Source organism: Juglans regia, chromosome 4 (assembly GCF_001411555.2).
Source record: "Juglans regia cultivar Chandler chromosome 4, Walnut 2.0, whole genome shotgun sequence".
NCBI lineage: Eukaryota > Viridiplantae > Streptophyta > Magnoliopsida > Fagales > Juglandaceae > Juglans > Juglans regia.
The window spans coordinates 12,557,473-12,629,561 of NC_049904.1; the positions used below are offsets into that span (position 1 = coordinate 12,557,473).

General features: G+C 36.9%; 2 protein-coding genes and 1 long non-coding RNA gene across 3 annotated transcripts; 1 reads left to right on the top strand and 2 right to left on the bottom strand.

Annotated features, from left to right (window-relative positions):
- Positions 1–1,320: 1,320 nt before the first annotated feature.
- On the bottom strand, positions 1,321–4,075 carry LOC108992604. Its single transcript, XR_001996362.2, has 4 exons — positions 3,843–4,075; positions 3,663–3,750; positions 2,463–2,507; positions 1,321–1,660 (listed from the first exon to the last, which is right to left on the bottom strand). It is a non-coding gene; the product is annotated as an uncharacterized LOC108992604 (long non-coding RNA).
- Positions 4,076–18,352: 14,277 nt separating this feature from the next.
- Positions 18,353–28,318, top strand: LOC108992585 (secretory carrier-associated membrane protein 3-like). The gene is made up of 13 exons (XM_018967176.2): positions 18,353–18,600; positions 19,440–19,502; positions 22,266–22,385; positions 22,474–22,536; positions 23,282–23,315; positions 23,588–23,710; positions 25,783–25,845; positions 25,947–26,040; positions 27,058–27,103; positions 27,194–27,261; positions 27,564–27,612; positions 27,783–27,848; positions 27,959–28,318. Exons 1-13 carry the CDS (start codon positions 18,541–18,543, stop codon positions 28,043–28,045), a joined length of 936 nt encoding a protein of 311 aa, XP_018822721.1. The 5' UTR covers positions 18,353–18,540; the 3' UTR covers positions 28,046–28,318.
- Positions 28,319–30,475: 2,157 nt separating this feature from the next.
- LOC108992566 (5'-3' exoribonuclease 2-like) lies at positions 30,476–31,246 on the bottom strand. The gene has a single exon (XM_018967156.2). The coding sequence runs from the start codon at positions 31,172–31,174 to the stop codon at positions 30,710–30,712; it is 465 nt and encodes a 154-aa protein (XP_018822701.2). The 5' UTR covers positions 31,175–31,246; the 3' UTR covers positions 30,476–30,709.
- Between the last annotated feature and the right edge of the window lie 40,843 nt (positions 31,247–72,089).

A 72,089-nucleotide genomic window follows, 5' to 3' on the forward strand; every position in this document is an offset into this window, starting at 1 on the left:
AACCATAACTATTTTTAAATAGACTAAATCATATCTAAAATGTAAAAATAACCTTACACCAATATTGTTTACTTTTAAAATAAAATTTTACTTAATAACATGTTAAAATAATTTTCTGTAATCATAAATAAATAACAGTGTACTAATACATAATAAAAGTATAAAAGCCCATTAATATAACATGTAGTAAAGGGGTATTACGGTAATTTCAATTAATCTCTTATTTCTATATTCAAAATAGTATGTAAAACCAAGTTTACGTAAATTCTTTGAGAAACAATACTGAATGAGTTTACGGTGCAACAGTCGGCGACTCACCGAGAAGAGAACGAGCGACGCAAAGGCAGTGCAGGGTGGAGGTCGAAGGTGGTCCACGCGGCGGCAGAGCACTGAGATTGAGAGAGAGAGTAACACGGTGAGGTAGACGGAGAGTGAGGGAGAGACGGAGAAAGAGAGAACGAAGGCTCACCGTGATGCAGCGAGACGTGCGACGGTCTGGAACTGGGCGTTGACCAGGGCAGCTTCCAGTCACGGGTGGCTGGGGCGTCGGCGTCGCTTGTAGCTGCGGCAACAGGTGGGGTGGTGGCTTACGGGCAGTGAGTTGGTTGAGCCATGACTGCTCTGTTTCGATTGTTTAAAACAGGGGAATTCCGTGGTTTGCAACTGAGACTACGGGAGGCGTTGGGCGGAGGCTTCGTGTGGCTGGGCACGGTGGCTTATGGTTCCACAAAGGGCTGGGTAGAGGCCCGAGGCTTCTGTCATGCAGTGGAAACTCGCACGGGGTGGTTTCCGTTCGGTTGAGCGCATACGGGAGTGGGCTTTTGTGATGGTGAGGTCGTATAACAAGCTGCGAACGTGGTCTAACGCCGTGGGTGTGGAGGTGAAGAGACAGCGACGGTACTGCCTAGAGGTTGTGGAGGGTGGCAGCTTGTGGTGGATGATGGTTTGAGAATGGAGCTGCTTCTGTGCGTGCGTGGGTGGAGATTGCCGTGGTAGTTTAGCGGCTATTCTTGGTAAACTAACAATCAAGTACGTATCTATATATATGTTGGCGATAAAAAAAAACCCTAGAGAAAAATGAGGGAGACGTGTGTGGGAGTGAAAGCAGAGTCGTGTGTGTGTGTGCATGCATGGAGTGGACGGAAAGGATAAAACGTGCGAAAAGAGAGAAAAAAATAACGTGCGAAGAAACTAAAATAAAATAAAATGAACTAAAAATAAACAAATAAAAAATAAAATAAAATTTGAGCAAGATTGGGTCAAGGTGTTACACTGCACATCTAGTTTAAAAGAAACGCCTCATAGATGACTTGTTCAAGATTCTAATTAAAGGACTCTCAGAGTCGATCATTCATTCATCAAACATAACTAGTTCTAAATAAGAGGGAACTCAGTCCCCACAACGCATACAAAAAGGTATTTAACCTTCTTATGTGGGGTTACCATCACCCCACCATAGAAGTTACACCATTACCATCACCCCATCATAGTATTTACATCATGCCTAAAGGCATATTGTCTTAACGTCAAGCCAACAAAATGTCCCAACATGGGACCCATCATAAAAACGTAAAAACATAACCATTATCCTCAAAAGTCGAACCAACAGGGAACTCTAAGCATCGGCCATTCCCTCCTCAGCAGTGCCCAGCTCCACAACCTCAACATTCATACATGTACGTTTAAAACATAAACACAAAGTGAGTCTAATACTCAGTAAGCAGTACACCATGCCGTTAACTTATTAATCACATAATCTTTTCTTTTGAAAACATACATACATAAACATTTGTAAATTCTTGACAATATTTTCATGCGTAACAATTTAAAGAATAACTATACTTTCATGCATAACTGTACCTTTCATGCTTGACTGTACTTTTCATGCATAAACAATCCTAAGAAATAACTTTACTTTATGTTTCACTTTCTTGGGCCAGTACACACTATTACGCCCGTGTGTTGGGGTTAGCGGTCCTTTGGACCCGGATTCCGCCCGCGGCTACAGGTTGGGAATCCCTTTTATGGGGGGCAGCACTGGGTGTACTACCAGTACTACTTACCCGGCATTGCAATCTGCCCATTCTTTGGTACCCTTTCATTCATATGGCCGTTACGTACGTTCATGCTTTCATTTCTTTTCTTTCATTTCTTTTCAGTCAAACATTTTCATTATCTTTCCTTAGTCCAAATGCATATGCTTTTCTTTAGAAAGAGTGTTTCATGTCATGTTATATATAGGTAAGGCATAGCTATTTAAGAGAGAGCATGCATAAAAGTTTCATGATGCATTACCTTACATACACACAATTGTAATCAATAGGGTGCTTAACATGGGCTACGAAGAAGGCTTGTACATAATGTATATACATACATTTATTCTTTCATAAGAGAATATGTAAAAAGAGAGATTCTTTCATAAGAGAGCTTTGTGTGTAAGGAGCATGGTCATAACTACTTACCTCGTGGCTTTACAAGTAGGTTCCTTGAATCTTGAAATTAAACTCCTATTCAATGAAATGAGATAAACATATTAATATTCACTCCACCTTAATCTTACTATCCGTCACCCCTACGCTCTCACTTAAATTCCACACTTAAATTCCAAATTGGAATTTAAGTACCTTCCTTAACCTACTTAGCTAGATACATGGCACTAAATTAACCCTTAGTACATCCTTCCAATATTTAAGAAAAGCCATGAAAGTATGAAGCTTGCTTGATGTCCCTCTTTAAAGGCTATTATTTCCTATACAAGGAGTAGGTAGGAATCATAAGTTCAATGCATAGGATGGTAGGGATTTATGTAAGTATGGTGGGGACAAGGAGGTACCACCCAAATCTGGAAATCATTATAAAAATGACATTTTGACAACTTGTAACATCATGAGGAAAGTGAATCTAACAAAGGGCCAATGCCCACAATAGGGTTGGTTGTTGTCACTTGTTCTTCAAGGAAATTCTCATACTAAGCTTTATCTTTGATTAAACAAAATGGTGTGAAGTTGAACAAGGGTAAAGTGGACTGGTTTAGGCTCCCAAAACAGAACATATTTTTAGAATTTCTGTAGTACATGGACAGCTAGCAATCTCAATACATTCATGGTCTTAAATATTTCTTACTTAACCAAATCTCAACCATACAATTAAATGATACAAGAGTAGTAGAAAACTTAAGAAAACCTCATATATTTTCTGAAAACAGTACCAATAAAAAAGATACAACTCTTGGCAACTTAAGAATTCCTAAGGTAAGCTTACTAGTTTAATTAAAAGTCTTAGTGGCTTACTTAGGCCATAAACCTAAGGAAAGAAATGTTTAAAATTATAAACTTTAACTCCATTAATTTAACATATAAAAGCATAATTAAAGACATGGCTTAACTCAAGAAATCACAAGAAAGGGACTACAAAAATTTGCCTTGGAACACACGGCTGGAACACACACCAAAACAGAACATAGACACACGGCTGGAACACCAAAACAGAGCAAAGCATATCTCACAAAACACCTTCATTCCTCTATTCGGCTACCACCCAACTAGAGCAGCTAATAGAGGGAACAAATGAGAATTAAACCCAGAAATTACTACACAACAATCGGTTCACACAGAATTCCGAAAACCCCAAATCACAAGAAGATCTCATGGAAGGTATATTACCTGTTTGGATCTCTTTTGAAGCCATAGAAGTACACAGCAACAAGAAGAGGAAGAGAAAATCCGAAGAGAGAATCCGAAGGATTTAGGGCTGGAACACAGCAGAAAATTTCTTAAAAACAAACCGTTAAACCCATAAATCCGAAACTTCAACTAGAGATTAGAGCCATAGAATTCACTTACGGGATCAATTTCTTTGAAGATTTTCGGTGGAAGATCTTAGGTTTAGGAAGTGGAAAGGATCGGCTTTGAGAGAAGAGAGGTATCGCACGGGTTAGAGAAAACCAAGAGGTGAAGGAAGAACACTTGAGAAATTTTTTCTCTTTTGTTTTCTTTAGGGCCGACGGTATAGGGAAATGAGGAAAAGAACCTCTTGCCTTGCCTTAGACGATTTCGTGTAGGAGAAATAAAGGATATTTAATTAGCTTCTGGAGGAAGCTACGGTAAAAGAGATTTACTTGACTTCTTGAGGAAGCTTTGGTTTCAAGGGGAAGAAAAGTTAATGAGTTTAAATCAAACTTGTCCCATAAGCTAGAGAATGAATGATGGAGATCACATGTGAGGAGATCAAAAGAGTTTGGGTAATTTCTTGAGTAAATAAAAATTACAAGGTTCAAGGAAAATATTATAAGATCATAAAAATCATATCCTTAATTTATTTAATAACCCACATAAAATAAAAATACACCCATCTTAAAATAAATTAATAAAATAATAAGTCTTGATCTCAAAATATTTAACTTAAAAATATTAATAAAGGATGCAATGACCTACGTAGTAGGATTCAGGTATTATACATGCACTGATATGCCTCTGAGTAAAATTCAGAATATCAACCAAACCTTCCTCTTTCCAAAACAATACTAGGCCACCTCCTCTTCCATTTAAATCCACCCCAAAACACCCTTCCATTCTCAGCCTTCTTCTAATACCTTCCAACCTTCGAAGCTGCAACTTTGTCTCCATCACAAAAACCACATCTGGCATCTTCTCCTCTAATAATATACCAATAGATAGACTGTTTGACTCAAATGGAGGAAGGTGGTTCTTATATGTGGTTCTAGGGCTGGGCATGGGTTGCTCGCAAGCCGCCCATCCGAGCAAGCCGCCCGTTCGTGCATCCTACGTGGTGGGCGGGACGGATTAATTTTCTTTTTCATTAAAGCAGGGCAGGGGGATGGGTTGGATATCCACTTGTCCGGCTACCTGCCTATCTATATAAAGTCATAAAACCCTAATTTTTTTTCCATTTCCTCTTCTGAATCTTCTCCTCACCACAACTCTTTCCTCTCATTCCTTTCCTTTTTTTTCTCCTTCTCCTCTTCCTCTTCATCTCTTCTCCTTTTTGTAGTCTTCTTCTTCTGCCATGGCCTTTGGTCTGAAGATTTGGTCATAAAGGGTCTAAGGTCATGAACCAGAGACCAACAAGGGTCTTTGGTTGCCATCAGAAATCATTGTTTATGGCCAAGACGGTCTCTGGTCTTGAGCTAGAGAACCAGGGAGTTGTGCAAACATCTTTCTTCCTTGTTTGTGGCCAATTTGACGCTTTGTTGGATCTGTGATTTTTTGTGTAGATATGTCATTTTTTAATTTAGATTGGTGCGCGTTTTGTTGGATTTGGGTTTGGGTGATGGCATTTGGGGTTTGGACCATAATTTTGAATTCCATTTCGTTTCGGCCGGAACGATCTAATTTTCCATTTTGATGTAGTACCCGATGCACTATACATCCTTATTCCATTAAGCTCCAAATTCTCATCCATTCTGGTCCGTTCCAGTCATTTATGGCCCATTCTAGCCAGAATTTGCATTTTGGACTTCATTCGTTTCGGATTGTTTTAATGGCAAATGTAATTTTCTTAAGTTTGGATGGCATTTTTATAAATTTTAAATTTATACGACATTCATATAACTTATTTAAAAGTCATTTATATAATTTTTTTTTTTGTAATTTTAAATATGTTTTCTCAATCTATTTTTTAAACCTCATTATTTTTAATAATTTCTTGGTTCTTTTATTTTTTTTTTCTTTGTATTATTATTTTTTGTCTCAACTCAAGTTTGTAATTTTTTTAATATTTTCTCTTAATACTATTATCTCTACTATTTTTATGTTTTCAACATATATTGAGTTTATAACATCTTTAATTCTTTCATATATAAATATATATATATATGTATGTATGTATGGAGCCAGTCTAGAATCGATATATCAAGATGTACCGGTATCGAAATATTCTGTTATCATGTTTAAACTAGAATAATCATTAGAATAGAATTTAAAACATTAGTTTAGACGTCTGAGTTTGTGATTTGGATCACAGAGACCAGAAGGTGAGTCGAAAAATCCACCTATCTATTTGGCCACAGCGTTAGGACGAAGCGGAGGGCAAGGTGAAAAATGGCCACCCTGCCTAGGTGAGTAAGGTGTCATTATATTTATAAAAGTTTAAAATATCAATACTCTTTTATGAAAGTTGATGTGACAAACTTTTACATCACTAGCATGTTTGGTGTGTCATTAAATAGATTTATTGTATAAATATATGTGTTTAAATAGATAAATAAAAATAATAAATCACATATTAATAATAATAGGAAGGTCAGATAGAAGCACCACCGCCATAGCCGAGGAGGTAGACAGCCTCTTGGCCGCAAGATTCATTTGGGAAGTTCACTATCCTGAAATGGTTGTCCATTGTTGTGTTGGTTAAAAAGGCTAGCGGCAAATGTAGGATGTGCATAGACTTCCCCAATTTGAACAAGGCCTGCCCCAAGGACAGCTTCCCCTTATTGCGAATAGATCTGATAGTTGATTCAATGACAGGTCACCAGATGTTGAGCTTCATGGACGCTTATTCCGGATATAACCAGATTCGTTTGAACCCCGACGATGAAGAAAAACGTCGTTCATCACCAATAAAAGCCTTTATTGCTACAAGGTCATGCCTTTCGGCCTGAAGAACGCAGAGACGACTTACCAGCGACTTGTGAATTGGATGTTTAAGGAGCATATTGGCCGAAACATGGAGGTATATGTGGTCAACTTGCTTGTAGAAAGCAAGACCTCGGTGCAGCATTTGGCCAGTCTCCGTGAGGCTTTCGCAGTGTTACGGCAGTACCAAATGAAGCTCAACCCTGCCAAGTGTGCCTTCGGTGTTAGTTCAGGGAAGTTCTTTAGCTTCCTGGTGTCGAAAAGGGGGATATAAGTAAACCCAAAAAAAGGTGGACGCCATTCTCTCTATGGCGCCTCCTTGGAGTATTAATGATGTGCATAAGTTAGCCAAGAGAATAGCTGATCTCAACAGATTTGTATCCAAATCGACGGACAAGTGCCTTCCCTTTTTTAAGGTATTATGGAAAGTTTAGAACTGGAATGATGAATGCGATAGAGCAATAAAGCCCTTAAGACCTACCTGGCCAACCCTCCCCTTCTTAGCCAGGCGAAGCTGGGGGAAGTGTTGTGCTTGTACATGTCGATCTCTCCACATGCAGTATCCTCAACGTTAGTGCGTGGGAGTCCATTTTACTACACTAGTCGGGCCTTTTGAGGTGCTGAGGCAAGATACCTGTGTATAGATTAGCTTATCTTCGCATTGGTGACGACAACTAGGTGATTGCAGTCATACTTCCAAGCTCATCCCATAAGTTTCCTCACAGAAACCCTTGTGAATAAATCCTCCAGCGACCGGATGTATTAGGACGGTTGATCAATTGGGTTGTGGAGATAAGTGAGTTTGACATTGAATATGTCCCTCAGAGCACCTTGAAGGGACAAGTGTTGGCGGACTTCGTGTCCTGATTTATTGGTTTCCCCGAATAGTCCCAATATGAACCCTCCTTGAAGTCTTGACATGTCTTCGTATATGGCCCGTCATGCCGAGCTGGAGGGGAAGTGGGGTGCATATTGATTATGACGAAGGAAGGAAGCACAACTACGCCATCTGGCTGGCATTCAAGACTACCAACAATGAAACGGAGTATGAAGCGCTATTGACAGGGCTGACAGTTGTTGCATCTCTGGGGGCCAAAGAGATAGAAGCAAGGGCGAATTCCTAAGTGATTGTCAACCAAGTCAGAGGAGAATTCGCCATAAAAAGAGAGAGCTAAGAAAATATTTACAAAAGGTCGAAAAAAGACATGTCCACTTTCGATACTTCCAAATCTAGCAAGTGCCCAGGATTGAAAATAAAAAAAGTTGATAGGTTAGCCAGAGCTGCATCTTGACAAGAGGGTTACTCCATGCCCAAGGAGACGACTAGTGAAGTTGTAGAGGTCCCCACGATAGGGACTGAGACTTTTGAAATAAAAGTGGGAGTACCTGAATGGGCCGAAGGGATAGTGAGATACCTAGAAGCCGATGAGTTGCTAGAAGATAGAGGAGAAGGGAGGAAAGTCAAAAACAGAGGCGCAGTTCACCTTGGTGAACGGCACGTTGTATAGGCCGGGTTACTCCACACCTTTCCTAAGATGTATTTCACAAAAGGAGGCACATTATGTATTGGTAGAAATACATGAGGGGATCTAAGGGAACCATTCTGATGGAAGTACATTGGTGGCAAAGGTGGTGAGGGTAGGATACTTGTTAGGGACCCCGGTCTTGTCCCTAACACTAAGGACCACAAGCTCGCCTTGGTGTGAATGATGACCGAGTGACCTTACCAACTTGCTTGGCCTTCAACAAAGGGGTGGGGTTTTGGTGATGGAATGATGATGAACTTGGGTAGGCTAAGTGTTTAGGGAAGGCAAATCAATGTGGGCAGCTAGAGACTTGTTCTTGAATGAGGCGCGAAGATGATGAAGGCTAGGGTTGAGTGGATGAGATGAGGCAAGGATTACGGGTTGGAGGCAACTAGGGTTGTCGTGGACTATGGGAATGAACTAGGGTTGCCGTGGACTATGGGAATGAACTAGGGTTGACGTGGTCTTTGAAGATTGGCTTAGAATTATGAGTGTTTGAAGCAATTTGGATGGCTTGAGGGTTGCCCTTGATGTTGGGGTCTCTTGGATGATGATTAGTGTTGGTATGGTGAAGTGTAGCTAGGATTTTGTGTGGTGGCTAGGGTGGATTTCGAGATCAAAAGAGTTGGACTAGGGTTGGAGTCTTGGATGAGATGCTAGGGTTTGGAAATGATGTGAAATAGTGAGGCTAGGGTTGGCCAACTTTGAGGTTGGCTAATCATTAATGTTAGGGTGGTTCGATTTTGCTAAGAGGATGGAGTCTTTGGTTGACTAGGTCTATGGAAGGAGTTGAGAGATTTAAGGATTGGATTTAGGAGATGAGATGGAGTTTGAATGAGTCTATGATTGTTCCTTGAGTTTAGGGATTTGCTAGGATAAGATAAGGAATCTAGGATTTGGATTTGAATATGGCAAAATGATAGTGTCTTTGGTTGACTAGGTCTATGGAAAAAGTTGAGAGATTTAAGGAATTGGATGAGTGATTGGAATGAGTCAACTTTCCTTAAATTAAGGAAGTTGTCAAATAGGACTCTTGATGGGTGGCTAGGGTTTAATGGAGGGAAGACTTATGGTGGCCGAATATGGTAAGTGAAATATGGCTAGGGCTTTATGGAGAGGTGGCTAGGTAATTTATGGGAAGGTGGACTAGGGCCAACACTATAGTGTGCGAGACTTAGTGTTTGGGTGGATCAAATGAGTGAACAATATGGGTGAACACATATGAATATTCAAGACCACAATGATGAACAACTTCACCACCAAATCAAGAATGCACAAAGAAGAATGGACTCAACAAAGGAATATAAAGACTCTTTTTGGTTTATATGGATATTTAAATATGCAAGAAAATATAGATGAACAAAATGGAAAACATATATGAACAAGGATAGATAAGGGATGAACAATGGATGAACAAGATAACACTTCAACTATTGATTCACGGATTGCACAATAGTTGAAATAAATCTCATAGATTGATAAACTTGAAAATAACAAAGATGACACAACTTAGAACGAATTGCACCAAGTTGCAATAACAAGATAAGTGAATCACACCTATTCACGAATTGCAAGGTGATGATTCTCTACTAGGGATTCACAAATTACACCCAAGTAGCCCAAGCGTCTAGCACTGAAAGGGTGATCTCAAGAACAAGTCTACTCACTTAGGAAATTTTTCAAAGGTTCAAAAGATGTAAACTAAATGCCTAAGGGTTCTATTTATAGAGAATACAAAGTGGAAACCCTAATAGGTTCTTTGATAAATAAAAATAAATAAAATAAATCAATCAATCAATAAACAAATGATAGTGGTGTGGAACCCATGGGAGCCCACGACATTGCCCTTGGTGGCCTTGGCTAGCCCATGCATGCCTAGGACCATGTCCTAGGGCGGTTTTTTATGGGGTTTTGACAATACTATTGGCCTTGCATTCTCAGAGACGTAGAAGAATTCATCCGAAAGTGCCAAAGGTGCCAAGAGTTCTCCTTGATACCTCGTTGTCCGCCTGAAGAGCTGACGTCTTTCACATCGCCTTGGCCTTTTATGCAGTGGGGAATTGACTTGATTGAGTCTTTTCGCCCAAGAAAAGGCAGGGTGAAGTTCGTAGTAGTGGTAGTGGATTACTTCACTAAGTGGGTGGAGGTTGAACCCTTGGCAACCATAACAACGAACAACATGACGCATTTCTTGTGAAGGTTGTGTGCAGATTCAGAATTCCCAAGATAATTCAGACAATGGGCGATAGTTTGACTGTGGTCAGTATCGTGATTGGTGTCGAGAGCTGGGGATTGAAGTCAGATATTTGTCACCAGGACACCCGCTGTCTAATAATGGGCAAGCAGAGGCCACTAACAAAGCTTTGCTAGGCATCCTTAAAATAAAGCTAGGCGACAGGAAGGAAGCGTGGGCCGAGGAGCTTCCAGGAGTGCTATGGGCCTACCGAACCACTGTAAAGACCCCAACTGAGGAGACCCCCTTCACCCTTACCAACGGGCATGAGGCTATCTTGCCCGTAGAAATAGGGATACCCACATGTCATGTTCAGCATGTTGATCAAGAAGCCAACAATGCAAAGCTAGAAGGAGAGCTCGACCTTTTGGAAGAAAGAAGAATGGAAGCAGAGATAAAGACGACGACTTAGAAGATAAAGGTAGAGCAAAGCTTTTAATTGGTGAGTCTGACCCCGATCCTTTAAGGTAGGGGATTTGGTAGTTAGGTAGACGGGAGTAGCGACTCAGGATGAAGGAAAGCTAGGCCCGAGGTGGGAAGGGCCCTACATAGTCACGGCCAGTAGTCGACCAGGGTTCTATCGACTTAAGGATGTGCAAGGAAAAGAGTTGCTGCACCCATGGAACGTAGAGCATATACAAAATTTTTTTAGTTGAAAATGAAACAAGATTATAGATTGATGTACTAAATTGAGAGAAATATTAATGAAGCCTTTTGTTTCCTCATTTATCTCCATTCTTTCCAGTTTTTGGCATATGTCTCTCAAAGAAGATTCGGTCGACGCAGGGGAGCCAAGTACTGTATCTTCATAGACTTGCCTCATCCTTTCCCTCAGTCTACAAGGTCGACGAGAAGATCATGATAGCTAAGTACCGTGTCTCCACGAATTTACCTCACCCTTTTCCTCAGTCTACAAGGTCGATGAGAAGACCAAGGGTGTCAAGTATCGTGCCTCCACGGGCTTGCCTCATCCTTTCCCCTCAGTCTACGAGGTCGACGAGAAGATCGGGGGAGCCAAGCACCGTGCCTCCACGAGCTTGCCTCATCCATTCCCTCAGTTTATGAGGTCAACGAGAAGACCAGGGGAGCCAAGTACCATGTCTCCACAGACTTGCCACATCCCTTCCCTCAGTCTATGAGGTCAACGAAAAGATTAGGGAAGCCAAGTATTGTGTCTCCATGGACTTGCCTCATCACTTCCCTTGGTCTATGAGGTTGACGAGAAGATCAGGTAAGCCCAATACTTGTCTCCATGGACTTGCCTTATCCTTCCTTCAGTCTACAAGGTCGACGAGAAGATCAGGGTAGCCGAATACTGTGTCTCCATGAATTTCCTCACTCGTTCCCTTAATCTACGAGGTCAACAAGAATATCAGGAGAGCCAAGTACTGTGTCTCCACAGACTTGCCCCATTGCTTCCTTCAGTCTACAAGGTCGACGAGAAGATCAGGGTAGCCAAGTACTGTGTCTCCACGAATTTGCCTCATTCGTTCCCTTAATCTACGAGGTCAACGAGAAAATCAGGAGAGCCAAGTACCGTGTCGACTTAGCTCATTCCTTCCTAGAGCATACATTAAAGAAAACAAACAACCCAAAACTCCATCTAAAGCAAAGAGGTTAGTTTCATTAATTTACAACATGTTTACAAGTATGAACGAGCAGTCGCAAATGCACCTATGCGCCACTCGGGCAAAACACTTATACAAAAAGGGGGGAGGGGTGGGGGGAAGAGAAGAGAGAGTGAAGCTAAGGAGCAGGAGTAGGAGCATCAAGGCCAGAACTAGGGTCATCTGAATCGGAAGGAAAGGCATCACGCATCATCTCTTTGCCCAAAGTATAGCTGTGCTCGAGTGCCTCTGAATCTGGAGAAAGCTCGATGAGGTTGAGGGCTCTTAAATCTGCCTATAAGTTCTCCAATACGTAGTCCTACATCCTATTAAGGCCTTCGATGTACCCATACGGCTAAGCTTGGTCACGAACGAATACTACCGACCTCAATTGACCCTGTAGACGAGGAAATACGTCTTGAACTTGAGATATGTCACTCCGCAGATCTTGAATAACAACACTCTGGGCAGCCAGATGCTTCTTAGCCCCTGCTAGCTCTGCAGTGGCTTGGTCTACCCTCTCGCTCTCTCGGTAGGCCACATCTTGAGTAGCTGCCAAAGAGTCTTCTCGTCCCTTCAAAGCCTCAGAAAGGGACTGGCGTTCTCTATCTAGCTACTGCAACCTTTGAACCTTGGAGTCTTGCCAACCTTTCAATGCGGTATTCTCCTTCCTCAACTAGTTCAATGACTCCTCAAGAGACCCACTTTCGTAGTCAGGAGGTCCATTGACTCTTGGGTCGAGCTCCTGGCCGCCACCTTAGTTAATATGTCGTGGCGAGCTAATTCTGCTTGCTCCTTTGCCTTAGTGAGATTGGCCTTCAGTAAGGCTTTCCAATGTCGGAGTAGCTTGAACTTTTTCTAGCCCTTTCGAAGGGAGAGCTAGGCCTTTACCAACTCCACCTACAGGCGTTCCTTCTCCTCCCTCTCACTCCTAGTGCAATGTAGGGCTTGCCGCGCCAAGGAACAGAGAGCTTGGTTCTCCCCCTCAACGGCTTCCTAGCCATCCACGATGAAAGCAGCCAGTCGAGAGGCACCTTGTCACCAAGATAAATAGTTAGAATGAAAGAAATAACAAAAGAACAGAAGGTCAAACATGCGTAAGGAATTAAAGATACCTCAGAGAAGAACTCCATGAGTGATTTCATCACTCGCTCGAGAGACTTCGCCCGAGCCTCTCCTACTTCAGAACGAGTCGAGGGAGGAATGGCCTCCGCAGGGTTTTCCTCAAAAGATGGCTGAGTCGTGAGCCACCCAACATCACCTTCACCCATGGCTCCTTTTTCAAGAATAATGGGCTATTGGATAAAGGTGGGGGGATCGTCATCGGTGGCCAGACAGGGCTCCTCGCAAGAACTTTGTGGCTTTTCCCCCTCATTAAGGTCGTGCAGACTCTCTCCCTTGAGCCTTGTGCCCTTGACTGCTTCTCCCCCTAAGGCAAGCAACACTATCATAGAAATGGGGACAAGGGATGAGAATGCCTCCCTAGCGGCAGTAGCTAAGCCCTTGGTCAACTTGGGTTCAGCCTTCGTTCCTCCCAAGTTTCTTCCAACTGGTTCTGCAGTGAGGGCCTCGACGACCTTGGCGACAACGACAGTGACATAAACTCCACCTCAGACAATTGAAGGATGGGGGGCTCAAGGATGGACGCCCTTTCTTCGAAACTCCTTGCGCATCCCTCCACAACACCATTGGGAATCTGGGCTCCCTTAGCAGAGTGCGCTATAGATGGAGAAGATGGGATCATTTCCACATCTATCTTGGGTAGCTATTTCACCAGAGTCGACGACCTAGGGGTTGGCTCAAGAAAAGCCCTGTAGAAATGCATTGCAAATATCTTGGCCCCTTGGGAAATTCTCTGAGGGCCTGCCACAACAATTGGCTAGGTAGGAGCCGCATATGTGGGGGGCACAACAGCCAGTGGAGTAGGAGCAGCGGTCCCGAAAGGCACAACGACTAGCAGTATAGGAATGGTAGTTGCAAAAGAGGGAACGACCAGTTCCCTGGAAGTTCTAGAACCCTAGTCCCCCTACTTTTGTGAAGGCTTCGATGGGGGATGGAACGGGATTGGTCTGGGATCAGCCTTGGCCGACAGTGGCCGACGAACCTCAATCAGCACCGAGGACTGTCCCAGAGGAATCCGAGAAGTGGATATAGGGCTACTGTCAGCCCTGGTGGCCTGTATGTGGGGCTTCTTCCCCTTTCCCCTTGGAGGCAGACTGGGGGAATGTTTATGGCGCAGAGTAGCCTCCAGCCGCATGGGTATGGTTTGGTCGTCAAAGACAGTGTGGCTCAGGAGAGGTAAAAATTGTTCTATGTTACATTCTTCGATGAGAGCCTCTGAGAAGAGGTTGGACATATGGTTCTTCACCCACACCTTGATGATGGTGATACAACGCAACTCCTCTGAGGACGCCGTCGGACAAACTGCCTTGTTGTCTGGGACAACCCCCCATATGGCCTGGACGAGAAATTGATGATGAGATAACTGTCCAACCAGGAACTTCCATCCTCGGCCAAACACGAAGAAAAATTTGAGGTCCAATCTTTGATCTTGCGGTAGCGCTACTCCAAGGAGACAAGGGCATGCATTGCTCTGAAGCTGCATGTATTCCCCTCACATCTTATGAGCTTATGTGTCAAGAGAAATTCGCGGTCGGTGAGGTCAGCATGCTCAGGATCAGATTCCAACAAGGCTCTACGCCACAAGATGCAACAACACATAAGAATCATCTAAGCAGTTGGGTGGACTTGCATGTGGGCCAAGCCTAAACGGTCCAACAAGTCACAAACAAGTTTAGGAAATGGCAACCTCAGCCTGCAAGAAAACATATTCGGGAAGAGGGCGGCCTTCAAAGCATACCCCTAATAGCCTACAGCCCTCTCACGTGGACCAAGAACCTCGAAGACCACCGAATCTGGGATTTGGAAGGTGGAGGACAGCGAGGACAATGACTTGTGACGTTCGAGTGCCAGTTGTGCCCGATGAAGAACTAGCCGTTGTACGTACCTCCGAAGGGTCCAAGCACTCGAGAATCTTAGGCTGCACGACCTTCTTTGAAGCCATTGTGACCAAAAGAAACGATGGAGAAAAAAGGAAGTAGACATAAAGGAGGATGAGAGTCCTGAGCAAGAAGAAAAAGGAACGGGAAGAGCAAAAGGCATGGCAAAGGGAGAAAAGTGAGCACGACACCCTTTAAATAAGAAGGATGTGATGATTGACGTCCCTCACTCCTATGTCAGAAAGAGGGATACAGATTAGCTCGGATCCTGTAAAACACGTGGTACAAAGTGACGTGGGTGAGAGCCAAACGACATTCCCAACGAAGTCTAAGGAACTGAATCGTCGGATTAGAGGATGTGGTTTCAAAAAAAAAAAAAAAAACAGAGTAGAAAAAAAGAAATGAGGGAGAAAGAAAAAAGAAGAGGGAGCAATTGAATTCTCATTGAACAGGTTTAATGAGAATTGACGGGGTAAATGGAAGGGATAAAAACCCCCAGCCTTGTGGGCCGAGCCCAACAAGCGATAAGAAGCCCATCTCATAGCCTTGGGATCTATTCAACCAGACCAAGAGCCCCATGGGAAATGAGAAGCCCATCTCATGGCCCAAGGGTCCATTCGGCTCGACTAGGAGACCCTCGAATTGGTAAAAATAGGGATCGAGGAAAGACAGGGGCAGGGAAAATGATGAGTTTTTGACAGAGTGAATAAATGGGACTTGCGAGAGAAGCAGCCATTACTAATGCCCTAGGCATTCATAAGTTGTAACTACAAGGGGACGAGCAGGAGAGGGGAAAAGGCAGGCACTGCCGACACCGACCGAGAGGTCACCGACGTATTAGTCAAAAACTTGCGCCTCATTAATTACCCTGCGTGGATATGCTACGTCGCATTAAATGCTTCGAGCAGCCAGAGCATTAAAGTGACGGGACTTCTCCCTAACAACAGGAACAGGTGGCCCTCCCTAAAGCTCTTATAAAAACTGACCACCAGGTACATTCATACTAAAGCTAAAATTAGGAAGGCAATTTGAAATAAAAGAAACTAACTTAAGTATCGGAGATCCACATCTGAAACACATATGAAACACTACCCATACACAACTTTAAAATATTTTTTTTTAAAATTTAAATAGATCAAATTAAAAGCAAAAGTCAAAATGAAATGACATTGGTATGACTCCAAATGGACCTATGAAGCTAGCAAGAACAGAGAATTAACTTCAACTCCCTCCTTCAAAGTTCTTGAGCAAAGCATTCCATTGGAGAGTTGATCCTAAGATTCTAACGTTAACAAAGTGTTTTTTTTTCCATGCCAGCAGTCTTCAAGTTTTGAACACAAAAATTAAAATTTAAACATTCTTTATTTTTAAATTTTAATATGTTATTTTCGGTTGCATTGATTAATAAAATATATTTAAAATAGCTTGTATAAACATTAATAAAAAAAATATTATTTAAAATATGTCACATCAATTTTATTTAAGAGAAATACTTTAATCATAAAAAAATTTATAAAAATAAATTCGCAAACTTATATATTTTGATATGATACATCTATTATGAATTTATTTTTATTGTAAATTAAATTTAATAAACCATATAAAGACAAATTTATTTTTATGAAATATTTTAAATGCTGCAGCTGCACTACTTCTATCAAAGACTAAATCCAAAATAATAATACAATCTCTCTAAAATCAATGTTGGAAAAAGAAAATTAAAGTCCGAAGAAGGCGACAATTATCCAATTAGGTGAGAATTCTGATCCGACGTCTCTATTAATGTCACATCTCAAGGTATAAGAGAGTGATCTCTATTGATGTCACATCTCAAGGTATAAAAGAGTGATCAGATTTTATTGGAATGAAATTCCCATGCACGTCACAGTGGAAATCTCCGTACGCTAAAAGTACTAGAGGTTTTAATACTGGTCCAACATCACATATTAAGATAAATTCTAATTAAAAATGATAAATGTTAAATAATATAAAAGAGAAATATAAAATGTTGATTTTTTCGCGATTGATATGATACATCAAATCATAAATTTCTTTTATAAAAAAAAAAACAAAATAAATACAATAGTATTCTATTAAACTATATCGACATCGTACATTATTTATATATCATAATGATACGTGGTATAAAGATTTTTAAATGTAATTATTAATAAAACTTTGCAACCAATGATTATGGTGTTATAAACATTAAATGATCTAAAGACCTAAGAAAATCACATTTTTTATGTAAATTAAAGCCATATAGTGGCTAAATAAACTATGAATGGGATAAATACATTCAATAGAGGTAGGAGTAGAGAGTAAATTTTAATCCTATGAAAGAAATTAATGGAGCATGAAGAGTATACCCTAAGCTATAAGAGCATGGACAATATGGATACAATGTGGAGTTTACCACATTACCATCGTCACCTTATAGCATATAGGATGTATTTTCGTCCTAGATGATTCGCCATTATTCTCTATTTATTTTTATCATGGTCGTTTGGGCCTTCGAAAATGCTACTTAGACCGATGAAATTGGCTGATTGTAATTTTTATTATTATTTATTTTTACTTAATAGTTCAGAAATTAATTATTAGTGAACTGATATATTTTTATTTTTAAAATATTTTAAAAAATAGTTAAAAGATAAAAAAGAAAGTATATTTACACTTATTGATACAATTATACATTCAAGATCAAATATAGCATTATCCTTTTGATATTTTTGTAACAATAATATAATTTGATAATCCTATTAATACAATTTTAAAGAAAGTGAATGGATAAAACTTCGCAAGTGTTTTAAAAGTATATAATATATATATATATATATGTATATATAGATTTAGAGTCAAAATGGTTTCATTTATTTTTTAAATTATTTTTTAAATATTTATTTTTATAATTAGAAAGAGAAAGAGTCCAAAATATGTGAAATGATATTCTTTTATAATTTAAAAGAAGTGTCCCGTGTTTATACCATCCATACTTGTATATAACACTACTCTCAAAACATCATTTTGTTAATATAGATTTTGATATTATATACATTAATCACTAAAATAAATTATAAAATTAAGGATTACAAATTATAAAATATAAAAGGATTAAAAGTTATAAAATTAATTTAAATGAAAAAAAACAACATTCTAGTAAAAATAATGCTAAATACACTTATAGATGGTTCAAATATTGCACATTCTTTTTAAAAAAGAATAATATATATTATTATAAATTTAATTTTTTTATATAAATTTCATATTTATTCACTTAAAAAGAAAAAAAAAAAAAAAGTACACCCTTACATATTATGACCACGTATCATTTCTCTTCTAGTAAATATTAGCGTCCAACGGACACACTTCTCTGTTTCTCTTTCTAAACCATATAAATTATAAGCTTGACCAAAGACAAGCTCTGATCCACTCTCTACCTTTCCTCTCTCTCTCCAGAATTTCTTATTCGTCTCGTTTGCTGTCGCTTTGCTTCCTCAGTAAGTATTATTTTCTCTGTCTGTACAGTTTCTAAAAACCCAGATTTCCCTGTGAAGACTGGTCCCTCCTCCTGCTAATTCCATGGCCGGCCGTTACGATAAAAACCCTTTCGACGAAGAAGACCAAGTTAATCCCTTCGCTGTGAGTCCACTCTGCTTTAGATGCGGTCTCTGTACTGTCAATTTTATCTTTTGTTAAGTTGTTTGATTTTATGGTTGATGCAGGAAGCGAAGTGGGTGTTTGGTTAATTTTTGTTGTTTTTGGTTCACTTAATTGTTAGATCGAGTTTCTGTCCTGAAACTGAATTGCTTTGTATTATATTCCTCATTGTTTGCTTGTATTGGATGTTTGATTTTAAGTCCTTATGTTTTACTAGCGTTCTGTTTTAGCGGAAATTAAATATTTTTGCTTAATTTTTTCCTCTAGAAATCTCTACACAACCTACTCCTTACCAATTGTGGCAAGTGATTTTACCTTGGTTTTCATACTGATTGGTTTCTTGGTTTTCATTCGAAGATGATTGATTTGTTTTTGTTCGGTAATTCTAAGACAAGTGAATTTTGTTTTATCTCGAACATGATTTTAATTCATTGGTGGTAATATCCAATTTTAATTGTTTTTTCTTTCATGATCTTTATTCATTAATAGCAATATTCGATTTTTAATTTTCCCAATTCATGGTGGTGTTTAAGTTGAATGCTTCTTCTGCTGTGCATTCTCTCCAGTATCCCAAGTGTTTGATCAGATTTAACTGAACATTTAGGTGGGCTCACGTTGTTATGTAGTTTCTAAAGTTAAGATTTTAATTCTCATCAATCTTAACTTATCAAAAATAAAATAAAATTAATTCTCATCAATATATGCATACTGCCACTATGGTCTTTTAATGGTATAATTCTTTCTTTCTTCCAAGTACGGTGGATATATGTTTTGGACATACTCTTTATGCAACTTCTTACTACTAAAACTTTTACTTCCAGGACCCAGCAGTTAGGGGGAAGGCAGGGCAGTCAAACTACGGTGGAGGTGCATTTTACACAACAGTAAGTAATCTCTCTTTTTCATTTTATTTCCCTCACGGAAATTTTTCTCCCTTCTTTCCGGTTGACAATATATACTTTAATATATACATACATGTATCATCTAGCTAATTGACTCAATATTTGGAATTTGTACTTTTTTCCTGTTTTGTTGTGGTGTGCACAGTTTGAGTTTGATTTGCAAGACTTAGACTGCGTTTGGATGTTGAGATGAATTGAGTTGAATTGTGAATAATAATATTTTGTGGGTTTCATTGAGATGGGTTAAACTTTTTTACGTTGAGATGAGTTTAACTTTTTAGGTTGAAATGTATGAAATAGATTGATATGAGTTTAACTTTTTTATGGAAAATTGAAAAAGTAGTGGGTCCCATCAATGATTGGTTTGAGATGAGTTGAGTTGGGTCCAACAACCAAACACAGCCTTCAGATCTTTAGTACAAGAGTTGGAGTCTGGATGATCACAAACCATTTCACTACTATTCATAGATCATCTCATCTCACTATCCAAACGGAGCCTATATGTTTGGGGTATGGAATGAGATACAAAATTCTCATTTCATCGTTACAACTTTCTCAAACTCCTACACAAAATATAATAAACAATTTAATTTTTTCAAAACCCAATTTAACTTTTTCAAATCTCAATTTAACTTTTTCAAATCCCAAAACAATAATAATATTTTAAAATAATATTTTAAACTTTCATCTAAAATAAAAAATGGTTTGAGTTAAGTTGTTTTATGAGATTTTGGGAAAGAGAAGAGAAAATATTGAATAAAAATATTATAAAGTTAAAACATTACTAGAATATAATTTTTTAATGTTATTTTTTATTTTGGGATTTGAAAAAGTTGAATTGCTTTTTGTATTTTGTTTGGAAGCTTGAGAAAGTTGTAATGATTAGATGAAAAAGCTGAACGTAGATAACCAAAAAGTTGAAGTGTTTGTTTGTGGTGTTTGGATGTTGAGATGAGGGGATCTTGCAATCCAAATGGGACCTTAGTTTTCTCTTTTCATGTTTCTCTTTTGTTAGCACATTTTTTTGTAAAAAAAAAAAAAAACCACGACACAGACCGTCCCAATATAGATTGCATGCAGCTACTCACCTAGGTATCTGTATTGAAGGAGATGACTGACTTGGAGAGGCTGGCTGCATGTGGTGGCAGAATTAGAGAGTGAGGAAAACCAAAACTGGGAGCTAGGACAAAGAATAAATAGGGTGTCTGAAATTGACCCCTGCAGCTTGGGATTCCTCAAAGGTGTGGCAATAGCGGGTTTGGCTATCTATGATTGCATAATTTTTCCGTCGATTGGAGTAAAATCGGGGAGAGCTGAAAGGAAAGAAGTTAGGTTTTTGTGATACTCCATGCTGATTGGCAATATAGGTAGTGTATGGGATCCCACGTTGCTTGGAATGGAGAAGTTCTTGTTCTTTCTAATGATTCCAATGGGGTTTCAATTGTACCACTGATAGTCCTGCCGGAGTATAGGCCCATATGTGGTTTGGGCCTTTTCTTGGACAATTACAAATAGTATAAGAGCCTATTCCAAATCAAGAGTGTGGGACTTGAGCCATATCATCTATATGATGGAATGCCAGACTAGGATGTATGGACTTTGAGGAGGGGAGATTGTAACATTGGCTAGTCTTTTTTGGAATTGTGATATCCCATATAATAAGAATAAGGGTGTGGTGTATGGGTCTCACATTGTTTGGGAAGGAAAAGTTCTTGCTCTTTATAGGGTTTCAATGGGACTCTAATGGTATCATTGACTAGTCATTTTGGAGTATAGACCATGTGGCTTGGGCCTTCCATTTAGACGTTATAGGAATATAGTCCCGATGTGGCATGGGCCTTCCCTTAAGGCGTTACAGTTTTGGGGGAAGCTACATGAATAGAAAATAAAATGAAGGGAGAGGGAAGAGAATAAGTTGGGGGTGGCTCTTGGATGTGTTATTTTAAAATCAACCCATAAATCAGAATTAATAATGCGTTATTCTTTTGAACTTTTGAAACCATGTTTCTGTATCCTTTTATCTTACGCAATATTAAAAGTTAATGTTGGAAATTAATATTTAGCTAACTTATCAAATCGAATTATACAATTTTAAAACATTTTGGAATAAAATAATTAGAATAAGTCCTGAGGGGTGATTTAATACGTAACTGACAGGCCCACTAAAAAATGAGTTGGACTATCTTACCCCCAACTACTAGGGACCAATAATATTCTTTTCTTGGTCCAACCTTGGAGCGTGTTACAAAGAGTTTTTCCAGTATTTGTATAGTGCCAGAAATGTGCATAGTTGTGTCATTTTCTATGTTATTATATGTCATTAAATTTGGAAAACATTAACCAGGTGCTGTTTGATTTTTTTTTTTCCTTAATTTACTATTTTGCTTATTATTTCAAAGGTATAATTGTACTCAAACCATGGTGCTTGTAATATAGATGGTTACCATGTATATTTGTACACACTACGCCTGAGTTTGAACTTTGAACCTGCTTTGATTAGAGGGTGAGCTAAGGGTTGTGTAGATTTATCAGGAGAAAATATCTTAGGCATGGTTATGTATAGTTTTGAATTTTATTTTTTCATTTCCTTGTCCGATGATTTTGGTTATCCAGCTTTCTTCCAAATTTTGGGGTTATGTTCCCTTCCCTCCACCCACTAAAAAGGAAAAAAAGGAAAAGAAAACACATTCTTAGTTTACTCCTCCTTGAACTCTTAACACATCTCCATGCTTGGTGCATTTTCAGAATCCTGCCACAAACTCTAGGCTTTCGCCTCTTCCGCCTGAACCCGCAGGTTTCAATTATGGCCATGATGCAACAATTGATATACCCATTGACACAGCTACAGGGGGCCGAAATTCTAAGGTCGTTGAATACCTGAGTCTGTGTTTTTCCTTCTTTTTTGGTGTTAAGGATTTGATATTAACATTTTCTTATCATGTTTCAAATTAAGGATTTGCAAAGGAAAGAGAAGGAACTTCAAGCTAAGGAGGCTGAGTTGAGAAGGCGTGAGCAGGTATACATTTGTTGTAATTCAAATCCCAAATTCTTATATTTCTGAAAGAATCATATATCTTGCTACCAGGATTCAGTTTTTTTTTTTTCCTTTCCCAATCTGGCAGCCAACAAGGCTTGTCTATCAATTTTAAATTTGATGCACTTAAGCTGTGCTCATTTTATCATATTTGGCATTACAGTTTATGATGCCATATTGAGATTAAGTCTACTGAGGAGTAATACACTATAGTATTCACGAGTCATTGATGGCAATCCAGTTATGTGTGAGTTAAAAAAATGGTTGGCTCTTACATTTTGATCAAAAAATTGTTGTCTCAATATGTTGGCTTGTCAAATAATAAATATTACATAGTTACTTAACTAACATATTATGTAACATGGTATGTTGGATTAGTCGGGACGCTGTTCCTAGACACCCGGTGCCAATAAAAAAAAACTTAACTAACATATTATATAATTATATCTCTGTGACTAAAATCTGGAAATTCTTTGGTGTCTCGGAGTCACTGACATGATCGATTTGAAACGGATTTTTATTTTGGCATGGGTATTAGATCTTGGAAACCCTTTAAATTAACCAAAAAAGGATTGCCATTTTTAGTAGAGTTATCTTCTTTAAAGGTCTGAAGGTTTAGTTTCCTGTTGATTTCATTGTACTAATATGGGCACTTTGCTTCTTGTTCAATGTCTTAGTTGATTTCTATCATGTCCGTTAATTTCACCAGTAAGCGTTTTCAATGCAGGAGGTAAAACGGAGAGAAGATGCTGCTGCACGAGGTAATGTTCCCTCCCTGTTTATATTTTGAATTTTTAATTTTTGGGCCTGGGCAAGTAGATCCTTTGCTTTGTCATTTGCCTATTTCTTTTTTTTTTTTCCTTAGTTGATTTCTATCATCCATTGTCTTTTTGGTTGTATTCAGTTCCATTTTGCATTTAAATGTGATCATTTATGTTCCGATACACTTTATACCTGTTCTATTTCCTTGTGAAGTTATTATTCATAATGCTGCCTCAAAATTCATACTTTCAGTTCTCCCTTTTGATTGCAGCTGGAATTGTTCTTGAAGAGAAAAATTGGCCTCCTTTTTTTCCTATCATCCATCATGATATAGCGAATGAAACACCAATTCATCTTCAAAAATTGCAGTATACTGCATTTTCAACATTCTTAGGTATGTCAACCTTTGCCTGATTTTATGGTTATTACTTTTATGAAATTGTTAGGTATCTAACTCAGGCTGGTAGTGCCTATCATTAATGTGGTGTATGTATAATTATTGGTCACATCAATCCTTCTATGTTGGATAGGGAAAAATTTTGGCTATATTTGTCAATCAAAATATTTTCATTTTGCTTCAACTTTCAACACAATCCTGTTTTATTTTTTATAAGTAAAAGAACTCAAACCCGTTTAATCCTAAATACCTTTTCATCTCCCTTTCTTGTCCCTCTTCATAAGAGCGGTTTCCGTCAAAAGAAAGAAGTTGTGCTCAAAACCTTTTGTCAAGCATTGTGTCTTTTCAGTCTTCCTTTTCCCTGAAAGAAGCCTTCGGTGGAACAATGTTCCATTGTGAGTGTTGTGTGGACAGTTGCATTGGGGACAATTATCATAATATGAGTATATATTAGTAATGGATTGGTGTTGAAAAGCTCCTTCCCCCTACCTCATTGACTACCACTCTTTAGATCTGTTTGGAATGTCGGAAACTGCCATTAGTGGTGAAATAACCTTCTTTGCTAGTCCATAGTTTCTAAGGAACATGTTGATGGTGCTATGCAATCCTCTGATAGGTTGAAAAACTCTGCAGTGTCGCGTCCTCTAGAGTCTAGAAGCTAGAGATGCTTTTACTTCTGGAGAGTGGGAGCGAGATAAAGAGAGGAGTGAATCTATAATTTCTGACAGTAAACATCATGCTGTCATTTCTTTGATCTATTAGTTGACGTGTTAGAGAGCATAGGTTTTTACATGGGAATATCAAGTTGAATGGCAGTAACTAGGAGGCCAGCATCCATGGATAATAATTGCCACTCTTGTATAAGAGGAGAGCTGCACTCAGTCAGCTCAAAATACGCTTGGTGTTTCTGTACTGGATAACTGGGGATATGCAATTGACTCTGGGGATGGCTTGACAATCTATGATTTTGTACCTGGTTCATGTGCTAATTTTTCCAGGAAGCAGCAATAATACTTTTTAACATTATTTTTCGTTTGAGTAAAGGATTGAACTGAATTAGCTTGATAAATGAAGTTTTCAGTGTTGGGGCACATGGTTATGATCTTCTTGGTTGGGTAAATGTTTCTCTCCATATTTAATAAATGTTACTCTGAGATAAGAGCGGCATTCAATAAGCTCATAATATGCTTGGTGCTTCTTGACTAGATAACTAGGGATCTGCCAATGGCTTTGAAGATGGCTTGATAGTCAAGGACACTCGTAACCGGACTTATTCTGAATGGCTTTTTTTTTTTTTGGTTTTTTTTTTGTTTTTGTTTTTATTTCCCTTTTCAAGGCTTGAATCCTATTGGGGCATAGATGTAGTGCTCCTCTCCTCTTCACTCCTCCGCCTGGTAAAACACTGTATACAACAAGGGTTGTGTTGAGGTTGATTTATGCCTTCTACCTAGATCAAGTTTACTTAGACTTTATTTTGTATGGTTTATTCTATAAATCTTTCTGCTGGATAACCCTTTTCAAAGGTCATTTCATTACACTTGAACTTTTCTTTCAACACCTAAAGGCAAACTCAACATATAAGACATCTTAAGAGGTTTTGTCCTTACATGTTGGGGTGCATGTGACACGTAGGGAAAAATCTGGTTGGAAATGGCATGTCATAGAATTCATGGTTCTTGATGTCATATGCATCCATCATTTTGAAGGAGTGGAAATGAAGATTTGTGTGCTTTTTCATGATTATTGCGTGTATACTCAACAGGATTTTATATTCCATCTTAGATCCATTCATGGGTGTCAATGGTGGGCCATTTACCTCTAATATCAAAACTTCATGTATGAATGCCCAAATTTTAGAGGCACAATGAGGAACAAAGGGTGATTAATTGCTTGCATTTGTCTCTGTGAATTATAGGATAAGCCTGGCTGGTTCATGGTTGTAAGATAGAATGCATTTCTGGTTTCTATGTGACATGACGTATTTTTTGAGATGTTATGTATAAAGCATGTGCTTTGTTCTAAGCCACTGAAGGTGATGGACATTAGTGATTGATGGTTATGTTATGCAGGATTGGTTCTGTGCCTTACTTGGAATATCGTTGCTGTTACTACAGCGTGGATTCAAGGAGAAGGTGGGAGATCAGATACATGCTACACGTGTCCTGGATTTGTGGGGTCTGCATTATTTGTCTAATATCGTAAATGGGGTGAATATCTTTGGTTTTGGTTGTAGGTGTCAAAATTTGGTTCCTAGCCATTATCTATTTCATAGCAGGGGTTCCAGGAGCCTATGTGTTATGGTATCGGCCTCTTTATCGTGCGTTTAGGTACTTATTCCAATGAGTTCCTAAACTCTTCTGTTCATGTATGTAGATTTGTTACTTGTCTAGTTGTTTATAATGGTAAGAAATCTGTCCCTGGGGCCAACATGTTATCCAAGACTTAAAGAAGGGTGAGCCCAATGGGCTTTTTTGTTATGAAACCTCACTATTAAATATGATAGCATATGGACATTTTCAAGCTGGGACTTCCTAAAGAGAGTAAATGCCATCTTCTCTTTTGAAATAGCCATCAAAAGCTTCACTAGAGCAAGGGAGAAGCTCCGAATTTTGTCTTCCTTCTCTTTCATTCCCTCCCTTTCTCCAGTTCTCACTTCCCTCTCCCTCTTTGCTTTCCCCACACCCCCCTCATTCTTGCCTTTCCAAATTTGTCACCATACACCCACCTACAGCTACTACGCACCTTTTCTCTTTGGTTTGACCGCCCACTGATCCACCTCTCTGTGCCACTAGACCTAAACTTCAACCAACGGGCCCCGTGTGCTGCCACAGATGTGCATGAGGCCCATGCACCACTCCACCAGTGGCACCTTGATAGGTTTCCTTCCCTTTTTGAGATAGAGCCCTCTGTTCTGTCTTTTGTTGGGAGCAAAATCCACTCTTGATTTCCTTGTCACCACAGATGCACTTGTGTTTGGGTCATTTATTGATTTCCTTTCCCCTTTTCTATTTCCTGTAAATGGGATATTTGCTGGGGCTCCCATCCGCATCTTTTGTTCTCTTTTTAAAAATGATAGTATGTGATTATCTCCATAAGTAACTACACTGATTATATAGAGAGAAATTTGAGACTCCTTTGTATGGCGGAACAATTTTGACAGAAATGTTTATGTGCAACTATCCAGTATACATCTCTCTTGGATCATCTGTTGTTCTCATAATTCTTACCCATTTACCAATGAAAGGGGGACCAATTAAGTAGAGCAAAATTACACTGTTGTATTTCGAGCCTGTATAACTATTGATTTGCTTGGTATGCTTGATGTCCTTTTATTTCTCTTGCAGGAATCAAAGTGCCATGAACTTTGGATGGTTTTTCCTTTTTTATATGGTAAACTAATTACTCAACTTCCTTAGTTCTTCTATTTACTTGATCGAAGGACAGCTAATCTCTCTTATTCTATTTTCTTCTGCCCAACAGGTCCACATTGGATTCTGTGTTGTAGCTGCAGTTGCTCCACCTATATTTTTCAAAGGAAAGTCTTTCACGTATGTTCCTTCCAAAATTCCAAGTTCAATAGAAAATAGCTGATTTCTTTTCTGTTCCTTTTTTTTTTTTTTTTTTGTGGAAGTGGAAATACTGCAGGATATTGGGTCGTTGATCACATTTCCTTGGGCTTATAATTTGTTTATTTGCCCCATTATACCTTTTGAATTTAAAAATTGGTTGGTGGTTGTTTTCTCAATGCTGATGGCGAGATGTATATGCATTAGAACATTCCTTATGCGATAGAAGTGCAAAATGTTTTTCCTCTTGTGCTGCTAATGGTTCTATGTTGTGTTTGGAACAGAGGCATTCTCTCTGCGATCGATGTTGTAGGCAACCATTCTTTAGCTGGGGTAAGGATGCTTGTGCCAGAATAAATTTTATATTGAATACTTGCCAACTCAAAAGGACCCTCATTTTTATTAAATTGAGCAGTTCATGAAATGGAGTTTCATGAGTTATACTATTTTACTCATTATTGCATTTCTGAACCTTGATCATATTACTTTTTCGCATATCGTAGATCTTCTACTTCATCGGATTTGGATTATTCTGTCTGGAAACATTAATCAGCATCTGGGTTATTCAGGTCGACTATTCTCCTTGTCCAAAATCCGTAACGCACATGCCCCGGTCACTCTGCAGCCCTCACTTCAGTTCTTTTCTGCTCACATTTTTTTCCTCTTGTTTTGTTTTCAGCAAGTGTACATGTATTTCCGAGGCAGTGGTAAATCCGCCGAGGTGAGGCGAGAGGCTGCAAGAGGAGCAATGAGGGCAGGGCTATGATGATGCGAACCTGGTGGCAGAGAAGCAAAGATGGTGATGTCCTGTAGATTGTACATGTCCTTGGTCACAGAAAATGAGGATACAGAAACGAATGGCTCGAGTTTACTTCTGCTTGAACCTGTTTTATTGGTTTGTTTTCTGTTTATAGTTTTGTAATGGGTGCTATAATTTGTTCATGCGGTTTCCCGGAGTTTCGTCGGATGATTATGATAAATACGCTACACACAATTTCTATATTTGACGACTTGACCCTATGTAGTTTTACTTCATGTTTATAGTTTCGAAATTTCGGGAAAACTAAGACCTCGTTCACTTTCACAACATTTTTCTTATCTAATCATTATAATTTTTTCAAAATTTTACATAAAATATAATAAATAATTCAGTCTTTTCAAATCTTAAAATAAAAATAATATTAAAATAATATATTTTAATAATATTTTATTTAACTTTTAATTTTTATTTCAACTTCATTTACGAAATCAAACTAGGCCTAAACTGCTCAAACCAGTATGTGTATTTGCTTGGCATATTGAGGGGCATCAAAGCCCCAGTAAGGGGGATTGGGACTCCCATAGTCTACGAGAACCAGGGAAGATGCCAAATATTTAATAAAGGATTGAGATAATGTAGTTTTAGGCTAATTTATGGCTGCAATTTTATGAATTCAATAATAATGCTAAAATATATCATTAATGGGTAATGCTAAGGATTCTGCTGGGGGATCCCGTTAAACTCCCGTTCACATTTTTTTTTGAGTTTTTTTTTATTCACATCAATTTTTTAACACTTCTAAAAATTTTTTAAAAATTAAAAAAATTCACAAAATTATTAAACAATATTTTCTTAATCACTACATAAAAAAACTAAAAAAAATAAAAAAAAAAATTGGAAAAGGGAAAATGAGCGGATATATCATTAATATATCATTCTCATCCTACCACTTATGCAACACTCATTGCAAGAATCTCAATGTTACATCTTTTACCAACTTTTGAAATATATAGCATTTGAATTCCAACATCCTAATTTTGTTGTTATGATGCTTTTAGACTTCTTTTTTTTCATTTGAATTTTAATTTTGTGTGCTGACACATGGTGCGTTTCTATTGATGATGATGTGGCTTCCGTTAGTGGGTTTGGGGGATTCTTTGACTGAATGATCAAAACACCCGAAGTTGAAAGAACAAAATGAAAAAAATTATTTTTAAAAGTCTGGAAGTAATTTGTCCAACCAAAAGCCAAACCACAAGGACTATTTTTATAGGTCTTCTATTTTTTTTCCTTCTTCTATAATTTTTCCACATCATTTAAAAAATTGTAACACTTTTGAAGGAAGGTGATTTCTAATAACCACTCTAGTTTTTTATAAACTTATGCATTATTTATGTGTTATAACGTACTAGATAATAGCACACATCGATCATATCATAGGTTCTTGCCAAGTTAACCTCTAGTTGGTGTTGCTAAATGTATCATGCATCCACGTGAAAGCCCCGTATGGATTGAGAAGTGATCTCAACTCATCTTATCTCATTTCATCATTACAACTTTTCTAAAATTTCACTCAAAATATAATAAATAATTCAACTTTTTCAAATCTCAAAATAATAATAATATTAAAAAATAATATTCTAACAATATTTTATTCAACTCATTTAAAACCACTCATCTCATCTTTCAATCCAAACGGAACCTTAGTTCGTGAGTTTACATCGTCTCATCAGGCATGTATAGGATTATAATTATCTTGTTTAATTACGAACGGATAATATTCAATATATTTCATGGTAGCATTTTCATTTTCAATATGCATGTAATCCAAATTATGAATGTAATGATCTTAGGTATGAAGTATATATGAACATATTTGAAAAACATAAGGCATAATCACATGATCTGAAAGCATGTTTGATTAAGATATATGTTTGAGCTAGCTAGTTTCCTTATTACACTCGATAGGGCTTTCTTTCCAAATTAAGCGTTTTTATTTTTATTTTTGAAGTTTAACATCATGTTAATTTAAACCGGAATTGCATGTAGTGTAGCTTTATAATGTCATATATATTTCAATGCTATAGTTAGCTTCTTTGATTTATTTGTCTTTCGTTATAATATAAATATTAATTATCACAACTGGTCTAAACCTTATGTCACAAATTCCCACTTCCAAAGTAATACTATATTTAGAAAAAGAGCCCGGCTATACATCAGTAGGCACTCTCTACACACCATGGTTGTTCTTTCTTTTTCTTTTTCTTTTTTCTTTTTTTTTTTTAACTCAACACACTCGGTGTGTTGAGGATGCAGCCAACAGTAGGCTGATGTAAATAATTTCTCTTAGAAAAAAGCAACACACATATATATTTGTTTATATATATATATATATATATATATATGACTAGTTGTTTTAGGATGAAAACGATTATTTGTGACAAAAATGATTCGCATCCGTGCTATAGTTAAGCCACTTCATACATATATTCTCCACTTTCTTATTTTTTATAATAGCCTAACGACCCCAAGACCATGGCATATATATATATATATAGATCTAAAAACTCTATGATTTCGTACGTACTTTATAGCTAGTAGTACTAAACATATATATAGAAACTATTACAGGCAAGTACGTACTGGATGCTTATGACAATTGCTTACATTCTAGCAATAGGCAATACATTTCTTCTTGCAATCCATGGTGCATCCACCGCCTCCACCACCACCTCCATAACCCTTCCCTGACCCGCTATAGGAAGTGAAGCACTTGGCTGGACACGTCACCTTCTTGTTGTAACATGGACCCTTTTCTTTGCACACAACTGTAGGCCTTATCACACCACCTTTGGAGTGCCCTCCACTCGGATCTCCATACCCACCTCCGTACCCTCCTCCGAACCCGTTTCCTCCCCAACCTTTCCCGAACCCGGGTATGTCGAACCCGCCTCCGGGACCAAAGTACCCTCCCATGCCACCATTATTTCCACCATCTTTGTTGCTGTTTTTGCCCTTGGAGTGGCTGAGCTGGTTTGATAAGGATCCATCAGATCCGGGTCGGGTGGCTAGAGAGACCGAAGCAGTACTGATGATCAGTAGAATGGCCAAGACAAAGCAGGTTAAGGGCTTCATTGTGCAGGCTTTTTCAACAAGATGAGTGTATGATAAGATCAGTGCTTATGGGAGGGAATATTTAAGCAGGGCAGGTGTTGAAAAAGAGCATTTATGTGGAGGGTCTTGGACAGTTGAGGCCGGAGCCTCCATGAATGTTAGCAGGTAGGGGTGCAATTATTAGACTGTCCAAGTTTTTATTTCCCATATTAAATTTCTCTCTTATATGTGGGACACGCTTTTCAAGCCGATTATACATGCATGAGATTTGGTAGGTAAGCCTGCCTGTATTGCATTGCTAACTAGACTGGACCCATATATATATATATATATTGGTTGGGTTTTGAAGGGAATGAAGTGGGACGACGTTGTATTTCTATGTATATATGGGGATATAAAACCAAAAAGTTATGGGGTAGTAGCTAGTTCTGAATGCATGGTACCCTTGCTTTGATGGGGATGGTTTCCATTATGTGCAGGGTCAGCTGTTTTGGTTTCTTGGTTTTGATAGGGTGCATGGTTGGTGGTGCTGCTGCATGGGGTGTGATATTTGAGAAAAGATATTTATAATTATGAATTGTGTAATCGTCACGTAATCATTTTGAAAAAAATAAATAAAACATGAAATCCACGTAAAAAAAAAATAACTTTTAAATAGTAGACTCCACTCTTTTTCAAAGCGATTACGTATACTTTACGGTTATATGTAGAATTACTCGTGATATTTATGCATGTATGTACGTCGTATGTATAAATTTTAGCTTAGCAGATGCAATATCATATGCATGTAATGTCAAATTTTCTTATACCCTCCAATTACACCCATCGAATATAAGCAAACGAAATTGATGATATCCCTAAAAGAGATGGGGACATTGTGGTTCTGTACCGAGTTGTATAACCAGAACATCCTAGGCTCGAAATTTTGTATACATACCCTTGGAGCCATCGGAGTGAAGGATCTTTTTGTAAATGCACTTCTGGTAATTTAAGAAAAAACTCATTATCGAAGACTTGAACATCCTCAAGATTAGTCAGGAATTTATTCAATTCGGAATACTCATATGCCAAAAAAAATGTCAAGCTATCTTATACCTTGCAACACTTCTCTAGTAGTACTGTGAGATGACAACAACAATGAGGTCTACACTACGTCGGATGTCAACAATAAATACTGTGAGATTCACATGATATTTAATCGGATTAAGATCTTCTTAAGTTTTAATTCAACCTTGAGGGTCTGATCAAGTGAGAAGATAGATATATATAATAGGTCTTACAATATTTATTGAGTATTTAATATTGATGCCTGAAAAATCTACATAGGTATTGTTAAATATTATAAGACTCATTACATGTATTAATTTAGGGGAATTTTTTTTTTTATCCTATGCAATATATTTCTGACAAATATTTACAGTCGTGAAATGCACAAACGCCACGTAATAACTTAAAAAAAATAAGTAAATATATTTTTTAATAGTAGATCTCATTTTTTTTAAAAGAATTGCATGGCGTTTGCATACTCTACGACTATATGCAGCATTACTCTATATTTCTTTTCTATTTGCACAAAACGTATTTTTATAAAATTAATTAGAGATGGAAAAAAATTCCCTCAAATTCATGGCATCAAGTGGAAGCGAGATAGATAAATAAAATGGGTTCTATAGTATTTATTATTAAATTTTAAAACTTTTTAAACAACATCAATCAAATATTCAATAAATATTATAATATGAATTTTATTTATCTATTTCTCGTAATTAATTACTTAAAACTCTCAAATTCGACAATTAAGTTAAAAATAAATTATCACCGGCAACCACTCAGGATTGATTAGTCAATGAATTAAACCACTATATCAGCTACTACCCAATTATGCATGACAGCTCTAATCGGGATATGTACGTGTTGGCTGTACAGCATACATATATTATATATATATATATATATATATATATATATATATATATATGAAATGCTATTTATCATTTTATATCACATATTGAGATGTAATTTACTATTTTTATCATTTTATTTAAATATACATATTTATACCTTAATATATGTATTTAAATAAAAAGATAAAAAATGATAAATCACAAATTGATATATAATGCAATAAATAATAGTAAAATTTTTCATATATATATATATATATAAAACAAACTATTCATATATGATATATGCTGAAGTCCTTAGAGTATTAGTATTAGTATTGACTTCATTAAAAGTCTAGTCAAATATAAAATTTGATAAATTTCATCAAAATAAAGTTGTATTGGATGAGTTAAATAGATAAATGTGAAACTTTGAATTACAGTAAATATATAAGTTTCTTCAAATTTGAAGGTCTACTATTTATTCATCAAATTTATTTTTTATTTACTTTTAATCTCTAAAAGTCTTTTTTATTCACGTTTAATCTCCAACCGTCTTGCAATAATAATGTAAAAATCAAATTAAATTATTAATCAATATATGATTAGTGTAATTGCAAAATATGAAAAAAATAAAAATATTTTTATTAAAAAAATAATATTATATTATTATTTTGATGAATTCAATGGTTAATTCAATATGAAGTTATGGCTAAAAAAGTTTTGAATTTATAGAAATCATATACTTTCTATCAAATTTTAGAGATAATTTTGATAAAGTTAATATCAATGCTCTTAGATGGCATAAGATTCGAATCAGATTGAAAACCTCTACATTGTATGGAACAAACAAAAAAAAAAAGAAATCATATAATATATAGTATATAGGTGCTTAATTTGTCAATGCACGTAAAGATCGCATTAATGCGGTCTCACAAACCGAATCTGGACTAAAACTGACGGTGATCTTAATTTAGCTAGGCGTCAGCGTTACGTTGCTCATGTGATTCGTGTATACATTATTATGTCAGCATTTGGTGCCGTAATATCTAGATGATCTCGACGTTCTCGACCCCACGCCCTGAAACACTAGCAACGAAGTAATTTAGGGGACAAGTACTAATATTATTGTATGCCATTCAGCTACCTATGGCATGCACATACAGTCTTCAAAAAGAAATTATAAATAGAATTTTTTTTATCACAAAGCAACTATTTTAGTTTTCTAAGGAATATTGCAGATCATCGTCAATTGGACTCTCATTAAGAAAAATAATTACAAGAGTAATGTAATATATAATTTTTATATAAATAAGTTTTGCTTGTATTTACATTTCTGACATTTTTGTATGCGCTGATAAATATAAATTATTGCCGGCGCTTATTTCTTGTACCAGTAAAACAGGAAATTTTTCAGCGTTTATATTATTACCTCAATAATTATAACATATAATTATTCACCAAAAATCTATTAGTTTTGTACTTGTAATTACATTAACTTAAACTTTTATTTGTATTTTAAAATTATATATATTGGTTATATATTTTTTTAAGAAAAACACATGTGATTAATGAATTTCCTCTTATATATTTTTTTATATAATTAAATTCCTTGTTTTTTAAAATGTTAAACCCACTTCCCTATTTCAAATTCCTTAATAATAATAGATTGTGGTTTTGAAATCCTAATATATATATCACGTCTCTTTTAAATTTTTATATATTTGTTTGTCTTTTTGGTTTTTAAAAATTTGTGGGAATGGATAAAGCTCCAGTTATTTGATCTTATCGATAAAGCTCAAGTTCTTTGAATTTTAAATGCTTGAAACTTCCGAATTTTAACGATAAAGCTTCCGAATTTTAAATGCCTGAAACTTACCATCTTGGTACGAGGCAGTGTGAAACGGATTTGGATGCCCGCCGAAATCTAAGATTTGAGCAGTTGGATGTAGCACGAGACCCGTATAAGAACAAAAATGTTTTCTATTTTTCTATTTTTGATTTTTTTTTTAATATATTTTTTAATTTTTTTTTTTTTTAAGTTCACAACATCACTAAAAAATATTTTCTTAATCTTTAGTTAAAAAAAATAAAAAAATAATTTGTTGAGACCCAATTGACCGAACATTCGGTGACTCGAAGAGTTCTTCCAATAGTTTCTTTATCTTAATTATCATTTAAAATACATCACCAAAATTTATTTTTTCTATTTTACATACTGATTTTTACAATACGTCATACTTTAATTTATCTATTTTTTCTTCATATTATTTAAATATTATACTTTTAGTCTTTTTTCATTCTCTACACTTCATATATTTCAAATATTTCTCCATACATCATATATTTTAATATTTGCACTATTTCTTTATGTGTAATGTAATATTTTAAATTACTTAAAAAAAAGAGTAAAACGATAAAAAACAAAATATCTGTCTTTATTATTAACAATATCAAAACAAGCACTAGTAATGGTTTATTCATCTTTATCTTCATCTTCATATTTGCATAATATGTATTTAAATTCATCTATATTAACTTATGCATCTCTAAATTTTTACATAGCTATGAATAGTACTTCTTTAACTTTGAAAAAATACTATTCACTCTTCAAACATTATTTTTAATGTTTTTTCTCTCTCTTATCCATTAAAATCAACTTTGTGGAATTTATAATAAGATGATTTTGATATATGAAATTTGTATTAAGTTTATGATACAAAATGTTTTTTAGCACATATTAATATTTATTGATAAAATTGATCATTTTGATATATGAAATTGGTAATATTTAGATATATGAAATTTGTATTTTTGAGCACATGGTGCTAATTATAAAAAATATATAAAATAATAATTTTAAGAAAAAAAAATTAAAAATAATAATATTTTATTATTATTTGGTTCAAAGATGCATAATCTAATGTGAGAGTTTTTTTTTTTGATATGCAAAATCAATCTTTAAAAGATGTGATTTTGAAGATGCATATAAAGAAACTAATACTAGTGCTCTTCATGCATAAAAGTCGAAGGGATTATAAATGGAATGTTGGAGAGTAGATGAGAGATAAGAGAGTGGGCTTGTGCAAAAATGATAAAAGGGTTAAAATGAAAATAAGATAAAAATGAAATAGGATGAAATGAGAGGGAAATAATACAAAATTGTTTAGAGGAATGAACAATAATCTTTATATATAGAGGATTTATTGTAGCTGAATGCAAAATAGAAATAGAATAGATGATCTAATGGAATAAACTTTTGACCATCTTTCTTTATATTTTAAAGAAAAGTGTACTTTACAAGAACTAAGAGCACTTTCAATAAGAAATTTACATTCTCCTCCTTTTTCTCTCTTAGGAAAAGGGTGGAGCGAAGTGAGTGGGACGTGGAAACGGTTATAACAGAAGTAGTGGAACAGGGTGGTGTGAAGTGGTATAGAAGATACGTATAGGGGCTGTAGGTGTGTGTGTACGGTGGCGTAGGTGACGGCGAGGGTATCTGTGAAGAAGGTTCTCGTAGTGAGGGACCTTAGGTGCTCGGAATGTGGTCTCTAAGAAGGAAGGGGGCGAGCAATGGAGGTTTTGGAAGAGAAATGGAAGAAATTGAGGCTACGGGAAGAAGAAGTTGCTGATATTGTTATAGAAGACAATGCTCCCGAGGTTTTGAGATACAAGGAGCAAAGAAGTCTAGTGGGTAGAATGGATTCGTCTAGAACCATAAGCAGGGAGGCACTGGAAGCAACAATGGCGAAGATATGGAAAATCAGTAAGGCAGCTAAGTTCATGGAGGTTAGTTTGAATATGTTCATCTTGGTCTTCGAAAACCAAGAGGATAAACAAAGAGTCTGGGCAGGAAGGCCTTGCCTCTTCGATAACAATCTGTTAGTATTGAGGGAGTTTGAGGGTCACATTCCACTTCATCGCATAAATTTTGATTATGAAAGCTTCTGGATCAGAATGCACAACTTGCCTTTATCATGCATGACCAAAGAAAGAGGAATACAGATCGGGAGTACAGTTGGTAAGGTCGAGAAAGTTGATGTTCAGGATGATGGCTGTGGTTGGGGAAGCTATTTGAGGGTTCGTATATATGTGAATTTGTCACAGCCTTTGGCAAGAGGTCGTACTCTGAAGATAAAGGGAGAGAGTGTCTGGGTCCCGTTCAGTTATGAGAAAATGCCTCGCATCTGTTTTTCCTGCGGATGCATAGCTCACGATACAACTGGATGCTGCAGTGTACTGGAGGAGTCAGAAAGTAAGGAGGAGCAATATGGTGTGTGGATGAGGGCTTCACAGTTCCAAAAGGTTAGTAATGCTAGTAATCTTTTCAGTAGGGAAGAGGGGTTTAAGAAGTGGAGAAAGGAAGATACTAAGCAGTTTTCTGGTGAGGATAAGAGAGAATATAATGATGAAAAGGGGGGTAGTGAGGGAGAGGGAGGTGAGGAGAGAAAACTGAATGGAGAGGAAGAGAATAATGAGGTTTTTTCAGGAAGTTCTAATAGGGGGGGGAAGAGGAGGTTGTTCATACTACTAATTCTGAGGAGTTGTATATGAAGGCTAGGTCAGGACAAAACAATGTAGAGAGGGGCCTGATAGAATTGTATGAGGTGGAGCTGAGAGATGAGGTAGGTTTTCAAGTGGGGGGCATGAGTATTGAAATTGGGGAGAGAGAGCTAAGGCCTGTTGATGAGGCAATTCAGACTAAAGGCTGGAAGGAAAGTGAGCAGGGCATACAAAAAGGAACATGGAAAAGGAGAGCTAGGAAAAAAGGGAAGAAGGACTGTGGTGCAGCAACCATTGTTAATAAAAAAAAAGAATGAGGAATGTGTGATAGAAGAAAAGGAAAGAGGGATAAATAGGAAAAAAGGGAGATGGAGCAGTGGTGTGGAGGGTAAAGACAGTGTGGTGGAAGTGGCGGAGGCTGAGTTTCAGCTCCGCCAAGCATTATGAAAATATTAAGTTGGAACTGCCGAGGATTGGGGAATCCTCTGACAGTTCGAGATCTCTGCATGATGGCAGAGAAAAATAAACCCAACTTGGTTTTCATCATGGAAACTAAGATTAGAAGAAAAAGGATTGAGTTTCTAAAAAAGAGGTTAGATTGTGAGGGATGTATTATGGTGGATCCAGTGGGAAAATGGGGTGGTTTGGCATTGTTTTGGAAGGCAAATGTGGATTTAGAGATATTGAATTATTCCCAAAGGCATATTAATGCCTGGATTTGGGATGAAGGTGTTGAGAAACGTTGGCTGCTAACTTGTTATTATGGTCAACCTAAAACGGCAAAAAGAAAGGAATCATGGGACTTGTTAAAATCTTTTAAACCACAAACTCAAGTGGGCTGGTGTGTGTTGGGAGATTTCAATGAAATACTTGTTAATGGTGAAAAGGAAGGGGGAAGAGTGAGACCTGAGGGACAGATGGCATTGTTTAGGGAGGCTCTAATTGATGGAAACCTTTATGATTTGGGTTGGAAGGGAGACAGATTTACTTGGAGTAATTTGCATGGTGATGAATCATTTACCAAGGAAAGGCTAGATAGGGTTGTGGCAAACACTGAGTGGAGAGAGGTGTATAAGGAGTCACGCGTTGAAGTTCTAGTGGCTAGCTCTTCTGACCATAAACCTTTGTTAGCTCACTTATTGAAGCATAATGCAGAAAAAGGGGTTAAGAGGAGATCCTTTAAGTATGAGGCAAGCTGGGCCTTAGAAGATGACTGTGAACAAGTGTTAAAGACAGCATGGAGGAAGGAAGAAGTGGGGAGGAATCCCTCAAACAAAGTGGTAAAGTTACTGGAGAATAGTAGAGCAGTTTTTCAGAAGTGGAGCAGGAAGCTAAGTATGGGAGGACAAAAGGATATTGAGGAAAAGTCAAGGCTACTGCAGAGACTTCAAGAGGATGAAAATAGTGGTAATGCATTAGTGATAAGGAGAGTGAAGGAGGAGCTGAACCTGCTGCTGGAAAAAGAGGATCTGAGGTGGCGTCAGAGGGCAAAGGCTAATTGGTACAAGCTTGGAGATAGAAATACTAAGTATTTCCATGCTTGTGCCAATCAAAGAAAAAAAAGGAACCTGATTAGAGAAGTGATGAATGAAAACAATAGAAGAGTTATTGGTCATGAAGAAATTGAGCAAACTTTCAGGAGGTATTTTATGGACCTTTTTCAGACAAGCAATCCCAGTAAAGAGGTGATAGAGGACTGCATTGGAGGCATTGAAGCAAAGGTTACCCCAGACATGAATGACTGGATCTCGAGGAGCTTTTCAAGAGAGGAGGTGGAAGAGGCAGTTAAACAAATGGGACCTCTAAAATCCCCGGGTCCAGATGGTTTTGGAGCTTGCTTTTTCCAAAACTATTGGAAGGTAGTAGCTGAAGAAGTGTGCCAGGCAGCATTATCTATTTTAAATGGTAACTCTATGGACTCTGCTCTTAATCACACTTATATTGCTTTGATTCCTAAAGTTAAAGACCCTTTGTTGGTTAGTGACTTTAGACCAATTAGCCTTTGTAATGTCATTTACAAAATTGTGTCAAAAGCTATCACTAACAGATTTAAGAGAGTGTTATCATCCATCATTTCTCCCTCCCAAAGTGCCTTTCTACCTGGGAGAATGATTAGTGACAACATTATGATAGCCTATGAATTACTTCATTCCATGAAAACAAGGAAGAAGGGGAGGGTGGGAAGTATGACCATGAAGTTGGACATGTCCAAGGCCTATGATCGAGTGGAATGGAAGTTTATTGAGGCAGTAATGGTTAGGCTTGGTTTCTGTGAGAGATGGGTGAAGCTTATCATGAAGTGTGTCTGTTCAGTAACCTTCTCGGTTTTGATCAATGGAAAGGTGGGCCACACCTTTAAGCCTTCAAGGGGGTTAAGGCAGGGTGACCCTTTGTCACCTTACCTTTTCATCCTTTGTGCTGAAGGGCTGAGTTCGATGCTTAATTGCTATGAAAAACAGAATTTGATTAGAGGTGTGCAAGTGTCTCGAGGGGGGACAAGAATCAATCATCTTCTCTTTGCAGATGATTGTATTCTGTTTGGTAGAGCTAAGTTGGAAGAATGGGATAAGTTTCAAGAGCTTCTATACAAATATGAGCAAGCCTCTGGCCAGTTTCTTAACAAAGGGAAGACTTCTATTTTTTTCAGTAATAATACCAATGAGGGGGATAAGAGAAGGATTATGGTGGCTGGGGCTTCTGTGGTTTGTGGCAGTTATGAGAGATATCTAGGTCTTCCAGCTTTGGTAGGAAGATCTAAATACAACTCCTTTAGAGTATTGAATGATAGGGTTTGGCAGAGGATCTCTAGCTGGAAAAACAGCTTCCTTTCACAAGCTGGAAAAGAAGTATTGATAAAGGCAGTGCTTCAATCTATCCCCACGTATACCATGAGTGTGTTCAAGCTCCCTGTGAAGTTGTGTAAGGACATGAATGGATTATTTTCAAGATTCTAGTGGAGGAAGCAGCACATGGAGGGGGGTATCCAATGGAAGAAATGAGAATCTTTGGGATTGCAAAAAGGGAAGGGAGGTTTGGGATTCAGGGACTTGGAAAGTTTTAACTTAGCTCTCCTAGCAAAGCAAGGGTGGAGGCTTATTAAATATTATGATTCTCTAGCAGCAGTGGTTTTTAAGGAAAAGTATTTCGGGCATTCAAGCTTTTTGGAGGCAAGGCTTGGCAGACAACCTTCTTTTCTATGGAGAAGCATCTGGTCAGCAAGAGATTTGCTTCTTGAGGGATTGAGGTGGAGAGTGGGGGATGGTAGTAAGATTCAAATATGGGGCTCTAAATGGATGCCAACACCTACATCCTTTTCAGTCCAGTCACCAGTGTCTATGCTAAGGGAAGATGCAAAGGTGGAAGAGTTGATTGACAAACAGAACAGAGCATGGGATGAAGGGAGAGTGAGAGCTATTTTTTCAAGTGAAGAGGCAGAGCTAATTCTTAATATTCCCTTGGGCCTGGCACAGGATAAAATTATATGGGGACCGTCAAAGAAAGGGGCTTTTACTGTCAGCAGTGCATACTATTTGCAGCTTGAAAGATTGAGAAACAGCAGAGGTTCAAGCTCAGATGCAAAAATGGTAGATAAAAGATGGAGGAATATTTGGGACTTAGATGTTCCAGGAGTGGTCAAGTTATTTTTATGGAAAGCAGCAAGTAATTTGCTGCCCACAAAGAAGAACCTACTCAAAAGGAAGGTAGTGCAGGAGCCAAGTTGTCCAATCTGTCATGGAGAAGAAGAGTCAGTTATGCATGCCCTTTGGGAGTGCAAAGCAGCAAATGATATATGGGCTGATAAGAGAAGCTTAGTACAGAAATGGAGTTGTAAGGAGGTTGATTTTATGAAGCTATGGGAGAAACTGATGGCAAGATTGAACCTGCCACAGCTAGAAGAGATGGCTATCCTTTTCAGAAGAGTGTGGCTCAAGAGGAACGAATATGTTTTCTAAGAGAAACTATCTTGTCCTAGGAAAGTCTTCACCTCAGATATTGAAGGGCTTGAAGGGTACAGGAATTCTCAAAGGGTACAAAGGCAGGATGTTCATTCATCAAGTGCAGAAGGGAATAGACACATATGGCAGTTACCAAAGGCTGATTATGTGAAGGTTAACTGGGATGCATAATTAGATTTAAAGAGGAAGAGAATGGGTGTGGGTATTGTGATTAGAGACGAGAAGGGAGAAGCATTGGCCGCGGGAAAGGAATCCCTTGAACCCACAGTCAATTTGAAAACTTCCCAAGAAAGCCAAAATCAAGTCAAATGATGGAGAACCTAGACCAGATGAGAACTTGTTTCAAGAACCTAGATTATATTAAAATCTAGACCCGTTGAAGAACCCGTCTCAAGAACCCAGATTATAAAGGAGGAACGCCACAAAGGTTGTGATTTACCTTTGATAAGTTCAAAAGTTCAATTAAGAACAAGGGGAGATAAAACTCAACTCACAATGAGTAACTTCATCAAATTTCATAAACTTCATAATCTGATTAGAATGAGGCTACATAGAGTATTTAAAGCAAAACCTAATGAAACCCTAGATAAAATAAAACCCCATCTTCCAAAAATACCCCTGAGTGAACAGTACCGCGGCTACAGTACGGCGCTACAGTAACTCGGCTACAGTAACCCTAACCCTAGTTCAATAAAATAATAACTTTCCCAACATACCCTTACATAGGCATAAACCCAATTATTCTAAGCAAATAAAATAGGTCCTTGAAATTAATTAAATAAGTTGAAAGCCTTCAAGTATCCAAAGCCTATATAAGTCATGTTGTTGCCCTTTCCATAGCTTATGAAATGAATCAAAGCATAATCTTTATCGTTTAAGCCCTTGAACTTGTATTTGGCTCATCTGGAACTTGGAACATATCTTTAAGACTAGGCCCACCTTGGTTCCCATCATTCCCCCTCTCCTCAAAAGGATTCGACCTCGAATCTCCACCTGGATCAAAGGGAAAAATGTTAGTAACATTATCATTGATTTCATATGCATTGTCATTAATTTGTTCAAGAATTTGAGAACATCCATCCAAACTACTCCTGTTGTCAACAGCTAAAGACATTAAATCTAAAGGAGTAAATAGATTAAGTCTATAAACAATTTCAAAAGGAGAATATAAAGTGGTAGTATGCATGGTCCTGTTATATGCAAACTCTATAAATCCATCCATAACCATAAAAATAGAATTTCTACTCCTTTCTTTCCTAGGCAGCCCCAAAACAAAGTCCATAGATATGTCTACACATGACTCACTAGGAATAGGTAAGGGCGTATGCAACCAATGTGGCAAAACCTTAGATTTGGCCTTTCTACATGTAATGCACCTTCCACAAATACAATTGATATCTCTCTTCATCTTAGACCAATATAAATGTTCATGCAAAATGTCTAATATTTTCTTGACACCAGGATGACTACCCCAAATATATGCAAACTCAATGAAAGGCAAATGATAGTCCCACAAACGTTCATGCAACAGGTCAATGTATGACAAATGATACTCCCACAAACGTTCATGAAACACACCTAAAGCTTTTTTTACAACACAATGACCACTCCAATTATATGAAAACTCGATGAATGGAAAGTAATACTCCCACAAACGTTCATGCAACATGTTAATGAATGACAAATGATACTTCCACAAATGTTCATGTAACACTTCAATGAAAGGCAAATGATACTCCCACAAACATTCATGCAATACATCAAGGAATGACAATTGATACTTCCACAAACGTTCATGCAACACTTTGAAAGGCAAATGATATTTCCACAAACGTTCATGCAACAAAACAAAAGTCTTCCTTACACCATGGTTACCCAACAAACCACCATGTCCATCACAAATAAGCAACTTACGCATAAAACTAGTAGGTACACAAAATCTATTCTTTCTAAACAAGTACCAATCTAGTTTATAGAACTTACCAAACGATGCTTTCCCACATGCATACACACTAGCAAAGTCATCATCATTAGCATGCAAGTTCTTATCATATTTAAGTCTCAACAATTTTACATCTAAAATGAAGACAATGACATACCTTCTTGCAAAAGCATCAACCACAAAATTTTCCATACCTTGTTTGTATTTGAATACATGAGGAAAAGTCTCAATACAATCTTCCCGCTTAGCACGCATTCTAGTCGACAACTTACCTTGTCCCTTTAAGTGTGTCAAAAACTCATGTTCTTCCAAGAAAGGTCGGTTAGGAATTGTCACACCTGGCACAAAATCAATGTAGTGCTCTATCTCCCTAATAGGTGGCAATCCACTAAACACAACGTTAGGAATCACGACCTCATATCCCTGCAACAAAGAAACAACAAGACAAGACAAAGAGTCATTAAATTCGTTAGCATAAAAGCTGGCCTTAGCATAAAAACTCACTTTTGTCTTTTTATTTCTCTCTACAATCTCTCTTTCTTTTTCCTCTTGTGGCTCCACTCTTTTTTCTTGACTCTCAACCACCTCTCTATTTTCATTTTCTCTCTCTCTTTCTTTTGATGTTTCGGCCTCATTCTCTTTTTTCCTCTCACTCTCTTTGTTCTTTTCACTCTCTGTTTTTCTTTCAGTCTCCTCTTTTTTTGAACTCTTGTCCTCACAATTTTTTTTCAACTCATTCTCTCTTTTTCTTGAGGTTTCAGCCTCACTCAAATCATTTCCCTTAGGTGGTTCGGTCTTCTCCTTTGTTACAACTTGATCATTTTTGTCCCACCTTGGTTTCCAAGGAGTACCAGAAACCAAAGTATACTTTGATGTACCCTTTCCTTTTAGCCGCCTCTCCACCTCCATAGCCATGTGCACCATATCCTCTACCTCCTTATAATGTTGCAACTCAACTACATTGGCTATCTCCCTATTCAACCCACTCAAAAATCTTGTCATCGTGGCCTCCTGATCCTCCACTACATTAGCCCGAATCATAGCCACCTCCATCTCCTTATGGTAATCCTCTACACTTCTAGACTCCTGTGTAAGATTTTGTAATTTTTGGTAGAGGTCTCTATAGTAGTGGCTAGGTACAAATCTCCACCTCATGATAGCTTTCAACTCTCTCCATGTTTCTACAGGCCTCTCAAAATTCCTCCTCCTATTGGATACTAATTGATCCCACCAAATAATCGCATAATCAGTGAACTCAATTACAGCCAACTTCATCTTTTTCTCCTTAGAATAATTATGACAATCAAATACCAACTCTATTCTTTTCTCCTACTCTAAATAAACTTTAGGGTCAGTTCTACCTTGGAATGATGGTATTTTCATTTTGATGCTTCCAAGGTTCTTATCTACTCTATCTCGACCCCCTGAGTTTGCCCTAAGGCCTCTTCCATGCCTAACTCTTCTATGTCTACCCAATCCAACTTCAGATGTTAGCACTTCCTCATCCTCACCATACTCTCCATTCTCATACCCATTCTTAATATTAGGCTCATGTCGCCTCCTATCTTTCTCTGCTTGCAGATTTCTAACCATTGCTTCTTGATTATCCATGCTATTCCTCACTTCACCTAACACCAAGTTCAACCGCTCAAACTCATGTTGCATGGCATGCAACACAAAGGATGAGTTATCTACTCGCCCCCTTGGTGATGAGCTACTCCGATGAGACATTACAAGGTGCTGCACAGAAGAATGTTAGTGGTAAAAAAGAAAACCTCACACACTCCCTTACGTGTTTCAACTCGAATAATGACACTCTACTCGTGTTTCACTCTTAATGGCTTTTTCCCGATAATAGTCTCACACTCTCTTGCCTTTTACCTCAATAGTTTTTCCACTCAAGTTCTTTCAGAACTAATTGAACACAATCAATAGAAAGCAACCTTGTTTTATCCCAACTAGTAATTAGATCCAGGAAACAAGAACAAGAGAAACATGGAAGGAATAAAAATGACACGAGAATCAATGAAGTTATACGGATGAAAGAGTAGCAATAAGACAAGATACCAACTTGAGTGATGTATGCAGCAGCCCCTTTGATGATAAGGTTCAATCAACAAATTTCTTTCTTTCTCATTGTTGTAACTATGTAGCAACTTTGAATATGCTACCTTCTCTTCTCTTCAACTTCTTCTTTTTTTTTTCTTTTTTTTTTTGGAATTTTCTTTTCTTTTCTTTTCTTTTATTTTCTCTAATTCATCCACAAACAGCAATATTCAATTGTGAAAACCAACCAATTGAATTCAAACACACAAACATGGACAATGAAATAGAAAAGAATCAATGGAACGACACTCCAAGTAATTGAAAAACTTAGAGATGCAGGAAACCCTAGAATTTTGAAACCCTAGGTGATGCAAATTTCAGCCAAACCCAAAACCTTAAGAATTTCGGCAGCCTATTTTTTATTTCAATTTTTTTTTTTTTTGGCAACCCTAGAACAATGAAGCCCTAGAATTAAATTTAAGGATACTAAAATTAAAAGATAGAATCAGACCTGATTGGAAACCTTGCTCTGAATACCAAATGATATGAACCCGCGGGAAAGGAATCCCTTGAACCCACAGTCAATTTGAAAACTTCCCAAGAAAGCCAAAATCAAGTCAAATGATGGAGAACCTAGACCCGATGAGAACTTGTTTCAAGAACCTAGATTATATTAAAATCTAGACCCGTTGAAGAACCCGTCTCAAGAACCCAGATTACAAAGGAGGAACGCCACAAAGGTTGTGATTTACCTTTGATAAGTTCAAAAGTTCAATTAAGAACAAGAGGAGTAAAACTCAACTCACAATGAATAAATTCATCAAATTTCATAAACTTCATAATCTGATTAGAATGAGGCTACATAGAGTATTTAAAGCAAAACCTAATGAAACCCTAGATAAAATAAAACCCCATCTTCCAAAAATACCCCTGAGTGAACAGTGCCGCGGCTACAGTACGGCGCTACAGTAACTCGGCTACAGTAACCCTAACCCTAGTTCAATAAAATAATAACTTTCCCAACATACCCTTACATAGGCATAAACCCAATTATTCTAAGCAAATAAAATAGGTCCTTGAAATTAATTAAATAAGTTGAAAGCCTTCAAGTATCCAAAGCCTATATAAGTCATGTTGTTGCCCTTTCCATAGCTTATGAAATGAATCAAAGCATAATCTTTATCGTTTAAGCCCTTGAACTTGTATTTGGCTCATCTGGAACTTGGAACATATCTTTAAGACTAGGCCCACCTTGGTTCCCATCATTCAATGATATGAACCCGTGGGAATGAATTCCCTTGAACCCACAATCAATTTGAAAACTCCCCAAGAAAGCCAAAATCAAGTCAAGGATGGAGAATCTAGACCCGATGAGAACTCGTTTCAAGAACCTAGATTATATTAAAATCTAGACCCGTTGAAGAACCCGTCTCAAGAACCCAGATTACAAAGGAGGAACGCCACAAAGGTTGTGATTTACCTTTGATAAGTTCAAGAGTTCAATCAAGAACAAGAGGAGAAAACTCAACTCACAAATAAAATTCAATATTGTCTAACTCTCAAATGAGGCTACAAAGAGTTTTTAAAGCCAAACCTAATCAAAACCCTAGCCAAAATAATGCCCCTTTTACCCAAAATTACCCTTGATGAACAGTACCGGCTACAGTACGCGCGGCTACAGTAACCCCAACAGTAAATTGATGAAACCCTAGTTCCTAAAATGTAATTTTCCAAATAAGCCCTTGGCCAAAATACAAGGCCTTCCCAAAAACATAGTTCAAAAGAAATAAGACATGTGAGCCAAGCATCTTCAAGCCCACTTATTCTAAACTAATAAAATAAATCATTTAACCAAATTGGAAGCCTCCAATAACATAGGCCGTATCTTTAAGTCATGTCTTCCACAGCTTGAATAAAGTGGATCAAAACTGGTTCTTCTTCTTTCAGACCCATCTTCAGTGTTGGGCTCTTGCTGGCTTCATCCCAGGTGGATTGCACCAATCCTTGCATTGCTTCCTTGATCTTCTTGGCCCTTGATCTTGTAATTGGCCCATCTGGAACTTGCAAAGGATCTTTAAGAGTAGGCCCACCTTGGTTCCTATCATTCCCCCTCTCCTCAAAAGGATTCGACCTCGAATCTTCACCTATATCAAAAGGAGAAAGATCAGAAACATTGAAAGTTGCAGAAACTTTATACTCACCTGGAAGATCGACTTTATATGCATTGTCATTAATTTTCTCAAGAATTTGGAAAGGTCCATCTCCTCGAGGATGCAACTTAGTCCTTCTATGGGCTGGGAATCTTTCTTTGCGCATGTGAACCCAAACCCAATCTCCTGGTTCAAAGATGACACGCCTTCGTCCTTTATTGGCTTGGGAAGCAACCCTTTCATTCTTTTGGGCAATTTGAAGCCGTACCCTCTCATGAAGTGATTTCACCAACTCCGCCTTCTTTTGTCCATCCAAACTACTCCTGTCATCAACAGGTAAAGGCATCAAATCCAAAGGAGTAAGTGGATTAAATCCATAAACAATTTCAAAAGGAGAGTATGAAGTAGTAGTATGCATCGTCCTATTATATGCAAACTCTATAAATGGCAAACAATCCTCCCAAGTTTTTAAATTCTTATGAACAACAGTGCGTAAAAGCTGAGTTAAAATCCTATTAACTACTTCAATCTGACCATCAGTCTGTGGATGACAAGTAGTGGAAAATAAGAGCTTAGTACCCAATTTCCCCCACAACACCTTCCAAAAGTAGCTAAGGAATTTAACATCCCTATCAGAAACAATACTCCTAGGTACACCATGGAGTCGCACTATCTCCCTGAAAAACAAGTCAGCTATATTTGTTGCATCATCTGTTTTATGGCATGGAATGAAATGTGCCATCTTACTGAATCTATCAACAACAACAAAAATAGAATCTCTACCCCTTTTGGTCCTAGGCAGCCCCAAAACAAAGTCCATAGATATGTCGACCCATGGCTCACTAGGAACGGGTAAGGGTGTATACAACCCATGTGGCAAAACCTTAGATTTGGCCTTTCTACATGTAATGCATCTTCCACAAATACGGTTAACATCTCTCTTCATCTTAGGCCAAAAGAAATGTTCATGCAAAATGTCTAAAGTTTTCTTGACACCAAAGTGTCCCATTAACCCCCCACCATGTGCCTCACGCACCAATAACTCACGCATAGAACAATTTGGCAGACAAAGTTTGTTTTCTTTAAACAAATAACCATCATGCTTGTAAAACTTACCAAATGCCGCCTTATCACATGCCACATACACATTTGAAAAATCAGCATCATCGGCATACATGTCTTTCACGTATTCAAACCCAAGCATTTTGGCACTCATAGAAGTAAGAAGTACATACCTCCGGGATAGAGCATCAGCAACAATGTTCTCCTTACCTTGCTTGTAACGGATGACATAGGGAAAGGTCTCAATGTATTCCATCCATCTAGCATGCCTTTTATTCAACTTACCTTGACCCTTGAGATGCTTCAATGATTCATGATCGGTGTGGATCACAAATTCCCTTGGCCATAGGTAGTGCTGCCAAGTCTCTAATGCACGAACAAGAGCATAAAGCTCTTTGTCATAAGTAGGGTACTTCAGGGATGCCCCACTTAACTTTTCACTGAAGAAGGCTATGGGCCGCCTATCCTGCATCAAAACGGCTCCAATCCCTATTCCTGAGGCATCACATTCAATCTCAAAAGCTTTGTTAAAATCAGGTAATGCTAACACAGGTGCAGAGCACAACCTTTCTTTAATAGTGGCAAAAGCATTCTCTTGATTAGCCCCCCAATGAAACCCAACATTCTTTTTAATTACCTCAGTGAGTGGTGCAGCAATGGTGCTGAAGTCTTTAACAAAACGCCGATAAAAGCTAGCTAGCCCATGAAAGCTTCTTACCTCAGTGATGCTTTTTGGCGTTGGCCACTCCTTGATGGCCTTGACTTTCTCTTCATCCACCTCAATACCCTTTGTACTAACAACGTAACCAAGAAAAACAACTTTTTCCATGCAAAAGGCACATTTCTTGAAATTAGCATACAACTTTTCACATCTCAACACATCAAACACATATCTCAAATGCTCAATATGTTCATTTAAGTTCTTGCTGTACACTAAGATATCATCAAAGTACACAACCACAAACTTGCCTATGAATGCACGTAGGACATGGTTCATTAATCTCATGAAAGTACTGGGCGCATTTGTAAGTCCAAATGGCATAACCAACCATTCATAAAGCCCATACTTAGTCTTAAAAGCAGTTTTCCATTCATCACCCTCTTTCATTCTAATTTGATGGTACCCACTTTTAAGATCAATTTTACTGAAAATACATGAACCATGCAATTCATCAAGCATATCATCCAATCTAGGAATGGGATGGCGATACTTTACCGTGATATTGTTGACCGCCCTGCAATCAATGCACATCCTCCACGTCCCATCCTTCTTTGGCACTAGTAGCACTGGTACTGCACAAGGGCTCATGCTCTCCCTCACGTACCCCTTGCTCATCAAATCCTCAACTTGCCTCTGAAGCTCCTTTGTCTCCTCTGGATTACTCCTATAGGCTGGTCGGTTTGGAATAGCAGCCCCGGGCACAAAATCAATCTGGTGCTCAATGCCTCTAATGGGTGGCAACTCATTTGGCATCTCCTCCGGGAATACATCCTCAAACTCCTGCAACAAAGAAACAGCCAAACTAGGAAGAGACTGGTTAGTTTCATCAAGAGTAAGATAAGACTCTTTATAGACAAGAAAAATCATAGGGCGATCTGCGAAGAAAGCCCTCTTAACCTCACTCTCTCTTGCATAGAAACTCACTTTTGCCTTTCCTTTTCTCTCAGAAGACTCTCTTTCTTTTTTCTCTCGTGGCTCCACTATTTTTTCTTTACTCTCAGCCACCTCTCTACTTTCTTTCTCACTCTTTCTTTTATGCTCATATTCACTCTCACTCTTTCTTTTTTGCTCAATCTCTTTTTCACTCTTCCTTTTTTGATCACTCTCATTTTCACTCTTTCTCTTCTGATCACTCTCATTTTCACTCTTTCTTTTTTGAGCAACCTCACTTTTCAATTTCAATTGGTCCTCATAGACCTGGCTTGGAGTTAAAGGAGCAAGTTTAATTGTTTTGCCCTCCTTTTCAAAGCTGTACATGTTCTTGAACCCATCATGTGTCACTCTCCTATCATACTGCCACGGCCTCCCCAACAAAATATGGCCCGCATGCATAGGCACAACATCACAAAGCACCTCATCTTGATACTTCCCAATAGAAAAAGTAACTAACACTTGTTTATCCACCCTAACCTCTCCACAATCATTCAACCACTGCAATTTGTATGGTCTAGAGTGTTTTAAGGTTGGTAAATTCAATTTCTCAACCAAAGTAGTGCTAGCCACATTAGTACAACTCCCTCCATCAATGATCATACTACATACCTTATTGTTGACATGGCATCTAGTATGGAAAATGTTCTCTCTCTGTTGCTCTGCATCATCCACCTTAATGTGTGCATTAAGAGCACGCCTGGCAACAAGAGACTCACCTGTCACAGGGTATACCACTCCATCATCATCACTAGCATCATCCAACTCGGGCACCTCATCACTATCATCTTCACTCTCAGTCATCACCTCCCCATTGTCACGCATAATCATCACCCTCCTATTTGGACATTGAGAAGCAATGTGCCCTGAACCCAAACACTTAAAACATTTGATATCTCTATTCCGTGAAGGTTGGGATTCTACCTTGGGTTTGTTGCTAGTTCCCTCATCTTTTCCCTTAGGTGGTTCGGTCTTTCTCTTTGCTTCAGCTGGATCATTCCTATCCCATTTTGATTTCCAAGTAGTGCTAGAAACCGTAGTGTACCTTGCTGTCCCTTTTCTCTTTAATTGCCTCTCCACCTTCATAGCCATGTGCACCATGTCCTCTATCTCCACATAATGCTGCAATTCAATTACATTGGCTATGTCCCTATTCAACCCACTCAAAAATCTAGCCATGGTGGCCTCTCGGTCCTCCTCTACATTAGCCCGAATCATCGCCACCTCCATCTCCTTATGGTAATCCTCCACACTCCTAGACCCCTGTGTAAGATTTTGTAATTTCTGGAAAAGGTCTCTATAGTAATGGCTAGGAACAAATCTCCGCCTCATGAGAGCTTTCAACTCTCCCCATGTCTCTATAGGCCTCTCATAATTCCTTCTCCTATTGGTCACTAATTGATCCCACCAAATAATAGCATAATCAGTGAACTCAATTACCGCCAACTTCACTTTCTTCTCCTCAGAGTAATTATGACAATCAAACACCAACTCTATTTTTTTCTCCCACTCTAGATAAACCTCAGGGTCAGTTCTACCTTGGAAAGATGGTATTTTCATTTTGATGCTACCAAGGTCTCTATCTACACCATCCCGACCCCTTAGATTCCCCTCAAGTCCTCTTTCATGCCTAACTCCTCTATTTCTACCCGACCCAACGTCAGATGCTAAATCTTCCTCTTCCCCACCATCTCCTTCATTCTCATACTGATTTTCGACTCTATGCTCACATCGCCTCCTATCCCTCCTACCTTGTAGATTTCTAATCGCTGCTTCTTGATGATCCATCCTATCCCTCACTTCACCCAACACCAAGTTTAACCGCTCAAACTGTTGTTGCATGGCTTGCAACACAAAGGATGAGTTATCTGCTCTCCCCCTTGGTGATGCGCTACTCCGATGAGACATTATTAGGCGCTACACAAGAGAAAGTTAGTGGCAAAAAAAAGTAAACCTCACACACTCCCTCACGTGTTTACACTCGAATAATGACACTCCACTCGTGTTTCACTCTTAATTGGCTTTTTTCGATAATAGTCTCACACTCTCTTTGCCTTTTACCTCAAGAGTTTTCACACTCAAGTTCTTTAAGAACTAATTGACTCAATCAAGACAAAGCAACCTTGTTTTATCCCAACTAGTAATTAAGTCCAAGAAACAAGAACAAGAGAAACATGGAAGGAATGAAAAAAAATGGCACGTGAATCAAGAAAATTATACGAATGAAACAGTAGCAATAAGACAAGATATCAACTAGAATCACCCCCTTTGATGATAAGGATCAAGGAAAAAAAAAATCTCGAATTTTTTTTTTTTTTTTCACGATTTTTTTTTTTCTTTTCCTTTCTTTTCTTTTCTTTTCTTTTCTTTTCTTTTCCTTTCACCAACTGATTTGATCACAATCAAGAATAAGCAGTTGAGAAAAACCCTAACAATAACTCAAAAACCCTTGGGCAAATGATATACGGCAGCCCCTAGAACAAGAGATTTCAGCCAACACAAACCCTAGAACAATGAATTTCAGCAACCCTACTAACCACCACTATTTTTTTTTTTGTAATCAATCCTAGAACAATGACACCCTAGAATTAAATATGCAAGAAATAAAAGATAGAATAAGACCTGATTGGAAACCTTGCTCTGAATACCAAATGATATGAACCCGTGGGAATGAATTCCCTTGAACCCACAATCAATTTGAAAACTCCCCAAGAAAGCCAAAATCAAGTCAAGGATGGAGAATCTAGACCCGATGAGAACTCGTTTCAAGAACCTAGATTATATTAAAATCTAGACCCGTTGAAGAACCCGTCTCAAGAACCCAGATTACAAAGGAGGAACGCCACAAAGGTTGTGATTTACCTTTGATAAGTTCAAGAGTTCAATCAAGAACAAGAGGAGAAAACTCAACTCACAAATAAAATTCAATATTGTCTAACTCTCAAATGAGGCTACAAAGAGTTTTTAAAGCCAAACCTAATCAAAACCCTAGCCAAAATAATGCCCCTTTTACCCAAAATTACCCTTGATGAACAGTACCGGCTACAGTACGCGCGGCTACAGTAACCCCAACAGTAAATTGATGAAACCCTAGTTCCTAAAATGTAATTTTCCAAATAAGCCCTTGGCCAAAATACAAGGCCTTCCCAAAAACATAGTTCAAAAGAAATAAGACATGTGAGCCAAGCATCTTCAAGCCCACTTATTCTAAACTAATAAAATAAATCATTTAACCAAATTGGAAGCCTCCAATAACGATAGGCCGTATGTTTAAGTCATGTCTTCCACAGCTTGAATAAAGTGGATCAAAACTGGTTCTTCTTCTTTCAGACCCATCTTCAGTGTTGGGCTCTTGCTGGCTTCATCCCAGGTGGATTGCACCAATCCTTGCATTGCTTCCTTGATCTTCTTGGCCCTTGATCTTGTAATTGGCCCATCTGGAACTTGCAAAGGATCTTTAAGAGTATGCCCACCTTGGTTCCTATCACATTGGTAGCTGTTTGTGATCAGAAGAAGCATGTGCAGGATCCATCAGTGGCAGAATGTCATGCACTTTGGAAGGCATTGGAGCTATGTAATGAATTGAATTTTCAAAAGGTAATGTTGGAAGGAGATGCCAAGAATATTGTTTCAGCTGTTAACAGTGAGGAGGAGGATCTGTCCTGTGTTGGTTTTATAGTTGATGATATACGTTCAGTGTTCAGAAACAGACCAAATTGGTCTTTACATTTTGCCTATAGAGAAAGAAATACAGTGGCTCATACATTAGCTAAGGAAGCTTTGAAGTTTGAAGAAGCTAAGATATGGATTGAAGAATGTGAGATCTCAATTTTTATTAGTTATAGTGTTATTTTATTTGTGTTATTATGTTGTTTATACTCTTGGTATTTTATTATTTAGGTGTGTTATTATTTATTTTGGTATGTTGGGTTTTTATTATTATTATTTTTATATGTGTTATTTTAATTGTTGTATTTTAATTATTTATTGTTTTGATCTGTTTTAAATTCAGTTTTTATTTCCTTGCTATTTTTATTGATGTTATTTTTGTAGTATTTTATTTGTAGTGGATTTTATTTACTTGTGGGCTTTTTATTTTAATTATTAGTGTTTTAGTTTGCTGGGCCGTGTCTGTGTTTTAAAATGGTTCAACCCGGTTTGTGAGGCCCGAAGCCCAGCAGCCAGCCCGTGTAGTCGAATCCAGCCTTGTGATTGAAGCCCAACCCGGTTTGAGGGCCCAGCCCATGCGGCCTGTGAGCAGCCAGCCCCTCCCCTTAAGTTGAACAGCGCCGTTTTGGTCAAAGAGAAGCTAGGGCTTCATCTCTTCTCTTCTCTTCTGCGCCGCACACTTCTTCATCTTCTTCTCCTTCTTTCTTCTTCTTCTTCTTCTTCCTGCGCGCAGCACGCAGCTGCTGCCGAAAACGGAACCCAGCCGTGAGCCACCTCCACCTTCATCTCTCTCACGTGTCGTTCGGCATGCACCCCGAGGGCTTGCTGTTAACTCGTGGCATCGCACGGTCACTTGTCCTTCCGCAAGCTCCTCGGTGTCGATGGGCATGGCTTCCGTGAGTGCCGCCGTGCCACGCGTCCGCGAGAGGACTTCTTTTTCTCCACGGCATGCTGCCGTTATTTCCTTCCTCCACCATGCGACACGGGTGCCTTGCAAACCGCCACTTTGGTCTATTTATAGGCCTCGGCATCTCCATTGTTGGGGGATCCGAGAACAACTTCCTCTTTAGCTCTATCATTTTTGGGTTGATTATTTCTCTATGATTTTGTTGGGAATCCGAAAGCTTGAGGCTGCTTTTGGCCGTGCTTGGTGTTTGTTCTAAATTGAGGAATTTTGTTGGTTGTTTCCGTGAATCAAAACCGTGAGTGTGAGGGCTGTCGGGCACTGTGTTGCCGTGTACGATTGTTGCGCTGCCGCTTGTACAATTGTCCATTTTGTATGTAATTTTCTCTTTTATTAATATTATATGTAATTTCTCAGTTTTATAAATGAATTGTTGTATTTATTGGCTTTATAAATTGTGGTATCTGTTGAACTGTTGACTGTATTAATCTGTTGGAAAATTGGGCCTTGGACCGGATTGGAGGATGAGATTATGCTTGTGGTTGTGAAACTGTATTTCGACATTTATTGAGAATTTGTAAATGAAGTATTTAAATGCGTATTCTAATAAACTGTTGAAAATCATATTTATCGTTTTATTAAATTGTGGGGTGATGTCACGAAGTCTGTTGGATATTGATACTGTTGCGTGGATGCGTGTGTTTCACGACCCCAAGCCGAGATGGGGCATTATCTCGGTGGAGCTCCTCTGGTCACTCGGGAACGTAATAGACTGACGTGACATCCTTTGAGTTGTCGCAGGGCGACGACGGGAACGGACGAGACGGTAACGCTCTCGTACCGATTCCGTGACCTTTGGCTGACGAGATTAGAGGATGTTTGGCCATGTACGCGCTGAGCGCGGAACTGGGCATCGCTCGTTACGAAGTCTCATGCACGGACGTTACCCGTGATGTGACGAAGAGAGCCAGGTCGTGTGAACGGTCCATAGGGGAGACCGTGGCGCATGCTTAATAAAATAGTGGTTTTGTTGGACCAAAATGGGATTTTGGCGTGAGTAGTTAAAAAAGGGTATTTTGGGAAAAAGAATATGTGCTGTTGTTTTATGTGGATTATGTCCGTATGGGGACGCGTGATTTTATATATCTCTTGGATGTTATTTCGGTTAATTACTTGCTGAGATGTCATAATTTCATTGTGGTGTTTTACCCTACGGTTCCGTTTTATGGTGCCGTAGAGTCTGACGCAGTGCCCGAGTTTGAACCTGAAGGGCCGACTCCGCCAGATGTATAAGTTGCTGATTTGTTGTTCAGCGTTTTGGGATTTGTTTTCCTTCTGATACTTCATGTCTTTAATTTATCTGTCGGATGACTGTATAATTCTTGTAAAGTTATTTTTTACTGTTTTTGAACAAATTCTGGTACTGAATAAAGAAAGACTTTTTATTTCTCCGCTGCGTATATTTTTGTACACTTATTGCATGTTGTACACACTCTGAGCACTGGTCGATGGGGTGCGTGATCCGTGTGATCATCATCCCGGTGTTACGAACTCCACTTAAATAACACGTGGGGGTCGAGGGCGCCACAAAGAAGTTCCAGGTGTTATTGTAAATTGCTTGGAAAAAGATAAACTTTGTATTACTTAAAGTTTGATTAATGAAGTTTTGAGGTTTATTTAAAAAAAAAAAAAAAAGAGCACTTTCAATAGATTTTTCATCATATCTTTTAAAATATATTACAAAAATTTACTTTTTCTATTTTACATACTGATTTTTACAATATATCATATATCAATTTATCTATTTTTTCTTTATATTATTTAAATATTATACTTTTTAATTTTTTTATATATTTGAAATATTTTCTCTAACTACTAATGATATTCTCGTATCTTTTGATATTTGTAATATCTCTATATATACAATGTTATATAATTATGTCCTATTTTAAATTAATCTAAATTTATAAGTTAAATCAAAATATAAATTAATTCAAAAAATTAAAAAAAAAAAGATTATGTAATGAAAATATTCTTAAAATATATTACAAGAATATTCATTGTCAATAATTATATAATGCGAATAAAGATAGTTGAAGAAATGAAAAACTTAGCAAGAAAAGGGAAGAGAAATTAATTAAAAATGTTTATAATGATGAATAGTATTCTCTATATTTAGAGGTTTATTTTACTAAAATGTAAAAATATTTTTAAAATAAAAGATTTAATAGAGGGTAATTTTTTAGAATATTTTTTTTATATTTCACAGAAAAATATATTATAAAGGATGTATTGGAAATGTTATAACATTTTTACTAAGATTTTTACGGAAGAGAGAGAGAGAGAGTGAAGAGAGATCACGTACTATTAGCACTGTATGGTATAATAAAATGTCTTTAAATAAAATTATTTGTCTTATATGGGAATGAGATTAAAAAAAAAGAGTTTTGCTAAGTAATTTTCACCATATTTCATATTTTATATTTTTTTTAATTTTTAAAATTTTTAATATATTTTAAAATTTTTTTTAAAATTATTTTAAATTTTTTATTCATTATTTATATAATAAATTTTTGATAAAAGAAAAAAATAATAAAAATTAAAAAAATATATATATAATATGGAGTATTAAGAGATTGCGAAGATTTTTTTTAAAAAACAAATTGTAAAAATCTGTACGTGATGTGATCAATCCTACCCTAGCAGCAAAGACGCATAAAATAATAATAAAGAAAATGTTAATACGTGATTTGAGTTTATCTCTTTATTTCTATTGTTGATATATTTAAATTTTTTTATTTAATGATTAAAAATATAATTTTAATATTTTTTTTATTTTTTAAAAATATTTAAATATATTAAAAAAATAATATAAATAAAATAATAATTTTGTGCTAACAGCCACGCCCAACGGTGCTGGGCGGCACGAGCAGGACTCGAATAATAAAGCAAACACACGATCACCTTTTTGTAAGCGATTTGAATCCTCCTATAAGTACGTATCAGACTTGGCATTGATGATTTTTAAACGATAATAAATTGAAGATATGATCTTTTCAGAGCGTGAAATATCCGCACTTTCAGTCCTTATCCCTCCATGCATATAATATATATATATATATATATATATATATATATCTGTCTTCATTGATAAAGATTTTTAGAATACGGAAGAGAGAGAGTTTTTTTCCGTGTAAACAAAAAACGTTTTTGTTAGGCACTCAATCTTCAAGTTCTTAATTTCTCACGTTACAACACCAATTCTGGATTTCATCAGTCCATTGCTTTTGAGGACTTCTTCAACAACTGCATCTTTACCACAATTTCATAGTTCAATTTCATCATTTACGACGGTATGAATCTCTTTCTCAGAATAAATTTAAACTTATTTATTTCTAATGTATAGATAAATCGATGTGCAATAGATTTTAGTTTTTCAAAACTTTAACTTGAGAATTTGTGTTCTGTAGTTGGATCTTTATTTTTTTTTAAATTTTCAATAAATTATAAATTTTCAACACGATCATCTTTAAGTTGAGATAATAAAATATTATTATAATATTATTTTTTAATATTATTATATTTTTAAATTTAAAAAAATTATAATAATAAATTAAAGTAAACCAAACGAAACTACTTAATTAATGTTTGTAATCACCAATCACATAAAAATTATTATTTTAATATTCATCTCTATGCCATCATTGCCATGTACGTAGGCCTGAAAGTTATTATTATCATAGCATGACGACTAATGACTCTATGCCATCTCTAGAACGTGGGCCTGATTTTTTTATTTTTTTCAATCACTTAAAAGTTAAGGATTTATTTATTTTTAAAGATAAAATAAATTGAGATTAAAATTAAAAAATTAAATAAAATATTGTAAAAATATATTTTTTAATATTATTTTTATTTTAAAATTTAAAAAAGTTGAATTGTTTATTTTATTTTATATTAAAAATTTAAAAATTTATAATAATTAGATAAAATAAAATAAAATAAGATAAAATATTTTTTGAAAATAAACTAACCTTAAATTGATAAGCACTTTACAATTATAATATATCTCCAATATGGCTGACTCTGTCAATCGGGTCGTATCGAGTTATTTGTGCCGATTTATTTTTCAATCGATTAAAATTTTAATATATGTGGTGTATAAATATCGTTTTAATAGTAGATTTTAATTCTTTTTTTTATTATTATTATTGAATATCTCTTGCCCATTTAACTATTATATGATTACTCAAATTGGAAAAATTATGAGCTTCGAAATTCCCTTAAGATAAATACTATAATAGGAAAACAATTTAGGAAAAAGAAGTCTCGCATACTTAGAATGGATTTGGATACACAAAATATCCAATCTCATCTTATTTTATTATTATAATTTTTTTAAATTTTTATATAAAAATATAATAAATAATTTATTTTTTTTAAATTTTAAAATAAAAATAAAAATAATGTTAATAATTATATTTTAATAATATTTTATTTAATTTTTAACAAAATATTTAATTTAATTTTATCTTATCTTATATTATCTATACTATCTATCTAAATTCACCCTAAAAAGTTTATTTAAAAACCAAATATTCTAATATAGACTCTATTAAAAACTATGTAAGTTCGCTCAACCGAGGTGTCTATAAATGCATGCACGCATCATGCCCACTAGAGTGGACTAGGATCGAGCGAACACCAGGTGGAACGGGTGTTATTATAATAAAACATAATAAAAGATAATGTTATTATAATTTATAACGTAAAATTGTAATATCAAACATGAAACTTTTTGTTTTCAATTTTTGTAGCAGTTATATTTATAGGCTTATAGCATAAACTTACAATATGCCCCAACTGATTTACCTATTTTCTAGAAATAACCTCAATCAACTGACATTCTAGGAAAAACTTCTTAATTGGATTAATACAAAAGGATAACAACAAAACAAAATAAGCATAAGCATGTAAGCCTAGCGCCAACGAACAAAGATAGAAAACAATAAGATAATCAAAATTGTGAGCTTCTCTCTCAAATCCAAAATGGGGAACTCTTTTCTACAACTCCTCACCCGGATTTATCCGGGTATAACTTATGTATTAGGATTTAAAAATTTAGGAAAACAATGAGTGGATTTTTTTTTTTTTTGTAAAACTTGCATGAAATGACTTTTATATTAAAATTTTAATTTGAGTCCATAAATCTTAATACTTAAATTTATCCTTTATTTTGCTTTATTTTTCAAAATTTAATATCAGTTTCCATACTAAGCTTTAAGTTATTGATAATCTTACATTCTCATTCAATTTTATTTTCATATTTCAAATATCGTTAAACTATTGACAAAATTTGGATAAAAAAACATCGACATACAAAAGACTATGTCGATGGTGTCAATGAGTTTTTGAAGTTCGCATGCGAGAATTGTCCTACAAATTCGTCGATTTGTTGCCCATGTAGAAAATGTGCATTACGTAAGCTACTCATGCCCAACATAGTATATGATCATTTGATTAGCTATGAAATTTCTCAATATTACACCATTTGGTATGCTCATGGGAAGAGAAAAGGGGAGCCATCTTACCATGCTACAGTTGCCCAAAACAATAATGAGCAAACACATGAAGGCTCCAGTGGGATGACAACCATGTTACATGAAGTTTTTTCTATGTTTGTTCCTGAAATAGTTTAAAGTGGGCCTGAAATAGGTGTGAAAACTAGAAAAGCTAGAGTGCAAGATGAGAATCAACAAGGTTCTAGCGAGAGAGTTAATAAATTTTACAATATGTTAAAAGATGCTGATGAGCCACTACATGAAGGGTGCACAAAACATACTAAATTTAGTGCTATCGTATGCCTCTGGAATATGAAGTGTTTAGGCGGATGGAGTAATAACATATTTACAGAACTGCTTGAATTTTTGAATGAGTTGCTCCCACTAGGAGCATCATTGCCAAAAAATACATACGAGACAAAGAAGTATATGAATGATTTAGGACTTGGATACGAGATGATCTTAGTATGTCCCAATGGTTGTTTGTTACTTTGGAAGAACAATGAGAATCTAGAAACATGCGTGGTATGCGGAGCGTCAAAGTGGAAGCAAAGAGTATCTATGGATGAAAGGTCTAAAAGAGGTAAAAGAAGTCCATGAAAGTATTACGATGGTTTCCGTTAAGACCAAAATTGCAAAGGCTTTTTATATCATGAAAGACCTCTTCACAAATGAAATGACATGCTATAAGCCACACAAATGATGGAGTACTAAGGCATTTAGCAGATGATTTGGCTTGGAAGACATTTGATTCATAACATTATGAGTTTGCCTCTGACCCCCACAATGTTAGGCTTGATTTATCTGCGAATAGTTTAAATCATTTTGGTAACATGAGCATTTTCTATAGTACCTAGCTGGTTATGTTGGTACCTTACAATTTACTTCATTGGATGTGCATGAAACGATCAACTTTCATGCTATTATTGATTATATCGGGCCTATCATCACCTTCGATGAATATAGATGTATACCTAGAGACTCTAATATCGAAATTAAAGGAATTATGGGAGGTCGGAGCACCAACCTATGATCTTTTCTCCTTTGCTTATGATTTCTTGGCAATAATCATCTATGTATAGGAAAACTTTTTTCCATGTTTTAGCCATTTAGATCGTGTATTACCTATACAATAAGGACACGCTAAACAATTTTTTATACTCCATCTAGACAAATTACCATATGCAGGAAAATCATTTATTGTCCATATTAAAGCCGCATGGATTGTAAATATCTCTTTAGAGCAAACATCATTGTAAACAAGGACGTGCTAAATGATGTTTGTTCTAAAGAAATATTTACAACGCGCACGGCTTTAATGTGGATGATAAATGATTTTTCTGCATATAGTGATTTGTCTGGATGGAGTACGAAAGGTCATTTAGCATGTCCTTGTTGTATGGGTAATACACGATCTAGATGGCTGAAACATGGAAAAAAATTTTCCTATATGGGGCATAGACAATTCTTGCCAAAGAAATCATAGGTAGATGAGCAAACATCATAGGTTGGTGCTCCAATCTCTCATAAGTCTTTTAATTATGATATTAGAGGCTCTAGGTATACTCTATATTCATTGAAAGTGATGATGGGCCTGGTATAATCAATGATAGTATGAAAGTTGATTGTTTCAAACACATCGAATGAGGTAAATTGTAAGGTACCAACATAACCGACCATGTACTATAGGAAATACTCATGTTACCCAAAGGATAAAAACCATCTGTAGATAAACCAAGCCTAACATTGTGGGGGTTAGAGGCAAACTCATAATGTTGTGAATCAAACACCTTCCAAGCCAAACCATCTGCTGGATGCCTTAGTACCGCATCATTTGTATCGCATATAGCATACCATTTCATTTGTGAAAAGGTCTTCGATGATAAAAAAAAGTCTTTGCAATCTTAGTTTTAATGGAAACCATCATAAAATTTTCGCTGGACTTCTTTTTATCTCTTTTAGACCTTTCATCCATGGACTCTCTTTGCTTACACTTTGATGCTTTGCGTACCACACATATTTCTATATTTTCATTGTCATTTCAAAATAACATACAACCATTGGGACATATTAAGATCTTCTTGCATCCAAGCGCTAAATCACTCATGTACTTCTTTGCCTCGTATGTAATTTTTGGCAATGATACTCCTGGTTGAAGCAACTCATTCACAAATTCAAGTAGTTCTGTAAATATGCTATTTTGCCCAAACACTTCATCTTCCAGAAACATATGACAGCACTAAAGTTAGTGCGTTTTGTGCACCCTTCATATAGTGGCTCATCAACATCTTTTAACATATTGTAAAATTTATTAACTCTCTCACTAGAACCTTGTCGATTTTCATCTTGGACTCTAATTTCTCTAGGTTCCACACCTATTTCAGGCCCACCTTCAACTATTTCAGGATCAAACATAGGAAAAACGTCATGTATCATGGTTGTCATCCCGCTGGAGCTTTCATATGTTTGCTCATTATTGTTTTGGGCATCAGTAGCATGGTAAGATGCCTCCCCTTTTCTCTCCCCATAAGCATAACAAATGGTGTGATCCTGAGAAATTCCATAGCCAATCAAATGATCATATACTATCTTGGGCATGAATAGTATACATAGTCCAAATTTTCTACATAGGCAACAAATCGACGAATTTGTAGGACAATTCTCGAATGCAAACTTCAAAAACTCATTGACACCATCGACATACTCTTTTGTATGTCGAGGTTTTTTTATCCAACTTTTGTCCATAGTTTAACTATATTTGAAATATGAAAATAAAATTGAATCAGAATGCAAGATCATCAATAACTTAAAACTTAGTATGGAAATTGACATTGAATTTTGAAAACTAAAGATAAATTTAAGTATTAAGATTTATGAACTCAAATTAAAATTTTAATATAAAGTCATTTCATGCAAGTTTTGCCCAAAAAAAAATAATAATAATAAAAAAGACAAATCCACTCATTTTTTCCCTAAATTTTTAAATCTTAGTACATAAGTTATACCCAGATAAATCCGGGTGAGGAGTTGCAAAAAGGAGTTCCCCATTTTGGGTTCAAGAGAGAAGCTCACAATTTTGATTTTCATATTGTTTTTCTTTGTTTGTGGGTGCTTATTCTTCGTAGACTTATATGCTTATACTTATTTTGTTATGGTGTTATCCTCTCGTATTAATCTAATTAAGAAGTTTTTCCCAAAATGTAAGTTGATTGAATTTATTTCTAGAAAATAGGTAAATCAGTTGGCGTATTGTGAGTTTCTGCTATAAGCCTATAAATACTGCTACAAAATTGAAAACAAAAATTTTCATGTTTAAGATTACAATTTTATGTTATAAATTATAATAACATTATCTTATATATAATTATAATTTATATTATTATATATATAAATTTTATATAGTATAAAAAATATTATATATAATATTAAAAAAATTAATTTAAAATATATAATATAGTGAACCGATCCTAAAAAGCATAGAATCGGAACCGGATTGATACTGGCTGGCTATGGAACTAAAGGAGGATCGGTTCCACTTGCTTGGGCCGGTCCGATCCGATTTTTTAACTTTTCGGTTAATTTTTACACCTCTAACGATAATGTGTCATAATTTTTAATGGTTTATTATATCAACCATTTAAATACTTTTCGAATGTGCCACATGACCCAATGTGACAGAAATAATGGCAAAGAGAGGCTGGTATTCGCTCGATTTTGGCCAAAGGCGCAGTCGTGCAAGACATGCAATCCTAGTCCACTCTACGGTTGTGCAAACTTGCATAGTTTTTAATAGAGTCAGAATCTTTGGTTTTTAAATAAACTTTTAAGTACTTGGACTTCTTTTTCCTAAATTGTTTCTCAATTAGAATATTTATCTTAAGGGAATTTCTTAGCTTAATAGTTTTTTATTAATATTACATATAATCGTAAAATACGTAAGAATCATGTAATTATTTTTAAAAAGAGTAAAATTTATTATTAAAAAAATTATTTACTTTTATATTGATTATTTATTTATCTTTTTAAAATGATATTTACATATTATTCTATTACCAATATCATTTTTCGTAAGATTTTAATCGACTGAAAAATAAATCTGACACAAATAACCCGAAATGATCCGATTAACAGAGCCAACCATAATGGAAATATATTATAATTGTAAAATTTTATCGGTTTAAAAAAAAAAAAAATGAAAACTTTCAGGCCCACGTTCTAGAGATGGCATAGAGTCATGCCTATGATAATAATAACTTTCAGGCCTACGTACATGGCAATGGCATAGAGATGAACATTAAAATAATAATTTTTATGTGATCGACAAACATTAATTAAGTTTAACAGTAGCTCTTTAGAATTTGTTTTCAATATTTTAGCTGAGAATTGTGATTTTTTTTTTTTTTTTTGACAAGCTGAGTATTGTGATTTGTCGAGGACATCCATAATTTATTGAGACACGAGTCATTCTCTCTAGGGACTAAGGTTTTAAAATCCTTACCTGTGCAAGGGTGCAAGTCTCTTTTGTGAGAGTTTTTAGTGTGTTTTTTCTGTAAGAGTGGTGATGGAGAAAGATGATTTACCAACGAAATGGGAGAACCTTAAGCTGTCAATGGAAGAAAATGCAATTTTTTTGGTTCCTCCTATTGGTATGAAGGATAGTGGTTTACATGAGAAGTTCTGTATTGTAGGGGGTGATGGCAGAGAAGGGGATTAACAGTGAAGCCTTTCGAGTAACAATGTCTCAAGTGTGGAGGTTGGAGGGATGGGTGAAACTTAAGGACCTGGATGATCACAGATTCTTAATCAAGTTCCAGTTTCTTGCTAATAAAGATAGAGTCTTTGGAGAGCGTCTATGATTTTTTGACAGAAACTTTGTCTCCCTTCAAGAGATTGATGAAACAATCCCATTGAATTTAGTGCAGTTCCAATTTGAACCTTTTTGTCAGTTGCATGGTCTGCTTCTGGTAGCAATGACAGAAGACATTGGAAGGAATTTTGCTTCTTCAATTGGTTATGTGATCCGTGTGGAGTCTGATTTGGATGGCATGGCATGGGGCAAGTGCATGAGGATTAGAGTTGCAGTGGACTTGAACAAACCATTGTTACGTGGAAAATGGGTGCAGATGGAGGACCAGAAGTACTGGGTCTCTGTGAAGTACGAAAGATTATAGTCTTTTTGCTTTCAATGTGGGATCCTATCTCATAAAACAAAAGTTTTCCAATTGCAGAGAGGTGTGTTCCATGGTAGTGATTCGTAACCTTTTCAATTTGGACCATGGCTAAGGGCACAATCGATGAATTCCAAGATGTTTTAGGCCCATAGGTTTGGTGGTGCAACTGGTGCAAACCACAAGCAGATGTGGCAACAGTCTGAGGTTCCTGGTGGCAACTGTGATGACCCTAAAGTTGGAAAGATTTCTAATCAGGAACAAATCAAGGACTTTCCAACTATTGTTGACAATGAAGTAATTCAATCAAAACAAAAGGGGACATTGATTGTAATAATTTTGGCAACTTCCTAAAGGGGGAGACCTCGACTGCACCTTTAGTGGGTGAATTTTCAACTTGTGATATGCAAACAGATTTTCCCTTATTTGATTTTAAGGGACATGCAGAGGAGGACATCACTTTCCATATGGGACTCGAGCCTTCGAAACCAATTTTGGTAAGTGTTTCTAAACGTGACACCTCCTTATTCAGTGCCTTGCCCCAGGAAAAGACAGACCATTCTGTTTCTGACCTGTTAAATGTAAAGTGGAAGTGACTAAAAAGAGAGGGGCCACGTGGAAAAGAAGGGTAAGGGAGGTACATAAACATGACTCCTTGGAACTGGGAACTGAACCAAGGGAAAGAAGGAAAAGGGGGCTGAGTGCACATGTGGATAATGCTGAACCTGCCCAGAAAAAGAAGTTTGTCAAAGGTCTTGATGACAACAGCTTTGATACAGAGTTGGTGGAGGTTGATTTGCAGCTCCACCACCAACAATGATAGGCCTTAGTTGGAATTGTAAGGACTTAAGAACCCCTGTACAGATAAAGAATTTCAATTGCTAGTGAAGATTAAGTGGCCCAAGTTTGTTTTCTTAAGGGAAACAAAGTGTGGTAGGAAAATGGTGGAGGAGGTGAGAAACAAAGTGGGATTTGATTCTAGCTTTGTGGTTAACAGCATAGGTTCAAGTGGTGGGATTGCCTTTATGTGGAACAACAACCTTGATTTGAAGCTTGAGTCTTATTCTCAATACCACATTTCTATGAACTTTCAGCATGAAGATTCAATGCAAGAGGTGCTGCTATCTGGCTTTTATGGCTCTTCAATAACTGCTAAAAGGGGTGATAGCTGGAAGCTACTGACGATGATGAGACCTAAGGCAGATAAGGCTTGGTTATGCTTTGGAGATTTCAGTGAAATCTTGCATCATCGTGAGAAGTATGGAGCTGCCAATAGACCTTACCAGCAAATGGAAATGTTCAGAGCTAGTGTGGAGTTTTGTGGCCTGAGTGACTTAGGATATGAAGACCATAAGTTTACGTGGTGCAATAATAGAGAAGGAGGCCAGTTCACTAAGGAGAGGCTTGATCGAGCTTTTGGCAACCTGCTTTGTACTAATTTGTTTGATAAATGTAGTATTTGTACCCTTGCAGCTCAAACTTCAGATCACAGTCCACTTGTGATGATTTTGAGAAGTGGAGGAGATTGCCTCATGAGGAAACGGGTAGAGAGAGGGTCTTCAGGTTTGAAGCAAGTTGGAACTTACAAGAGGAATGCAGTAGTCTTATCCAATCTAGTTGGTCTAATTAGTCTTCTCAGCAAGGCCTGTTCTTGAACTTAGTCCAAAAAAGTCTTGGCAAATGCAGGGCCTCTCTAGTTCAATGGAGCAAGAATTATCTTCGACAATACAAGAAGGATACTCAGTCGAAGCTAAACAAGTTGTCCACAATGCAGAAGTCTAATACTAGATCCAATACAGCTACAATCTAGGCTCTTCAAAAGGATATTGATAGATTACTTGAAAAGGAGAATGTCAAATGGCAGCAAAGGGCAAAACGGTCATGGTTGAAAGATGGAGATATGAATTCGAAGTATTTCCACAGGTGTGCTAATCAAAGAAGAAAGACAAATGAGATTAAGAAATTGATTAACGATGGCAGTTTAATTAATGATGTGCAAGGTATTTCTAAGGTTTTCTGTCCGCACTACCAGACCCTTTTCTGTTAGCCCTACTAGAATTGAAGACTGTTTGAAGCACATATAGCCTAAAGTGATTGAGGACATGAACAACAATCTCTCAAGACTATTCACACCAGAGAAAGTCAAGGATGCAATGTTTCAAATGAATCATCTGGGCTCTTCAGGCCCAGATGGTTTCTTAGCTGTATTCTATCAAACTCACTGGGAGGCAGTGGGAGGTGATGTCACAAAGGCTGTTCTTGAGGTGCTTAATCATGGAGGGGATATCAGACTCATATATGACACTTTGATTGTGCTAATTCCCAAATTGAAAAGTCCCCAAACAGTGATGGATTTCATACCTATATCTCTATGCAATGTGCTCTATAAAATTGTCTCAAAAGTTCTTTCCAACAGGATCAAGAATATTCTTCCTCAGATTATTTCCCCTACATAGAGTGCTTTTGTTCTTGGGAGAATGATTCTAGATAATGTAATTGTTGCTTTCGAAGCCTTGCATTCAATGACTACTAAAAGAAAAGGGCAACAAGGCTACATGACCATCAAACTGGATATGAGTAAGGCATATGATAGAGTGTAGTGGATTTTTTTTAGGAAGGTTATAGAGAAGATGAGCATCAATGAGAGGTGGATAAACCTGATTATGAGCTGCATATCTTCTGTTTCTTACTCAATCTTAGTGAATGGGACTCCACAAGCAAGTTTTGTTCCTTCAAGAGGCATTAGACAGGGGAATTCTCTCTCCCCAATCTATTTATACTTGTTTCTGAGGTGCTGAGTAACTTGTTGAATCATGCTAAAACAGTCAAAGGCATCCATGGTTTTCCTATCTATAGAGGCAAAGTATTAACCATCTTTTCTTTGCAGATGACAGCTTGTTATTTTCGAGAGAAAATGCAAGGAAGTGGGCCTACATCAACAAATTAATTATCCTCTATGAAGTTGCTTTAGGCCAGAAACTTAACAAGTCCAAGACTTCTATCTTTTTCAGTGCAAATACAAGGAACGCTACAAAGGAATATATTCTAAGCATCGCTGGAACTCGATCCACCTCTTGCTATGAAAGTTACCTTGGTTTACCTACTCTAATAGGCAGATCAAGGTATGCTGCTTTCAAAGGAATATTGGATAGAATTAGAGGCAAAATAAGCAACTGGAAAAAAAGTTCCTCTCCCAGGCAGGCAAGGAAATCTTATTGAAACCTGTGGTTCAAGCCCTTCCAACCTATTGCATGAGGATTTTCAGATTGCCAAATTCATTACTAAGTGAAATAAATAGAATAATGCATCAGTTTGACCATATGCACAATGAAAAGAAGATGCACTTGGTATCTTGGGGACAAACAGGAAAAGTTAAGGGTGCAGGAGGCTTGAGTTTTAGAGATTTTGAGAGTTTTAACTGGCGCCAAGCAAGGTTGGAGACTCATTCAATTCCTTGATTCCTTGGCAGCATAGGTCCTTAAACTGAAATGTTTTTCTCTGACAGACTTTTTTCAAGCTAAAGTGGGATGTAGACCTTCTTTTATATGGAGGAGCTTTTGTACTGCTAAGGGGTTGCTTGAGAAGGGTTCCTTATGGAGAGTAGGGAATGGTCAGGACATAAAAATCTGGATTTGCAGGTGGCTGCTCAATCTTCAATCTACAAGGTCCAATCTCCGGTATAGATATTGCATGAAGAAGCTCGGGTTGCTGAGTTGATTAATATGGAGACTAAGCAGTGGAATCGAGGTCTGGTTGCCTCTATCCTTAGGATTGAAGTTGCTGACATTGTACAGAAGATCCCTATCAATGTTTCAGGTGCAAGAGACAAACTTATTTGGCTAGGGACAAAGGATGGCCTGTTCATACTGAAGAGTGCTTATCATAAGCAGAAGGAGTTGTTGGAATTGGATAAGGGTCATTCTTCCCTTGGAGTCCAGAGGATTAAGGGTTGGACTTTTTGTTGGAATTTTCAGATTCCAAATGTCACTAAAGTATTCCTGTGGAGAGCATGTCTTAAGTCATTACCTACAAAGTTGAATTTGTTCAAGAAAAATATAGTAGATTCTCTTTTGTGTCCTATCTGTATTAGGGAAGAGGAGTCTACTACTCATGCTTTATGGAGCTGCAGCTCGGCCATGGATGTATGGAGCCAAGAGCCTATTGTCTTTCAGAAAAGATCTAGTAGGGTAGGCAGTTTCAAGGAACTTTTTGAGAAGCTAAACTCTCTATCTGATCAGAAACTGGAGGTATTCTTTATGATAGCTTGAGGCATATGGTTAAGAAAGAATAAACTGATATTTAAGGATTGTTTTATGCATCCCACTCAGGTAGCTAAGCAGGCAGTTAACTCATTAGAAGAATTCCAGGCGGCACAGGTTGGCTCTAAGAAAAGTGTCCAGGAGTTCCAAGACAAACATCCTGTGTGGTTCCCTTCACCTGCAAGTTTCATAAAAATCAGCTGGGATGCAGCTTTGAATGCAGCTATAGATAGAATTTGCATTGGATTGGTGGCTCGCAACCATGAGGGTGCCATTTTGGCTACCAAGAAGCTGTCTAAAACTGGGTTTATACTAGCAGAGGATCTCCAAGCTACTGGAATGGCAAAGGATATGGGACTAAGTTCTGTGATTCTAAAAGATGATGCTCAACAATTAGTTAAAGGACTTAATCAACAGATTGTACGTTGGGATACAAATTGAACGTTGGGATAGTGTGGGAGTGGTCTTACATGACACTACAGTAATGTTATCAGGCATAAATCAATGGCAAGTGGCCTTTGTAAGAAGAAGTGGCAGCTGTTTTGCTCACTGTCTAGCTAAGAAATCTCTTGAGCTATCTAAGGATGTGATTGAGCTGGTCGATAGACCAGTTGTGTAATCTTGTTCCCTCTTTGACTTGATTTTAATAAAGTTTGATGTTTTCCTCTAAAAAAAAAAAAAAAAACTGAGGGCTGCGGATATTTCATGCTCTGAAAAGATCATATCTTCAATTTATTTTTGTTTAAAACATCAATGCCAAGTCTGATACGTACTTATAGGAGGATACAAATCGCGCACAAAAAGATGATCATGTGTTTGCTTTATTATTATTTTAGAGCATCTATGCGAGTCTTTGCTACTAGAGTAGGATTGATCAAATCACATACAAATCTTAGACTTTTTTTTCTTAAAAAAAAAAAAGGTTCTGAAGCTGATCCTCATAGACAAAATGGCGTCGTTTGGTCATCTGTTAACTTAGGGGTTTCAATCTTTGAAACCCCTAAATTAATTAGATTGACCAAGATTGAAACCCCTAAATTAATTTTGGGTTGAAATACCTTAAATTAATTTAGGGTTTCGAAATACCCTAATTTTTTTTTCCTGTAAACACGACCTTTAAATGTAGAGTTCTAATTTTTTGGGCGGTTGTTTAGATAAGCTTGATGTCCATACGGCTTCCAAATAGAAGTAACACTTGATTTCCATAAATATGTTCAGTTTATGCAATATTTTTAGTTTGTATTAGTTTTTAGTGTTGATTTACGTAATTTTGTAATAGAAAGATTCATTGAATGAATGTTAATACACTTGGACAATGTTTCATATTTCAATGCATGGAGAATGTGTGATTTTAATGAACTTATTATGGTAAATTTTGGAATATGCTTGAATAAGAATTGTAAGGGGGTAGTGGCTGTGATACAAACTTTTGTTAATATAATGACTATGAAAATCATCTCTACCAAACACTGCTTAACAAATGCTATGTTTTACAATTTTTACAAGGCTTATCGACTTGTAAAAGCTAACTTTCCCCTTATGTTTTCTTTTCCAAACAAGGTACAGTTTTGTGGACCTTTTGCATTATAGAAAAGTAGTCATGTCCAGGAGGCAAGTAAGCTCCACACGATGTGGTTTTTTCTTTTAATTTTAAAGTTTGTTCTTTCTGATTGAAGTTTGTTTTTAATTAACAGAATGTATGTTTATTGATTCTTGGTTACTTTAAGGTTCTATTAAAATAGAGAGTATCATATCAGTTTTTTTTTGTTTTTTGTTTGGATGTTAATGTTTGGATGTTAATACTTGGATGTTAATTCTTTAATGTTTGGCATGTTGTCATGTTTGCTATAATTTTAGATTTGTTGTTTTCTTGAGTTCATGGAAAATCCGGCAGATTCTAGTGTGAGCTGTCCTACCCAGGGTACCCCTACTCCTACTCTTGGCCCAACACCTATCCCTATGCCAATGGAACCTTGCCCTGCCCCCAAGCCCAGCAAGAAACCTACTTCTATAGTTTGGTCTCATTTCACCAAAATAGAGGGTGGTGACTCCAATAACGCTCAAGCCAAGTGTAACCACTGTGGAAACATTTATGGATACCATTATAGGAAACATGGTACCTCACAATTAAAGGTACACTTAGAAAAACAATGCAAAAAAAAAGTCCAAGATTAAGATCATT

Excerpts from the sequence above, each read along its gene's own strand:
- LOC108992585 (XM_018967176.2), top strand. The coding sequence starts at position 18,541 with ATGGCCGGCCGTTACGATAAAAACCCTTTCGACGAAGAAGACCAAGTT. Across the intron at positions 19,503-22,265 it reads GAGGTGCATTTTACACAACA|AATCCTGCCACAAACTCTAG; the intron begins GTAAGTAATCTC and ends GTGCATTTTCAG. Across the intron at positions 22,386-22,473 it reads CAGGGGGCCGAAATTCTAAG|GATTTGCAAAGGAAAGAGAA; the intron begins GTCGTTGAATAC and ends TTTCAAATTAAG.
- LOC108992566 (XM_018967156.2), bottom strand. The coding sequence starts at position 31,174 with ATGAAGCCCTTAACCTGCTTTGTCTTGGCCATTCTACTGATCATCAGT.